Source organism: Diadema antillarum, unplaced genomic scaffold (genome assembly GCF_040938485.1).
Source record: "Diadema antillarum isolate AM-2024a unplaced genomic scaffold, OU_Dant_1.0 scf00000000, whole genome shotgun sequence".
Taxonomy (NCBI): Eukaryota; Metazoa; Echinodermata; class Echinoidea; order Diadematoida; family Diadematidae; genus Diadema; species Diadema antillarum.
The window spans coordinates 1,842,998-1,915,086 of record NW_027270889.1 but is presented as its reverse complement, the minus strand read 5'-3'; the positions used below and the strand labels follow the sequence as shown (position 1 = coordinate 1,915,086).

The 72,089-nt window shown below is 37.8% G+C and overlaps 1 protein-coding gene and 1 long non-coding RNA gene across 4 annotated transcripts in view; both read right to left on the bottom strand.

Annotated features, from left to right (window-relative positions):
- LOC139733266 (protein rolling stone-like) overlaps positions 1-6 on the bottom strand; it is a 6,944-nt gene extending 6,938 nt beyond the window's left edge. The window contains exon 1 of the mRNA XM_071644414.1: positions 1-6. This exon is cut by the window's left edge and continues 114 nt beyond it. Coding sequence (XP_071500515.1) covers positions 1-6 — 6 coding nt within the window.
- A 28,624-nt stretch (positions 7-28,630) lies between these two features.
- Positions 28,631-44,789, bottom strand: LOC139715406 (uncharacterized). Of its 3 annotated transcripts, none has more exons than XR_011709829.1 (7): positions 44,660-44,789; positions 43,311-43,355; positions 41,211-41,321; positions 40,409-40,542; positions 39,296-39,368; positions 29,499-29,522; positions 28,631-28,767 (listed from the first exon to the last, which is right to left on the bottom strand). It is a non-coding gene; the product is annotated as an uncharacterized lncRNA (long non-coding RNA). The 3 variants fall into 3 exon arrangements; XR_011709824.1 differs by having other exon boundaries at positions 28,675-28,767; positions 39,304-39,368; XR_011709823.1 differs by lacking the exons at positions 28,631-28,767; positions 29,499-29,522 and having other exon boundaries at positions 36,892-39,368.
- Positions 44,790-72,089: the final 27,300 nt, after the last annotated feature.

Sequence of the window (72,089 nt, the reverse complement as noted above, 5' to 3'; positions counted from 1 at the left end):
GCTCATGGTTACTACGTGAATGACATGCACCAAAGCCGCTTTAGCTTACAAGATCATTAAAAGATGATCCATTCTTCTGAAACGTTCAGCCGTATCGGTGCCTTGAAGTGTCTTCCGCTGAAATAGATGACAGTTTTGTATCACTCAGCGAGGCTGTAAATGGTCAGTCAGCACATCATGAGAGCATGGTGTTCATTGATTGACTGATTAGAAGCTTTTTTCTTTTTCTTTTTTCGGAGCGCAGTGTTGATCGTTCAGGCCGCTTTTCCACCCAGGACATGTGCTGTCACGGTCACCCGCCGGAACCGCCCCGCCGCGCTCCCGCTGAACCCCGCTCACTACGTTTACGTTTTGTTCTGATAGCTGGCTAGCCAACAACGGTAGCTAGTAAGAGTGTCTACTCGAAACACGCAGAACACCGTCAAGTCAGTCATGCGGCATGCTGATCACCTGACTTACGGCGCATGATTACGTCATGCCCTCTATGGATTGGTTGCCTAAATTGCGCAATTATTGTATACAGCATGAGTACATGACATTGTAGCCTATTATTGTAGGGCTGACACGGGTAAATAATAATTCTCCATAATCATAGAGACGTGTGTTAAAATTCAAATTTCAAAAAAAAAAAATATGTGAAATAGCTGGGAGAGTTAAATGAGGTGTTTCATCTTCACTAAGCTGGATAAGTGAGCAACATCCTGTCATCCATCAAATTTCCAAGGCAGGTTCTTCGGCTCAAACTCTGCATGCCGTCAATCCCTCGTTTGAGGCGAGTCCCCAACTGGGGCATACCCAAAGTGGGGTGCGTATATTTGTCGTTTGGGAGTTGGGAGTCGAAGTACTTGTCCATTGCAAATAAACTTTCTGCTCAGGCGTGACAAACCTGGAGGCCAAGCCAGGGTTTGATGACTCCAGCAGCTGTCGTATTACGTAAGAGCATGATAAGGATATCTGCCTGTGGCAGACCATTCAAAGTGAACTCAATTTTCTCTATCCTTTCTAAAGTTTTCAATTTTATATTCTATTGAGAAATTCTATGGTCATCCATTTTACATTTCGAACGAAAAAAATTGACCCGTAAATAACGAAAATACAGGAATAAGAAGGAGAGCATTGCCAGTTTGCCGGTGCTGACAATGTGCTATTTGGCAGTGAGTTACAACGGGGAGGTGAGACTACCTCCCTGGTTACAATCAGCCTGCTGACTGGATCATTGAGAAAGCAGCTGTCGTATTACGTAAGAGCATGATAAGGATATCTGCCTGTGGCAGACCATTCAAAGTGAACTCAATTTTCTCTATCCTTTCTAAAGTTTTCAATTTTATATTCTATTGAGAAATTCTATGGTCATCCATTTTACATTTCGAACGAAAAAAATCGACCCGTAAATAACGAAAATACAGGAATAAGAAGGAGAGCATTGCCAGTTTGCCGGTGCTGACAATGTGCTATTTGGCAGTGAGTTACAACGGGGAGGTGAGACTACCTCCCTGGTTACAATCAGCCTGCTGACTGGATCATTGAGAAAGAGAGAGGGAGGGAGAGAGAGAGAGAGAGAGAGAGAGAGGGGGGGGGAGAGCGAGGGGGAGAGAGGGAGGGAGAGGGGGGAGAGATGGGGGAGGGAGAAGGGGAGAGCAAAATGGAATGACAATAGTTCCGGTCACTACAGTACAGGCATGCTCTGTCTGCATACGCTGAATGTCTACACTCACACACACACACGTACACACACACACGCACCATGGAGCTACATGGCCCATGCCAAAACCAAAACAATCTCCTCCTCTCGCGGTGCCCCCCCCCCCCCCTCCTGTGGCGCTGTGGCGATGACTGATGCTTAGATTAGGCCAGGGTCAAGAAACAGGTGTTTTATATCTTTGACTTTAAGTCATTGATTGCCAAGATATGCACTGGCATTATTTACTGGGGTGTAGCCTCTTCAAACGAGAGATTTGCGTCATGGTCCAAGGGTCCGCACTAAAAAAATCACCCATTTTTTCGTACACGCACCCAATGAAAATATGTAGTCCCTTCAAATTCCATGAGAAGAGCTTCCATCTTCAAATCAAAATGCAGTTTGTAGAGGAATTTATACTCAATACCTGCAGCTATTCAGTTTTATGCCAAACTGCATTAATGATTTTTAATTATTTTTTTCTCTTCATTTATTTTGGTATCTTTGGTACGAATTTGTGAAGGGATCCGGGACATTCCATTTTATGTACAGGTGTCATGAGCCCTATAGTGGAGGTCATATTTCTTATTTGACTTGTTAACATCATAAACGTGCTTTTGATGATATTTGCCCCTACATCATATGGGAAATTACACATTCAAGGGCTATAATGGTTCTCGAAGAGGCACTTTTGAAAATGATGCCCTTTGGAGTTTTCTCCAAAACAAATCTTGCAGTTTTGATTAGTTTTTCATAGAATGAATGCATAGATGCAGGTAGTTGTCCTTGATTAAGGGGGCGTCATCATCACCTTATTGCCTACAAAGTACTGCTGAACACATTTATTTATCAAACAGATTAACTTGATGTACGCTTGGCTGTTTCAGTGCTAGCTCAAACAAGGAAATATAATACATGACACAATCATTCAAAGTTGTGTGATACTGACGTCTAGTTTCCACCAAGATCTAGTACCACAAGAAAATAATAAAACAAATTGTAGTTAAGCAGAGTTGGGGGGGGGGGGTATTAGAGGGGGAGAAGTTAGGGGGCATAGGGAGAGGGCAAGGATGGATTTGACAGAATAGATCAACATAAACCAGCAGAGCTTGTATGGGATGAATACTTCCCATTGACTTGTGTGCATTGGGTGCATTTTCTATAGGGCTCACACGGGTAAATAAATCCCCATAGAGACGTGTGTTAAAATTCAAATTTCGAAAAAAAAAAATCTGTAAAATAGCTGGGAGAAATGAGGTGTTTCATCTTCACTAACGTGGATAAGTGAGCTATACCCTGTCATCCACCAAATTTCTAAGGCAGGTTCTTAGGCTCAAACTCTGTCCAAGGGTCCGCAAAGCCAGACTATAGTATACGGGTTCTTTTCACTCAAAAAGTCACCTACATTGTATTTTCCGTACACGCACCAAATGAAAATAGTCCCTTCAAATTCCATGAGAAAGGCTTTCATCTTCAATCAAAATGCAGTTTGTAGAGGAATTCATATTATACTCAATATCTGCAGTTATTTAGTTTTATGCCAAACTACATTAATGATTTTTTATTATTCTTTTCTTTATTTATTTTGGTACGAATTTCTGAAGGGGTCTGACACATTCCATTTTATTTACAGGTGTGAGCCCTATAAGTACCAGTACTTGTAAGAAGTAACCAGCCAGAGTCTAAAGGTGCCTCTGGGTAACCCTTCCACCGAGAGATCTAATCATGGTTTCTTTTTCTTAATTCTTCCTCTCCTCCTCTTTCTTCTTCCTCTTCTTCTTCTTCTTCTTCTTCTTTTCTTATGTTATTTACAAGATAACTCAGATTTCTGTTTTTGATATAATTTTGGAGTCTAATGTATCTTCTATCATCTGCCGAAATTTCAAAGCTAAATGATCAAAGGAAAGGCAAGAAAATAGCATTTTTCTGGCCCATGATTCTCCGACTTTCAATGGAACAGAAATGTGTCAGAAGATTTTGATTTAGCCACGCAGCTAGACTCCGCCCCTAGCAATGAGGGAGATATATCATTGGTCAGTGTGTGGCATCCTGGTTACTGATTGGTCTTGCAAAGACCGCTGGCGCTAAATCGCGGAGGTTGCTAGGAGCGTACCTTCTATTGTCAAACGGTGAAAACTGTCTTCCTTCTCCTTGATCATCATAGCACAAGAAGGAAAACTTTGAAGGCAGTTTTCTCGAAACGCTGATTTCTTAAACCACTCAACATGCGCTAATAAATCATCGATATCTCCGCAACCGAGTACTTTTGAGTCATGTTATATAATATGACATTAAATCGGAAGAGTGAGGGAATAATGTCATATGATTATCAGAAAATTGTCCTCCCCCGACTTTCGGATCCTTTTGTTGCAGCGGGTCACATATTTATTATGATTTTGTTGTTGGTGTTTTAAAGAAAAAAGGAAGAGAGATAGATAAGATAAAATGTGTATACATTTTCCATATTTCAGTCGATAAACAGATCCTGCTCTCTCATTTTGTCTGTCGAGTCTTGTTAGTGCCTCAGTTTATGTATTTTTTTTTCATTCATTCAGTCAAGCGTTGTAGTTATAATTCGCCACTGATAGTTTTCATTACGATAAACTGTCATCTTTGTATTACATCCTCATCCAGTCATTGTCTCTGTCACTTAGCTAAAACAAACAAAACAAAACAAAACAAAGCAAAGCAAAGCAAAAAAGAAAAAAACAGAAAAAAAGGAATGAAATTGAACACAAAGACATGAGAGAAGAGAGGTGAAATATTTTTTCATTGAGGGTCAAGTTCCATGACACTTCACACGAAGAAACGGTGCCAGAATAATAATAATGATGAAAAAATGATAAAAATAAGATGCACGCACACGTGCACAGCAGCTAATCTGCGTTTTATACGCACCATTACGGGTGAAATGCACTAAAACACACACGAACAAAGAGGTATAGTTTTCTCTTCCCGTTTTCTTGTGTGCATCAGGCGTTCCTTGTGTGAAGACCCCGGGCTTTACATTATGAGGCCCTCCTTTTTCAGGCCCTCTGTTTCATTCTAACTGGCATCTTTGTGACGATGATAATGATTATGAAGTTATTATTATTATTGTTATTATTATCATTATTATTATTATTATTATTATCATTATCATTATTATTATTATTATTATATGTATAGTAGTAGGAGTAGTAGCAGTAGTAGTAGTAGTATTCAGTAGTATAGTAGTAGTATACAGTAGTAGCAGTAGTAGTAGTAGTAGTAGTATCATGATTATATTTTATTTTTATCATTGTCGTTATTATTATAATCATCATCACCATCATCATCATCATCGTTAAATTGGTAATTGTTGATATCATCCTTTTGTATTAAGAAAGAGATGATGATAATGACAATCACACCAATGATAAAAATGATATTTTCCGGTAAAGAATAAGGTCGATGATGGCAGTATACATTTGTCAATATTTAAAAACTACACGTATAACCACTGTTATCATTATATATTTACAGTCCTGTTTATGGAATTTGTTTATTTTATGCTCTAAGAGGACCGAGCCAGTTTTATTATTAACTTGTACTGAATAGTCTAGTCAGGTATGATATAGATCTATGATATTGTAATATGAATGTAGGACAGTGTTGTTGCTACAAACCCAAGCTTCAACCACTACAGAGATCATATCGGTCTATAGGTGGCGCAGTTCATCCTGTCGGTCTCGTGGGCCTTCTTTGCTTAGTGTCGGTCTCGTGAGCCTTCATGCGTAGCGTCGGTCTTGTGGGCCTTTTAAGTGTAGTGTCGGTCTCGTGGGCTTTGTTTGCTTAGTGTCGGTCTCATAAGCCTTTTGTGCGTAGTGTCGGTCTCGTGAGCCGTATAACTCCTGGGCTTATTTTACGAATTTTACGAATTCGTGGGCTGTATAACTGGTGGGCTGTATGACTTGTGAGCTGTATGACTCGTGGGCTGTATGACTTGTAAGCTATATAACTTGTGGGCTGTATGACTCGTGGGTGACGTGCACCCGTCACTCTTTTAATAGATTTAGAAATGACAGAATAAAAATAATACTAAACATTTCAATCATTTTCTGTCATGCTTGCGATCACCCTAACGTCAAAAGAACAATCACTGAAATAGCTATAAAGCCTACGAAACTCTACTATAACCAAATTGATTTGCTTTCTTTTAAAGAGCTCGATTCTCCACGTTAATAAGTTATCAGTATCTTATTTCAATGGCTCTTACCATTTCAAGTCAAACTTCGGATGTAAAACTGTTATGTAAGTATCATTGTGCATAGCAATCCCAAAGGAAGACGAGGTGATTGAATGCGCTTTCAAATTCAAGTTCAAAATAAAGTATGTCTCTGTTTCTTGAGATTAAGGAAAGAATGAAAATAAATGAACAAAGAAATGCAGCACTATATACTTGAGCAACAAAGTAATTAAATATGCCGGTTTGCATAGTACTGTTAAACTTCCATTTCCGCGTTTCAATGCGTCTTCTAGTCTACAGTGGATACTGTGGATTCATTTAGATGCTAATTTTCCTCTTTGATATGCAAAGTATTTATTTTGTTCCGTTTAACATTAAAGGGTGTACAGTTCTGGTTGAGTTGAGGATTTAGCTTTTAACGTTTTTCGAGATATTCAGAAACCACTCTATGAGATGTCAAAGAGCATGCAATTCTAAGGGGTATCTAAAGTTTATTAACATTGACAAAAATCGGTTTTGAAATGGCTGAGATATCCCAAAACAAGGTGAAACCAAGAGATCCTGATAAAAGGCGTGGCCTGTAGTCTTTTATTATTATCACTTTTTTGGATATCTCAGCCATTTGAACACCAATTTTCATCAAATAAACGGTAGAATCCTTTTTAGAATTACATGCTTTTTCATATTTCATAAGAGGTTTCTCAGTATCTCACTTAAGAATATCCAAAACATGAATCTCCACCTAAACCAGTACTGTACAGTCCCTTTAAACAATATCTAACTCCAAAACTATATTTTTGACCCAACATATAAAGAAGAAATAATAAAGATTGTTGCTAATTTGAAAGAAGGAAAAAGTCCTGGCCATGACGGAATTGACAACTATTTGATAAAAAGCATAATTCCTCAAATAGTGGATCCCTTAGTACACATTATCAACTCATCGCTTACAACTGGCCATGTGCCAAATAGCATGAAAATTGCGAAAGAAGGATGATGTCAATAACTATAGACCCATATCTTTATTATCTTCTATTTCTAAGATTCTTGAAAGAATAGTTTATATCAGGACAGTACGTTTTCTTAAAACCTGCGACATATTCTCAAACTTTCAATTTGGATTCAGGGAAAATCACAGCACAACACACGCGCTACTTGCCCTCATCGACAAAGTCACACACGCACTCGACACACTTTCACACACAATAGGTATCTTCTTGGACTTCTCCAAGGCCTTCGACACGATTAACCACGGAATACTTCTCGCCAAACTGTCTCATTATGGAATACGTGGAAAGGCCTTGGAGTGGTTCACGAATTACCTATCAGAAAGATCCCAATTTGTACATGTCAACGGCTTTGACTCTCAAAGTAAAACAATTGCATGTGGTGTTCCACAAGGGAGTTTATTAGGCCCATTGTTATTCATTATTCATATTAATGATTTTCATAGATCCTCGGAGAAGCTATCATTCATATTATTCGCGGATGACTCTAACCTTTTTTTTTTCTCACCCTGACCCAAAAATTTTAATAAGAACAGTCAATGAAGAACTGGAAAAGGTTATACAATGGATATACGCAAATAAATTGTCATTAAATATTCAAAAAACAAAAGTTATGCTTTTTAGTAATTCTATAGATAGCCTCCCAGGCAAAATAACATTTGATACTACTTCCTTAGAAGAAGTTTCTTCCTTTAAATTTCTTGGTGTTTGCGTCGATAACAAGCTTTCATGGAAGAGTCATATTGATAACATATGTAAAATTATATCACGTAACATTGGCGTAATGATTAGATTAAAATATCATCTTCCTTCGTCTGCATTATTAACTCTTTATTCTAGTTTATTTGGGGTAATACATATCAGATGTTACTTGATAAACTTCTTTTATTACAAAAGAAAGCGCTTAGAATTGTTTTTAATTTACATACCCGAGAACATACCGATGCTTTGTTTTCTGACCATAAAATATTAAAAGTAAATGATTTGTATGTGTTTCAACTTGGCCAGTTCATGTTTAATTACAACAGTAACTTTTTACCTAAAATATTCCACGATTCATTTCATCGAAACAGTCATGTTCATAACTATCCCACGCGACGATCCGACGAATTTCATCTTCCATTAATGAGAACCGCACATGCCCAAAATACATTTCTTTATACCGGACCCAGACTTTGGAATAATTTAGATAATAGTTTAAAATATTCCCCCAAATTTGTTACATTTAAATACAAACTCAGAAAACATTTACTTTCTACTTATAATCTAGATAACTTAAATTGTTTTAATTCATGCTCGAGCTTTCACCTGTCCTGATGTCGCAGCACTTGGCGTGTTCTGTGTGCAGACTTCTCTTCTCTCTTCTCTCCTCTTCCTTTCCTGTCTTTTGTTCTTCGTAGACTTGTATTGTTACCGTCTTCTCTCCTCTCGGTACTGTCTCGCGTCTTACAGTGTATATACGTGTGGGTAATCGAATGTGTGTACGAACGTGTTGTCCTTGTCATATTTTCCCGGTACACGTGGTTCAGTGAGCAGTGTCCGGGCACTATATAGCATTGGTATTCTATATTTTTTTCCAAACCGGTGTATCTCAAAATAATTACATGTATATTGTTATAGAATAGTATATCATTTACTCATTATTTATCTAGGGATCCACGTCCGACAAGCTTTGCTTTTTAGTGGATCACTATTTTCCATAATCGAATTTATTTTTCGCTCGCCCACGAAGTATTTATACAGTGTTTTTCCTTAATGTTGTACATGTTATATGTTGTTCTATAATTTGTCTCGTATATATTACATGAATCTTTTGCAAACGTTTGAACAATATTATTTCATCACATGTATACTTTGTACTATGTTTTTTGATTTTCGATGATTGGAAATAAACTATGATTGAATTGAATTGAATTGAATTGAACGTGTTTGTATACATATGATCACGTGTAAACTATTCACGGAAATGGATGAATGCATTCTGTCTTCATTAATTATTGATTGACTCATTTATCTTTTTATCCAATTTTCCATTTAAAAAAATCCACTAATGAAGAGGCATGACCGGTACCTGTGTGTCTCATATTCTCAATTCATCCATTTGCTTGGTAGATCTACCCTCACAAAGTGTTATTTTCATGATTCTTGATGAGAATGGTTCAAAGTTGTTGAATAAAAAAAAAGTTCCACTTGCGTTTTACATGCATAATTATGAATATCCAGTACAGTGTAGTATCCACTGCGACATTTCTATTCTGTTTGATTAGCCGCATGCCCAATAAACTTTTCTGAAAGTTAAACCTCACATATAGTGATTTACGTACGGTATCTCAAAACTTAGGAGTCATTTACATATATTAGTAAGCTATCATTTACCACCGTGCACCTTTCTAATGTTTTACCCTGTATACCTTGAGTAATCCTATTTTGGAATGGGGTCACACACATATCTCAAAGGAGACCTCCGGATGATTTTCAATTTTTTTCATTTGAACCACTATAAATTAGTTATACTGAGGACAGAGTTTCAAAATTTGTGATAATTTGGATGAAGAATAAGAAAATTTTCAAAATTTAGAACAAATTGCAATGAACAAGGATGATGACATGGCAGAGTCACCATAAAAATGCATAAGTTGGGGCTCAAGGAAACAGAACAAAAGAAGAAGGCATGCATAGATTATGCACAGGTGAACTCGCAAGCAAGCGGTATTGTAATGGAATTGCACTGCTACATTTCTGAAATATGTGAACCTCCTATGTCATCATCCTAGTTCAGTGTACTTTGTTTCAGGTTTTTCAAAGTATTGTTTCTCTGCTAAAGAACCACAATAAATTCCACAAATCTGTACATGGAGTTGTCGATTTATGTACTACATGATGTGAAATTATGAAAATCGTCTGGAATGTCCCTTTAACATCGCTTGATAGAATCTCTTCAAGTTCAAGTTCAAGTTCATATTTGGGGAATATGAAGTACAGAGAAAAAGCTCTGAGAATAATTTGCAATACTTCTTGGAGACCTCGTGCGGATGTTTGATCTTCTGAAAATAGGGTACTGAACATTTTTTTTTATTCATTCCGTCATCACTTTGCTCAACTATTGTAAGAGCTATAACATCATACTCTATTCTTTTCAGACGTGCGTCAGAAAATACAAATCGATTCATAAAGTCCCCTACCCGTCACTCAAACAAATTTCACTTGCCGTTAACGAGAACCATTATCACCTGTAGTTCAATTTTACGCCTGCTACTCGTCATTTCAATCCAGACTGAAATCATTTCTTGTTCCTTTAAGCGGTCATCAGAGAACTATCATAATCCATAAAAGTTTCAGTCATCCAAAACTTTTTTTTTTCACTTTGCTTTGATTTATAGAATTCGTCGACCTACCCAATTCTGACGCCATTCAGTGGGTGTATCTTTTTCCCTCCAACATCAGTTTTGTGCAAGATAATTTATTCCTTTCATCAACGAATTCCTTTACTAGTCCTAAATGATTCACTTCATGACTCCTTTATACCCCCACCCCCTTCCTTGCTGGGAGAAGGTGACCTTGTAGAGGGCCTTGTATAAGGGATTTTAGTTTCTCATGGATGTCTTTTTCTCTGTATGCAGGCGACATTTCTTTAGATAATTATAATGGTTTTGAGGGGAATGCATTTCACAAGCTCTGCTTTTTAGCTTCACTCCATTTTCACTCGTTATATTTAGAATATATATAGATATCAAGAGTAGAAACAGTCGTATAAACACCGCAGGAGCCGCTCCTGCGGTGTTTATGCTACTGTTTCTGCTCTTGATACCTATTTATTACCCACCGACGCAGAACTTTCATATTTTGATGACTATTTATTATTATTATTAGGTGATCCGAGTATCCTCTCGGATCACCTATTGTATCTGTACGGATTCTTTCTTCTTCTTTAGGTGATCCGAGTATCCTCTCGGATCACCTATTGTATCTGTACGGATTCTTTCTTCTTCTTTCTTTCTTTATTTCTCCCCAAAAGTTGTGCAGAGGTTAGCTCAGAAAGTACTCTGCCTATCAATTTCAAACTTATACCATGTATGTATCGTGTCCCAAAGACGGCAATCGAACTAAAATCAAAGTGATCAGTTGACCGTGACGTCACTATGACGTCATTATATGAAAACACATTTTCAGTCATATCTCATTAATGGAACGAAGTTTTTCAATGAAATTTACGTCACATATATTTCAAGTTATGCGCATTCTACTCATATTCTCAAAATTCACATTTTCTCTTGGTACGTGCGCGTACGCGCGCGTTGAAATATTTGTATGCTCAAATCGAGCTCAAATTTTTTTTGCACACGTTTCAGACCATTTGGAGCATTTTTCGAAAAATTGAAAAAATCGGACGGACGCGTACGCGCGCGCGCATATACGCACGCACAGCTTATATGCAATAGAAATTTCCCGTTTTTTCACACGTATCGGCTGCCTGAAATGTCAAGGAATATTTCTACCAAGTTTCAAGTCAATCCGACTCAATATGACGTCATACGGGCCCGTCAAAGTTGAAATTCCGCGCGCGCGTCAATGGCGATATGCAGTACAACTATGCCAAAAAACTGCCAATTTTAAATCCGATTTTACTCGTCAGGATGGACGGTGACCCCCCATTTTCTATACATATTTTGAAAACTGATGAGTTGTACATGTCATTTCATGGGTTGGCAACGCTGACAAAATGATTAAAAGATATCAAATTTCTTAATAAAGTAAAAAAAGTAAATTTTCAAAATGACGTCATCAAATTTCAAGTTCATTCGAGCGTATCTCACTAGTCCTTGGTCAATTTTCACCCAGATTTCAGTATGATGTAGCTTATTTAATGTTCTTTCAAACATAAAATTATAGTGTTCTGATTGGATAACGGTATCACCTCGTAAAAATGGATTAAAAGTAATCTTGTCAAATTTGACCAGTTTACGTGTTATCTCTATGGGAGTGCAGTTTTTCTGGAAATGAAAATTGACATGACTATCTTTATCGAGCACTAGCTCACTTAAGCTTCGGTAAATTTCTCCCAGATTTTAATATGTTGTAGCTGAGACTTTACGCTACCGTAAGTGTGCCCTTTGTTTTTTCATACGATGTCAAAATCACGTCAAAAAATTGGGTTGAAATTCAGGCTTATCTTCGATGTATTGAGATATTTCTTTCTTTCTGCAACTTTCTTTGCAATAACTCAAGAAAAACGGCCTCTATCACTTCTATATTTTGCACATGTTTAGTTCATGTCACGTGAATTATTTCATAATATAACAGCTACTTGATCGAACACCATCTTGGGTATGTAAATTAGGGTCAAAGGTCATAGGTGTTTCACCCTGTATCTTAGTGAATACATGTCTTATCTTTCCCATATTTTGCACACGCAAAGACCATGTTACAAGGATCATTTCACAAAATAATCACTTTTTACTCAGATGCCATCTTGTCTGTGCAAATTGAGGTCAAAGGTCATATGTACTTCTTTTTGTATCTTCGTTATGACGTGTTATCTCTATGGGAGGGAATTTTCTTTAATGTGAAAATTGACATGATTGTCTTTATCGAGCACTAGCTCACTTACCCTTCGGTGAATTTCTCCCAGATTTTAATATATTGTAGCTGAGACTTTGCGCTATCGTTTCATTTCCGACGTTTTTTCATACGATGTCGGAATTACGATAAAAAATTGGTTGAAATTAAAGCTTATCTTCTATGTATTGAGATATTTCTTTCTTTCTGCAACTTTCTTTGCAATAACTCAAGAAAAAAACGCCCTATCACCCCCATATTTTGCACATGTTTAGTTCATGTCTCGTACATTATTTCATAAAATAACAACTACTAGATCGGACAACATCTTGGGTATGTAAATTAGGGTCCAAGGTCATAAATGTTTCATCTTGTATCTTAGTGAATACCTGTCCTATCTTTCCCATATTTTTCACACGTATAGACGATGTCGCGAGAATCATTTCACAAAATAACCACTATTTCATCAGATGCAATCTTGGGAGTGCAAAGGTGGGTCAAAGGTCATATGTATTCATTGCTGTATCTTCGTTATTCAGTGTATACAGAATTTGGTACCAAAGATGGCAGATATGACTCCCTTTTCTAAATGAGAATGCAAACATCACACGGCCAATGTCTCTAAACACAGATGAAACTTGTATGGTCATGCCTATTGCGATCAGGACTCGAATCATTGATAAAAAAAATCGGATCACCTTAATTTGTCAGTGATGACAAATTACAATCTCTAGTCTTCTTCTTCTTTCTTTATTTCTCCCCAAAAGTTGTGCAGAGGTTAGCTCAGAAAGTACTCTGCCTATCAATTTCAAACTTATACCATGTATGTATCGTGTCCCAAAGACGGCAATCGAACTAAAATCAAAGTGATCAGTCGACCGTGACGTCACTATGACGTCATTATATGAAAACACATTTTCAGTCATATCTCATTAATGGAATGAAGTTTTTCAATGAAATTTACGTCACATATATTTCAAGTTATGTGCATTCTACTCATATTCTCAAAATTCACATTTTCTCTTGGTACGTGCGCGTACGCGCGCGTTGAAATATTTGTATGCTCAAATCGAGCTCAAATTTTTTTTTGCACACGTTTCAGACCATTTGGAGCATTTTTTGAAAAATTGAAAAAATCGGACGGACGCGTACGCGCGCGCGCATATACGCACGCACAGCTTATATGCAATAGAAATTTCCCGTTTTTTCACACGTATCGGCTGCCTGAAATGTCAAGGAATATTTCTACCAAATTTCAAGTCAATCCGACTCAATATGACGTCATACGGGCCCGTCAAAGTTGAAATTCCGCGCGCGCGTCAATGGCGATATGCAGTACAACTATGCCAAAAAACTGCCAATTTTAAATCCGATTTTACTCGTCAGGATGGACGGTGACCCCCCCTTTTCTATACATATTTTGAAAACTGATGAGTTGTACATGTCATTTCATGGGTTGGCAACGCTGACAAAATGATTAAAAGATATCAAATGTCTTAATAAAGTAAAAAAAAGTAAATTTTAAAAATGACGTCATCAAATTTCAAGTTCATTCGAGCGTATCTCACTAGTCCTTTGTCAATTTTCACCCAGATTTCAGTATGATGTAGCTTATTTAATGCTCTTTCAAACATAAAATTGCAGTGTTCTGATTGGATAACGGTATCACCTCGTAAAAATGGATTAAAAGTAATCTTGTCAAATTTGACCAGTTTACGTGTTATCTCTATGGGAGTGCAGTTTTTCTGGAAATGAAAATTGACATAACTATCTTTATCGAGCACTAGCTCACTTAAGCTTCGGTAAATTTCTCCCAGATTTTAATATGTTGTAGCTGAGACTTTACGCTACCGTAAGTGTGCCCTTTGTTTTTTCATACGATGTCAAAATCACGTCAAAAAATTGGGTTGAAATTCAGGCTTATCTTCGATGTATTGAGATATTTCTTTCTTTCTGCAACTTTCTTTGCAATAACTCAAGAAAAACGGCCTCTATCACTTCTATATATTGCACATGTTTAGTTCATGTCACGTGAATTATTTCATAAAATAACAGCTACTTGATCGGACACCATCTTGGGTATGTAAATTAGGGTCAAAGGTCATAAATGTTTCACCCTGTATCTTAGTGAATACATGTCTTATCTTTCCCATATTTTGCACACGCAAAGACCATGTTACAAGGATCATTTCACAAAATAATCACTTTTTACTCAGATGCCATCTTGTCTGTGCAAATTGAGGTCAAAGGTCATATGTACTTCTTTTTGTATCTTCGTTATGACGTGTTATCTCTATGGGAGGGAATTTTCTTTAATGTGAAAATTGACATGATTGTCTTTATCGAGCACTAGCTCACTTACCCTTCGGTGAATTTCTCCCAGATTTTAATATATTGTAGCTGAGACTTTGCGCTATCGTTTCATTTCCTTCGTTTTTTCATACGATGTCGGAATTACGATAAAAAATTGGTTGAAATTAAAGCTTATCTTCTATGTATTGAGATATTTCTTTCTTTCTGCAACTTTCTTTGCAATAACTCAAGAAAAACACGCCCTATCACCCCCATATTTTGCACATGTTTAGTTCATGTCTCGTACATTATTTCATAAAATTACAACTACTTGATCGGACAACATCTTGGGTATGTAAATTAGGGTCAAAGGTCATAAATGTTTCATCTTGTATCTTAGTGAATACCTGTCCTATCTTTCCCATATTTTTCACACGTATAGACGATGTCGCGAGAATCATTTCACAAAATAACCACTATTTCATCAGATGCAATCTTGGGAGTGCAAAGGTGGGTCAAAGGTCATATGTATTCATTGCTGTATCTTCGTTATTCAGTGTATACAGAATTTGGTACCAAAGATGGCAGATATGACTCCCTTTTCTAAATGAGAATGCAAACATCACACGGCCAATGTCTCTAAACACAGATGAAACTTGTATGGTCATGCCTATTGCGATCAGGACTCGAATCATTGATAAAAAAAAATCGGATCACCTTAATTTGTCAGTGATGACAAATTACAATCTCTAGTCTTCTTCTTCTTCTTCTTTCTTTATTTCTCCCCAAAAGTTGTGCAGAGGTTAGCTCAGAAAGTACTATGCCTATCAAGTTCAAACTTATACCATGTATGTATCGTGTCCCAAAGACGGCAATCGAACTAAAATCAAAGTGATCAGTCGACCGTGACGTCACTATGACGTCATTATATGAAAACACATTCTCAATCATATCTCATTAATGGAATGAAGTTTTTCAATGAGATTCACGTCACATTTATTTCAAGTTATGCGCATTCTACTCATATTCTCAAAATTCACATTTTCTCTTGGTACGTGCGCGTACGCGCGCGTTGAAATATTTGTATGCTCAAATCGAGCTCAAATTTTTTTTGCACACGTTTCAGACCATTTAGAGCATTTTTTGAAAAATTGAAAAAATCGGACGGACGCGTACGCGCGCGCGCATATACGCACGCACAGCTCATATGCAATAGAAATTTTCAGTTTTTTCACACGGATCGGATGTCCACAATGTCAAGAAATATTTCTATCAAGTTTCAAGTCGATCCGACTCAATATGACATCATACGGGCCCGTCAAATTCAAAATTCCGCGCGTGCGTCAATGGGGATACACTGTGCAACTATGCCAAAAAACCGCCAATTTTAAATCGGATTTTACTCGTCAGGATGGACGATGACCCCCCATTTTCTTGACATATTCTAAAAGCTGATGAGTTGTACATGTCATTTCATGGGTTGGCGATACTGAAAAAATGATTAAAAGATATCAAATTTCTTAATAAAGTAAACAAAGTAAATTTTCCAAATGACGTCATCAAATTTCAAATTCACTCGAGCGTATCTCACTTAAATTTCGCCAATTTTCACCCAGATTTCAGTATGTTGTAGCTTATGAAATGTTCTTTCATCAATGTGATAACAACATTTTGATTGGATAACGTCATCACCTCGTAAAAATGGATTGAAAGTATCCTTGTAAAATTTCACCAGTTTACGTGTTATCTCTATGGGAGTGCAGTTTTTCTGCCAGTGAAAATTGACATGACTCTCTTTTTCGAGCACTAGCTCACTTATGCTTCGGTGAATTTCTCCCAGATTTTAGTATGTTGTAGCTGAGACTTTGGGCTATCGTAAGTGTGCCCTCCATTTTTTCATACAACGTTGGTATCACATCGAAAAACTTGGTTGAAAAATTGCATGTGGCTTCGATGCAGCGTCATTTTGCTTAATACACAGGGCCTATGGAGCATGAAATAGGTCATTGCATAGCGCATCCGACTCGTAATCCTAAGGTCCCTGGTTCGATGCTCACCCCTGCCAGTTTTTTTTAGGTGATCCGAGTATCCTTCGGATCACCTTCTGTATCTGTACGGATTCTTTCTTCTTCTTTCTTTCTTTATTTCTCCGCAAAAGTTGTGCAGAGGTTAGCTCAGAAAGTCCGCTGCCTATCAATTTCAAAATCATACCATGTATGCATCATGTCCCAAAGACGACAAATCTAATGTATCAATGTGATCAGTTGACCGTGACGTCACTATGACGTCATTATATGAAAACACATTCTCAATCATATCTCATTAATGGAATAAAAATTTTCAATGAAATTTACGTCACATATATTTGAAGTTATGCGCATTTTACTCATGTTCTCAAAATTCATATTTTCTCTTAAAACGTGCGCGTACGCGCGCGTTAAAATATTTGTATGCTCCAATCGAGCTCAAATTTTTTTTGCACACGTTTCAGACCATTTGGAGCATTTTTTGAAAAATTGAAAAAATCGGACGGACGCGTACGCGCGCGCGCATATACGCACGCACAGCTCATATGCAATTGAAATTTCCCGTTTTTTTCACTTTGATCGGATTCTGAAATGTCAAGGAATATTTCTACCAAGTTTCAACTCAATCCAACTCAATATGACGTCATACGGGCCCGTCAAAGTTGAAATTCCGCGCGCACGTCAATGGCGATGTACAGTGCAACTATGCCAAAAAACCACCAATTTTAAATCCGATTTTACTCGTCAGGATGGACGGTGACCCCCCATTTTCTTTACATATTTTGAAAGCTGATGAGTTGTACGTGTCATTTCATAGGGTGGCAATGTTGACAAAATGATTAAAAGATATCAAATTTCTTAATAAAGTAAAAAAAGTAAATTTTCAAAATGACGTCATCAAATTTCAAGTTTATTCGAGCGTATCTCACTAGTCCTTTGTCAATTTTCACCCATATTTCAGTATGTTGTAGCTTATTTAATGTTCTTTCAAACATAAAATTACAAAATTTTGACTGGATAACGGTATCACCTCGTAAAAATGGGTTGAAAGTAATCTTGTCAAATTTGACCAGTTTACGTGTTATCTCTATGGGAGTGCAGTTTTTTTGGAAATGAAAATTGACATGACTATCTTTATCGAGCACTAGCTCACTTACCCTTCGGTAAATTTCTCCCAGATTTAAATATGTTGTAGCTGAGACTTTACGCTACCGTAAGTGTGCCCTTCGTTTTTTCATACGTTGTCGGGATCACGTCAACAATTTTGGTTGAAATTCAGGCTTATCTTCTATGTATTGAGATATTTCTTTCTTTCTGCAACTTTCTTTGCAATAACTCAAGAAAAACGGCCTCTATCACTTCCATATTTTGCACATGTTTAGTTCATGTCACGTAAATTATTTCATAAAATAACGACTACTTGATCGGACACCATTTTGGGTATGTAAATGAGGGTCAAAGGTCATAAGTGTTTCATCCTGTATCTTAGTGAATGCATGTCCTATCTTTGCCATATTTTGCACACGCAAAGACCATGTTACAAGGATCATTTCACAAAATAACTACTTTTTACTCAGATGCCATCTTGTCTGTGCAAATTTTGGTCAAAGGTCATATGTACTTCTTTTTGTGTCTTGGTTATGACGTGTTATCTCTATGGGAGGGATTTTTTTTAATGTGAAAATTGACATGGTTGTCTTTATCCAGCACTAGCTCACTTACCCTTCGGTGAATTTCTCCCAGATTTTAATATGTTGTAGCTGAGACTTTGCGTTATCGTCAAGTTGCCCTTCGTTTTTTCATACGATGTCGGAATCACGATGAAAAAACTTGGTTGAAATTAAAGCTTATCTTCTATGTATTGAGATATTTCTTTTTTCTGCAACTTTCTTTGCAATAACTCAAGAAAAACACGCCCTATCACCCCCATATTTTGCACATGTTTAGTTCATGTCACGTACATTATTTCATAAAATAACAACTACTAGATCGGACAACATCTTGGGCATGCAAATTAGGGTCAAAGGTCATTTATGTTTCATCCTGTATCTTGGTGAATACATGTCCTATCTTTCTCATATTTTGCACACGTAAAGACCATGTTACAAGGATCACTTCATAAAATAATCACTTTTTGCTCAGATGCCATCTTGTCTGTGCAAAGTGGGGTCAAAGGTCATATGTACTTGTTTCTGTATCTTCGTTATGACGTGTTATCTCTATGGGAGAGAATTTTTCTAGATGTGAAAATTGACATGATTGTCTTTATCGAACACTAGCTCACTTACCCTTCAGTGAATTTCCCCCAGATTTGAATATGTTGTAGCTGAGACTTTGGGCTATCGATAATGTTCGCTCTGTTTTTTCATACGACGTCGTCATCACGTCAAAAAACTTGGTTGAAATTAATGCTTATCTTCGATGTATTGAGATATTTCTTTCTTTCTGCAACTTTCTTTGCAATAACTCAAGAAAAACAGCCCCAGGTGTCAAAGGTCACATGTACTTCTTTGTGTGTCTTCGTTATGACGTGTTATCTCATGGGGGGGAATATTTCTAGATGTGAAAATTGACATGATTGTCTTTATCGAGCACTAGCTCACTTATGCTTCCGTGAATTTCTCCCAGATTTTAATATGTTATAGCTGAGACTTTGGGCTATCGTAATGTGCCCTTTGTTTTTTTATGCGATGTCAGGATCACGTCAAAATACTTGGTTGAAAATAAAGCTTATCTTAGACGTTTTGAGATATTTCTTTTTTTCTGCAACTTTCTTTGCAATAACTCAAGAAAAACAGCTCCTATCATCCCCATATTTTGCACATATTTAGTTCATGTCACGTACATTATTTCATAAAATAACAACTACTTGATCAGACACCATCTTGGGCATGTAAATTGGGTCAAAGGTCATCAATGTTTCATCCTGTGTCTTGGTGAATACTAGACAGAAAGATCCGTCTGTCCGGAGGACTCTTTTATGTTTTGCCATTAACGCTGTCGGAGGGGATCCGTGAAGCCAGACGCAGTCTCCGCGGAACATTCCCCGACGGACAGATACAGACCGATCTTTCGGTCAAGGTGAATACATGTCCTACCTCTTCCATATTTTGCACACGCAAAGACCATGTTACAGGGATCACTTCACAAAATAATCACTTTTTGCTTAGATGCCATCTTGTCTGTGCGAAGTGGGGTCAAAGGTCATATGTACTTCTTTGTGTATCTTCGTTGTGCCGTGTTATTTCTGTGGGAGGGAATTTTTCTAGATGTGAAAATTGACATGATTGTCTTAAATATCGAGCACTAGCTCACTTACCATTCGGAGATTTTCTCCTTGATTTTAATATGTTGTAATCGTATGTGTTCCCTTTGGTTTGTCATACGATGTCGGGATCACGTTAAAAAATTTGGCTGAAATTAAAGCTTATCTTCGATGTTTTGAGTTATTTCTTTCTTTCTGCAACTTTCTTTGCAATGACTCAAAACACCCTCATATTTTGCACATGTTTAATTCATGTCACGTACATCATTTCATAAAATAACAGCTATTTGATCGGACATCATCTTGGATATGCAAATTAGGGTCAAAGGTCATAAATGTTTCATCCTGTATCTTGGTGAATACCGGTCCTATCTTTCCCATATTTTGCACACGTATAGACGATGTCGCAAGAATCATTTCACAAAACAACCACTTTTTGCTCAGATGCCATCTAGGGAGTATGAAGGTGGGTCAAAGGTCATATGTGCTTGTTGCTGTATCTTCGTTATAGTGTATGCAGAATTTGGCACCAAAGATGACAGATATGACTCCATTTTTCTAAATGAGAATCCAAACATCACACGGCCAATGTCTCTAAACACAGATGAAGTCTGTATGGTCATGCCTATTACGATCAAGACTCGAATCACTGATTTGTTTTTAAAAAAAAAAATGTTTTAATACTGTAGAAGAATTTTGCTCCACAAGCTAAGGTTCTGGACAATTGTGATTACCAAAGCAACATCTTTTGTGACAAACACACATACACACAGACACAGACACACACACAGACACACACACACACAGACACACACGTTTGAAAAAACCCCAAAAGCAACTTGCCTTGCATATCTACGCCTCTGAATAGCTTAGGAAGAAAGTAGATTCTTATCATATTTTGATTGTTGTGATATGTTTCTTTATTGCATTCTTAAAAGATTCACCAAGGGTCAGCTACTCTGGTTACTCTCATGGTCATGGTCATGGTTAATTCCATCTGCGTACACATAGGTGAACAACAGAAATATTCATATTCCATAAATAATGTTGCTTTCGTGTTACACAGTTTCTGTTGTGTGCATATTCTTTTAACACTTGCCTGTTAAACAATGTATAGCTCATACAACTGTACTTTGCTATTGCATATACAGTGTATTCCTTTTTATCCACCCACATACCTGTAGTTAGCACAATCACCATTGTGTGCTTAATGCATGCTCTTATGAATGATATTGAACCGGCTACTCTTATCATCTGAAAATTATCTTACTATTCCTATTTGATACACCAGATATTTGTTGTCACATGAAAAAAGCATAGTTTACTTTGTAACCACACATTCAACCTCTTATGTGCATACGTGTGTAAGCTTTTTTGCTCTTACTCTTGATGAATGCATGCTCTGACTCATTAAAATGATTGTGCAATAAAGTTTTATTCGAGACCTAATTTCAGGCTTTCTAACATTTTTTTTTTGGTAAGATAATGAGAAACCTTTTATGAAATATGAAAGAACATGTAAATCCATGAAAAATTCAAGTTTCAGTCATTCCAAACCTGATTTTCTTCAATTAAACTTTGAATTCCTCTTCAAATGGTATGCTACATACTACTTCATAAGTTACTAGGTATCCTGCGAAAAGTTAAAAGCACGATCCTCATCTCCACCAATACTGTGCCATCCCTTTACACTGTCACATACAATGGTTGGGGATTAACAGCCAATGCACTTTTTGTATGTATTGCTGTATCTCTACGTCAAAGTGGCACATGTACAGGTATATTTTACTCCGCTGTTATATCACTACCTGCCTTGCATGCAATGAACAAAATGAACTAATCAAGTATTTGATCTCAAGACTTAAAATATTGGTTACAGCTCGTTATTGTGTAGGTTCGTTATTTCGAAGGCTCTTTAGTCAAAAGATTTGGTATTTCGAAGGTTCATTGTTCCGAATTTCATTTCGGATTAATGAATCTTTGGAATAACAAACCTTAGGAATAACGCCACAAATGTTCGGATAATGAACCCTTTTTCATTTTCGGATTAACGAACCTTTCGGTGCAGGAAATTTCTGTGTTTCGGATTAACGACCCTTCAGAATAGCGAACCTTGGGAATAATTTTAACAAACAAGCACCCAAAATATCAACACTAAATACATAATTTATGCACTGTGTCTGTTCTCAAATCATGAAACTAATCCAATTTTTATTGAAATAAGGCTGCAAGTACACAATTACACTGTACGGTAGCTGCAACTTTTGCATACATGTGCCGGTATTAATAATTTTACCACATTCTGAAGTGCATGTCAGCTTCAAACTGATTCATAGTTTGTGTGTTACAGTTCCGTTGACATAACACCTTCAGTCTTGCTCCAAGGGAAATATCTATCCATAATTTTCACCACTGTATGAATAAGCGTAGAACTCTGAAATCTGAACTAAACTGACACAATACAGCTGCATCAACTACAACAGAGCTTTAAATTGATTTCTGCAATTATTCTCAACTCTCATCAACTCATTCATTATTTATGGCTGCATCACAGGAAGTCTCATTTTTTCCATTTCCATGTCTACAAAACATGCAATGTTCATGCCCTAATTTCTGTGCCATGTGACTTAACTTTCTTTCATGTCAGTTGCAAACTTGGTCAATTTGCTTCAACCCAACTTTGACATTTATGTTTACATGTGCAATTTCCAGCAATTATGGGTTTATACATGAGTCTTTATACCCTGTATGTAACATGAAATTGTACTTTAAATTGCAATTGCATGGCCAAATAAATAAATGAATAAATAAATAAGTAAATGAATGAAACAAATAAATATAACAAAAATAGTAACAATAACAATAATAATACCTGTGCAATTACAGTCTAAGCACATTCACTGACAGACATTTTTAGAATGGCATGTTTTGCTCACACAACATTCCATTGTTGCATACCTCATAATTCGCATCTGTGCAATTCTACATGTAACATTTACATACCAATATCAAACAAAAGACCCTTGATTTATCACTTCCATTTGCATATTTGGGGGATTTCCTTCTGTGACATGAACTTTCAACTGACACACATCCATCATACTCATCTGTTGAGAATGAGAAGGGCATTAAGTTGTCTTGAACATTATAGATTCAGTGGCACCTTAAAGCCCTTATCATTCTCAACTGACAATATGTGGCAGATTCCTGTAAAAAAAGGCTGAAAAAAAAAAATCAGCTTTCCCAGACAACAACACTCGATGTTTTCCAATGAGGTATACAATTTTGCCCAATTAACATTAACCTCTGTTGTATCTTTCAATATAAAGTGAAAAACACAGCAAATAGTAACAAGAAAATTATGACACCCTTCCAGTTTTGCTCAGCCAAGAAGCCTCAATTTCATGATGTATCCCTATTTCCATAAAGATTGCTTCAAAACTGTAAGAATTCTCTACGCAACATTTGCAACAGACAGTCCAACTGGTCACACACTGATTTCTACTGTATAATACCCTGTTAATACACTTCATGTGATCTTCTCATTACCAAAATAACTGTACGTGAAAATACTAGCTTAAATACGGATGTAGAGCTAGGCAAATTTGACTTTGACAAAAATGGTGACCATTATGAAAATGGCTATATATCTTTATTAGCAAGTTTTTGATATTAGAGATTAAATACATTGTTGGGTGCAAATGTTTTCCTGTGGTATTTTCAGTCAAACATCAGTAATTTTACTGTGTGCATAACATCTCAGATTTGACCTGTGACAAAAATAGCTACCTTTCAAGATGCTTGCCAGCACCCTTTTTTTTTTTTGTGGGTTTGAAACTCAGGCCAATTCCCCCTGCACAAAAAAAAAAAAAAAAAAAATCAAAACAAAACAAAACAAAACAAAACAAACAACAAAACACAACAACAACAACAACAACAACAAATAAGGAGCTGCACACTGCAAAGTCACATTCTGGCATTGTCAACTTTAACACTCTGCATCTATTCTTTTCTTTCAGCGACACTCCAACAAACTACAAATTGCTCCATTGAGCTGCATCTACTCCTCAATAGTATGTAAGTCTGCATAGCATAGAAGGCGCTGAATACGGTTGTGATTTGTTCATAGGTAGTCCAGGTACCCACGCAATCTTTCTGCCTTGTTACAAAAACAAGACGCTAAGCCACAGCCACTAAAAACATGAAACATTGGCATGGCAACACATCAGCCAAGTTTTGGTGATCCCATAAAGAAGCTATGAACCTGAAGTTCTTCCCAGCTCCAAAGGCAATCCACTGTTCATGGATATTCCGGTGATGGCTGCTGCTAGGACAAGCTCAAAGGGTGCAACACTTGTATGAACAGTGCATATTGGCACGTTGCTAATCTGCGAATGTACGGCATCCTATAGGTGCACAAGTATATGATGTACCAGTGTCTGCCTCCTCACACGTGCACGGTGCTATCATCTGACATGTCCGGACAATCGCAGCAAAGAATGTCACTACCTTGTGTGGTGATGAGATCTTTGTTGGTGCTAATGTCTCTTCCATTAGAGACCAAGAAGTACAGCAGAGTCGTCTGGTTTTAATTATGTTATGCAAAAAATGTTGCCATTTTAGTAACCACAGTTGATAGCTCAAATTGTCTCCTGCTCAGTTTGCTCTCATGCTGCAAGAATCTGTCTGCAACCTATCTGCTTCTTCTTCTTCTTCTTCTCGAGTCACCACACAAGTCCTGCCCAGTGCAGAGTGCAGGATCCGGCTTTGGTGTTGAAAGTCTCCAGATCATTGACAGTGCATGGCTCTGGTAGGAGGGGGCAGACCAAAAGATGTTGCATTGTCTGATCCTGCCCACAGTTGCAAGCAGTTTCTCCATCCCTATTGTAGTCCCATTTCTGCATGAGGACTTTGCATCGTCCTGTTCTTGTCCGTAGGCGATTCAGGCATGACCAGGTGGGCCATGCCTCACTTGAACCCGGAGGGAGTGATTCACTTGGTCCATAGGAGAGCTTATTCGTCACAGACTGGAGGTGGTTGGACCATAGGGTAATCCTTCGACCGTGGGCGGTGCCATCAAGGGATTCGGTTGAATGGAGAAAACTGCGTCTGGATTTGAGTCTCTTTTTAGCAAGTTCGCGATTGTAGAGTGGGTGGCGAGGGTTAACTTCTTGCTTGGTTTTCTCCATCTGTGCTGAGACCTCTCGCCTGATGTGTGGTGGGGCAATACCACACAGTTAATAAAGGTCATCTACTCTTGTTGGTCGCAGACATCCAGAGATAGCTCTGCAAACTGCATTCAGGACTGGGTTGATCCTATCTGCTGCAATGTGTGTTTAGATCTGACACAATGTGATATGAGTCAGGATATCCTCAAAACGCATCGTCAACCAAAAATCACTATGGAATAATCCCTGGAATATAACTTCTAGGGCTGCTCCATTGGACCCCCTTTGCCATAGTGTAGAGTGCTTGATTACATGTAAGGACTGGAATCTGACCGGGGTTCAGGACATCAACTACAGTCTTCATGATGTCCATTACTTGGCGCATCATGGCTTTAAAAATTGACTTGTCACAATATTGACTCAATTATTTGCCACTTTAACTAAAACATGGACAATGAAATTCCTGATTTATACACACACACACACACACACACACACACACTCACACATACAAATAGTTCCAATCCTTAAATTGATTTGACAATGTCAAAGAATTTCAAATAAACAATGGCAATCATTATGACAATGGCAGCCTTTTTTGACACTAACCAATGCTCAGCTGAATATAAAAACAGTAGAAACTGCTGATCTGTGATTTATAATACAAAAGAGAAACATTTCTTCCCTTCAACTTTAAACCTTTATAAACAATATCAAAAAACATCAATTAACAATGGCAGCTTTCTTGAAGAAAGCAAGCAGCTACAAAAATGGCACCACTTTTGTCACAGGTCATATCTGATATGTAGGCAATAAATATCTATTAAAACATATAACTAAAACATCAATACTGCTGGAATTGATTACACTTACAATGAAACAAAATATTGAATAAGCAATGAGAGCTACTTTCAACATGGCCATCATTTTCTTTCAAGTCACATTGACAATATGTTATATGGACACTAAATTTCCTAATGCACAATTTATAACACAAAAGATTTTTCCATCATTTGATTCAATTCAAATGACAATATTCAACAATTCTAAATATGACAAAGCAACCTCTTCAAATATATTTTTCCCCAGAAAAATGCAGCATCTAGAATTACCACTGAAACATATTCTACACACAAATTCCATTCTTGTTTCATGAAAACCCTCAAATGGTTTAAAATTTTACTTTATCTGCACTTGGTGAATGTAAGGTATTATGGGTCAATTTTTGTTTTTCGCATGATGCATCAGAAATAACTGAGTGTCTTGCAGAAATTTGTGTCATGCCATTGCAATTAATCCTCTGGAAAAATTCGAGGTAGCTACATGTAGTGCTTACTTGCTACTCCCACACAGAGAAGCAGTGTAAGTTTTGAAACTCTCTTTAAAAAACATGTTTTTGTTTTTTGTTTTGTTTTTTACTATCCAACATAAATCAAATGGACTTCTTTTTTTTAGTTTCATATCTCAGAAGTATTTAAAAGTATGAAGTGATTACACGCATTATATTTAGTAAAATGTGCTAGACTTTATGGCATAAATTTATGAAGATGGTAAAATTGAAATCATGGACTATTTGAATAGAGCCTTAAATATTGCATGGCCTATTTCATTACAAAATCAGTCACTTTGTAATGTTTCAAAATGTTGAATGAAATGAACATTTTTTAAAGAAATGGTCATTACGTTGACAAATGACTAATTTCCTAACAAAATAGGCCACACCACGCCTAGTGCTCCATACAAATTGTCCATGGTCTCAACTATGTTTTCAATTGTACCATGGACATGAATGCAGGTCTTTAGGGCAAGTTGAGCCATAGCTCAATTTGCCACATAGACCCTGTTTACGATGCGAGGCTTGGCCGCAGTTCAACGATAGCCCAGCCAACCTCCATTTCAGTGTAAACGTGCAAAAGGCCAAATGCAAGGCCAAAGTTGGCCTTGCATTTGGCCTCGCTCTGGAGGTGGCTAAGCCGCGGCTGAGCCTGGCCTTTTTCTCTGTGTAAACGCAAATGGGGCCAAATGCGCTGCCAATTTTATTCTGGTTTCCAAACCCCGTACTTGTACTATTTCACTATTCAGGATATTAACCCCCTCAACATCGAAAACTAGCATAGTTTAATGTGATCTTGTCCTGCAAAGGATCTTTCCCTTCAGAAAAGGCCTTTGCCCGAACGGTGATTTCGTTGCCATGAAATTCAGTTGGCAAAGGGTCTGAAAACCAGACAACACCGAATTGTGTTTGTTTACAAGTAGAGCGCCACTATGACAAAATATTAAAAGGTTTGAAATAAAAGCGCGGCCGAGCCCAGTAGTGTAAAGGAACAAAATTGCGGGGCTTGGCCTCGCAATTGAGGTTATGCTCAACCACGGCTTGGCCGCAGCATGGTGCAGCCCCACACTGTAAACAGGGTCATAGAGTCTTCCTCAACTAACCCCACACCTAGAGCATTACTGAAGGTTTACATATATGTGCATACACAAAATATATGCATCAATTACAGACCAAGTCTCTCATTATGGTGAGACTCATGCATTTAGGGTCTGTCTCACGATTTCACACATAGTACCCATTTTTCTCAGACATCAAGTGAAATTGCAACTTGAACCAAAAATGAGGAGTGTAGCTAAAAGGATTGAAGTGATGCTTGCAATTGAAGGTGTATTTCCCTTCATCATGCCAAATTAGCAAACAATAGTCACTTAATTATGCACCAGATCCTTTATTAACAGCTACAAATTTAAAAAAGGCTCCTTACTGTGGGAGGGGGAATACCCTTCTCGTTTGCGCGAGCGCAAAGACACTAAGTCATGAAAATCTTGTTGTTAATTTTTTTTAAACTTTGCATCTTTGCAATTATTCAAAGGATAAAACAGAAAAAAAGACCCACACTTGCTTCTCACAATCATCATCTAATATCTAAGTCATAGCTTTGATCCATAATGGAAAAATGTGAAAATACTGCACATTTGCATTTCACATACTTCTACTTTTATGGTCTACATTTTGGTTTTGCCCTTAATCAAAGACGTTTCTGTGTCAATCACGAAAACAATATGGTGGTGTAAATGATTATGCTATGGGTCATTAACACGTTACCACTTGAGTGTCTCCAGGGACGGTGGCTTAACATGCCACTATGGCTAACTTACCGTACCTTCCAATACTACACATGATCTGATTACCACCACATAAACATAAAATTAATAATTATTGAGGTATTTTATGTTGCGTAAATCATTCCACAATACTTCAATTACATTTATACCCTTTGCTTTTGCATTTATCATGCATACTGTTCACTGTGCTTAGAATTATTGTAGATGGAAGAGAGTGGAAGTCCTGAGAAACTATTACGTTGCTCATCTGTTATCATCTGATATGAAGTGCTTGCATGTCAACCAAGTTTGATCCAAGATTGACAGCTGTCCACACAGTTGAAATAGATGCGATCCACACCTGGTCCAATTGACTGGTTTTGAGCCTTTAACCAGTAGAGTTCTACTCCCTGTGCTACACCAACGCTGCAAAGCAAAGCTGGTGTGTTCTCTCTGTTGGTCAAGACCCTGCTTTAAAATACATAAACAACATACTGTTACAAATGAAGTACACTGCTTATCTTTTAACATCGATAAAATGAAAGAACTGAAATATGTGTTGTTAGAATGGGAGAACATAAATATCATTATCACAAATGTTACGAAGAAAGTTACATTATGTTTTACATATTTTAGACAGATACAACCAATTTCTTGTAGTCATAACTTGCGAACACAACTGTACTGAAACATTCACAACTTCACATAACATCACATCACCTTTTATGTTAACCTTTCTTTTCATGAATACATACACCTATTTCTCTTACAGGAGTACAGCATATACATCATAGTTCTCTGGATGTATATCATGTTTAGCTACGATGTAAATTGGACAGAACAAAACTACACTTGTACAGTCACATTTATAAGAATAAGGAATATGTGAATAACATTTCATAAATGTAATATGGAATTAACAAACTGTTTCAGATCACAGACTTTAGATGATAGAACATATATTACAAACATTTCAGGGGAAAAAAAAATAATTCTGAAGAAACACCTGTGTATGCATAATTCTACAGGTTATGCTAATACAGCTTAAAAACACACCTGGAGAGATTATTGTGAGAATTTAATTTGAACACTGAGTATGATTGAGCCTGATTTTGTCAAAAAGTTGTGTGAAAAGTTAAATGCATACAAATCTGACAAAAAGTAGGGGGAAAAAAAAGCAAAAAAGAAATAAAACTCACCGGTGGAAACACTTGGGTACAAGGCTGGACATGATTGCGGCACAAGCACAGACCAGTTCATCATTCACCAGGCAAATGTAAAGACATAAAGATGTTAGCCATAAACACCTAGATGAAATACACCTAATTGATGCTTTTTTCATTTTGGCCAGTGCTTTATTCTCACTACCATGGGTGCTAAAGAGAAACAATGACATCAATCAATGAAAGCAAATGTTTGAGAAACAGGGGTTTGAAAACTCAAAACATTTTTCATAAATTTGCATGAAATCAATCAAAACTTGTGCTATGTAGCTCATAATGTTTACGTAATAAATACAATTCTTGCACCACATACATGATCACTCATGGATTTCACTCTATCTTCTCTGGTGAAATATTCATTTCTATCAATTACAACATATGCCTATTGATCAGGTTTTGCACATATAAATGCAACTCCTACTTTTTCCATTTATTTCAAAGCACTTTCATCAGCATTTACAATTTGATTTTCCTCAGCTCTAAACGCTCATCAAATAGTAACACAAACTTATCATTATCAGCATTTAATTCTCTGAAAAAAAATATTTTTCAAAATGATTATTATGCCAAAATCTACCTTTCTGCACTGTCATTTTCTGGGCTATGTTTTATTTCTGTTGTGCCTGTTCTATTTTTATTCTTTGTCTATTCTATTTCAATTCCATTTTCTGTCTTTTGTTTTATTTCTGTTCCATACTGAACTTGTATCTTCCTTTTATAGTTACATTTCCAACAATGATATTTAGAGAAGAGCAACTACCAGCTCAGCTACTGCTTTGTGAAAAGGGTTGATAATTCTCACCTAGATTCAGCATTACCACTTCATAAATTTTTAATATCACCACTATTGCTGACATACATGTAACATTATAATTACAGTCCTTTAAATCATTTTTGCAATTACACAATTTATGTGTTTTTCCTTCTTCTTGACATGCAAGCCCACATTTCTTTCAACAAGCAATCAAAGATCATTGTTTCTGTTGCATGCTCTTGTCGTTGTCTATTTATTTTTTCTTTATAATGTCAATGTGTTATGTAGTACTTTTATTGTTGCCCAAGTTTTGTTTCCTGTGCACAATCAAGGTCGCTTCAGTGGATCTCTCCACCCTTTGCACACTTTGCTCATGGCACACTGTTTTCCTCACTTCAATCACTTCAGTATTCATTACAATTTAATATTATCATAAGGTTTCACTACTGTTGAACATTCTGTTCATTTCATTCATCATATTTCATCTATTCTCCATAACATCATAAAAATATGTATGATGAAAGATGAAAATATATTTCATTTGATTTCAGCATTGTGAAAAAAACCTTGAATAAACATCTAATGTTATTAGTAAAAACAAGTTCAGTGAAACAGTATTCAAATAGCTTCATGGTAACTGTAGTAAAGGCGAATAACTTCAATGGTGAGATCATTAATACCTATACTACATACATGACCGATAAATGTGCCACCTTCTGTTGTAGCATCAACTTCATGTTGTTGATATTCATAAGAACACATCAAATTATGCCAAGCAAATCACTTGAACCTTGTCTGAGAATTTCATTAAATTCACCAATAACTATGCTTTTTGTGCTTATTTGGTGCAATTCAACAACTAATTTCCATAATTTCTCACATTATTTTTGGGTCATATTTAGGAAGTCTATAATCACTGAATTGTCACTTTCTGTCTCATAATGTCGCTGTTTTCTGTAGTACTAGTAGTCATACTTTTGTTGAAGTCTTGTTTCATATTCACAAGCATAATCTTCCCAGTGGAACCCTCCATACTTCACATGTTTTACTCATTGCAATTTTTTTTTTTAACTTCAAACACCTCAGTATTGATCATAAGTATCACTTCTACTCATTTGTTTTTGAATTGCTGTATGCTCTGTCCTATTCACACTTTTTTATTTTCCTCATTCTGTATTACAAAAGGAAATATGATGACAAAAGAAAATAAATATCAATTGATTTGAATATATGTGCCACATTACTTTGCGTAAACTCAAGACATCACTCATCAGAACTGTATTCTGATAGCCTCATGGTAACTGTAGTAAAGTGGAATAACTTCAACATGAAGTGAGTCTATACCTGTGCTATATACATGATCAATCAATGTATTACCTTCTGTTGTAGCATCAAGTACATGTTGTTGATATCCGTAAGAATACATCAATTTATGCACACATGAATCACTTGAACCTTGTCTGAGATTTTCATTGAAGTCACCAATAACTATGCGTTTCGTACTTCTCTGCTGCAATTCTACGAGTAGTCTCTTCAGTTTCTCACAAAATTGTTTCTTATCATATCTGGGAGGTCTATATATCACAGAAATGAGACATGAAGGACAAGTTACTGCAAATGTAATATATTCTAGATTATTGACATGTAAATCCAGCCTACTAATAGATTTGATTTTACTGTACACTGCAACTCCACCATGTGCTTGATTTTTCAGTGCCGAAAATAAGGGACTTTCATCTGAATAAGATTTTGACCGAGGTTGATTGTACATTTTAAAATGATCTAAATTCACATCAAAAATGTCATCATTAAGCCAAGTTTCAGTTAAACAAATAATATCAGAATTTCTACATAGGAGGTTTGATTGGATATCTTTGAAATGTGCTTTAAGACCTTGAATGTTATGTAGCATTATATTCAGAGTCGCAACAGAAACATCATTATCAAAGCTCTTTTCATCAACAAATGTTGGCATGTTTTCTAAACTTTCTTTAACAGTTGGATTGCAATATATAACTTTGGGATCAAAATCTTCAATAGTTAGTCCACGTATTGATGTGACACGGCTCAGAGCAACATATGCTTGTCCGGGCAAAAATATATTTTTCAGAGAAACAACAGCTTTTTCCATTGTCATGCCCTGTACTTTATGTATTGTGCATGCATATGCTAATTTCAAGGGAAATTGTTTCCTCGTATATTTTTTCCCAATTGATTCCTGTTGCATTTCTATTGACTGTGTTCCTACTTTTTCATTGTCAAATTTCACAAGCACACTTGAGGGTCTGGCATTTTCATTTACTCTTACTAAGTCAGTTACAGTGCCAATGCAGCCATTTGATAAACCTTTGGTCACATTCACATTTTTGATCAGCATCACTCTAGAATTTTCAGCAACCCAAAGATATGCTGGCAAAGAAGCTTTAGTACATCTCCGTGGCTTGTCACATGCTTTGTTTTTACCCTTATCGCCAAGTTCAAAATCTTCTGCATCAAGACAGATGATATTTGTGCATTTCTTGTGAAGCATTATTTTATTCCAGTCATTTACTTGTTTGTTTGAAGAATATATATGCAGTGCATCCTCACATTGCTCTCCAGTTTGGCATGATTGAAGAACTGCAAAATCATCACTTGATAATTCATCTTTCTTTTCTTTTACCCTTAATTTGTTCAAAAGAACAGCAAAGTCTGCATCATCCTTTTGTCTCATTATTTCATCCAAGTTAATCATAGAGAAGTTGTCTGTCCATAAAGAACTTTGCAATGTATCTTTATACAAAGGAGTACCTTTTACTGGGGGTAACTGATAAAAATCTCCAACTGCAATAACTGAAACCTTTCCAAATGGAGCATCATCACGCGTCTGCTTTATTTGCCTTAAACGTCCATGTACATACCACAGTAGCTTCTGATCAACCATGGATATTTCATCAATTATTAGTATCTGTAATTGGCCCAGCTGAGTACGTAAATGACTTATCTTTTCTTCTCCAAGGGGTTGATAAGGTAATGAAGCAGAAATGGGTATGGACAGTGCATTATGAATAGTACTACCATCAATATTGTAGGCTGCAATTCCAGTTGGAGCTACTTTCATAATTGAAAGATCATCTGGATTATGCATCATTTTACCTAGAATTCTTGTCCCTTCATTACATATGCATTTCACCAGATGACTTTTTCCTGTTCCAGCACCACCTGTCACAAATATCTGAAACGGTGTGGCTTCTTTTCCATTAACTCTGTCAAGACACCATTGTCGTATTTTGTAGAACACTTTTTGCTGCTTGCTGTTTAAAGTTCTTAATAAGACATTACTGTCTTCTCTCGAAATGCTACATGATCGAAATTCTATGCCATATGACTCTTTCTCCTGAGATTTAGATTCAAGATCTGGGATTCTAAACTCATTGTCAGCATCTTCAACTTCTACATGGATTTTAGCTGTTTCATGTCTTTCAACTTCTGTTTCTGGACAGAGTAATCCCCATGCATCTTCTTGTGCACCAAATTTCTCAAGATATTCTTGTGCCTGATCAATTGTATCAGCGTTTTTTTCATACTGCCTGAGATTTTCATTGGCAATACTTTTGACACTTTCCAAATTCTTATTAAACATTCGAACAGATCCATTTTGATAAAATTCCTCATATGTCAAAAATTGGTCAGGTTTTAACTGTTTATCAGTACGATATGGCAAAAATAGTTGCAATATACTCTGATAATATTTTTCTGGGGTTACAGTCGGTGAAAAACGAGGGTATCTCACTACAGCATCATTGGTTCTTGTTCTTTTTTGTATATAGCCCAGCTGATCTCTCAATTTAAACACACTCTGTTTCTGTTTCTTACCCTTTATATCAGATTCACTGAGTAGTCTATACTTTGAACAAAATGTGGCTAAACACATATTTTCAAATTCAAAACCATCAGGTCGGGCTTTATATTTATCAATTCTGCTTGGCATCCATGGGCTCCTATCATCATCGTCTCGTCTGCTTTGAATAACACTCAGTGGTAGACTCATTCTCACAGGGTTTGGTCCAACAGGTATAAACTCTACTTTTCTTGAGCACTCTTTCAATCTCAGGCCACAAACACGATACACACTTTCTTGTGCTGAAACTTCACGGTTTTGCATATACACATGTCCTATTTCTTTCATACTCTTTCGAGCATCTTCATTGCCCTCTCTCATTTCACTTTCAGCATTTTTCAAGAGCAAACTCATTTCTCTTTCTGCTTTTGACATGTATGACACAACATAAACAATGCAGGCATACTCATTTGTTATATACTGCAAATCCATATTGGCATTCCAAGCTCTGAGTAAGAATGAATTATATTGATTAACCCATATATCTTTTGGATCTCTTTTCATGACTACATCTTCTTTTGTAGCTACAGCATTATAGGCATCTTCAAATTCCTTTTGAGACATCCCAAGAGCTTCAAAGAGCTGCCTAGCATTATCATATTTGCCTTCCACACATGATGAATTCTTTACTGCAGACAGAACATCTTGAGCCTCATCTGTAACTTCTGGATTATCATCAGGCTTCACAACAAATGTTTTCTCAGAAGGTGGTCTTGGAAAATTAAATCTACAGGAGGTTCCCTTTTTCTTGCATGATTTTGAATGTTTCTTTGAGTGAAGCTGAACATTCTTCACTATTTCATACAGTTCTTCATCTTCATCCTCACATGGAATGTTGCATGAAATATACTTATCAATAAAATCTATGACAGTTTCATCTTTCTCGACACCCAAATTAGGTGCATTTTCAACCCAGAATAAACAGTGTGTATGTGGAGATCCTCTCTGTTGAAATTCAATCCTGTAAAAATAGTCAATTATCTTGCCAATAGGTTCTGCCTCAGAAAGAATCACTCTGTTCAAAAATGCATGAAAGCGTTTATCAAACATACGAGCTACTGTCACTGGATTTGATTTTAATAAATTACACTTATCTGTCCAATCCAGATCACTTGCTTTTCTCCCATCACCTTGTTGATTTAGCAATGTGTTAATAACTTCAGGCCATCTCATTTCAGCTGATGAAAATGATGCAAACCATGTAGGCTTTCCAAGTTGTCTAACCATTGCTAATACATCTTTCTGTGTAGATTGCCAGTATGGAGGTGTTCCTCGTATTTGTTTCAGAAATTTATATCCTTTATTCGAATCCAGTATCTCATGAAGTTTTCTTGCATCCTTTAGATCTGAACATCGCATCAATGTGGAATTATCTATTTTCTCTGAGCTTTTTCTGACAGCTATAGAAACACTAGAAAGTATTTGTTGCAGTTCATAAATACACTGAGCATAGAAAATATATTCTGTATTTTTTGCAAATCTGTTGTCTACATGCATCAAACGATTATGCAAATAACGACCAAGTGTTACTTTAATGTACCTGGTATCATGAAATGTTGGCTGGCCTGTTGGAAACAGAGCAGGAAAACATTTTGCCTCATTACTCTCATCCATCAATAGTGACACAGGACTATTCTTTTCACAAGGAGCACAGCATATAATATCATCAAAAAACTGATCAAGCACTTCTTGTCTCATATCGACCTTCTGCAAACATGTGCCCAACTGAATGCCTTGTAATCGTCCATCTTGATCATCCTCTATATCATCATCATCATCATTAGTTTCACTTAAATCACATAGTTTACCACAAGCTGTTTTACTATTTTTGTCTGATAAATCAGAGTCCCATTCGCTATCAATAGCAATATCAGAATACCACTTATTATTCTTTTTCAAATATTCCAATGCAGCTAGGACATTGTTTTTCTTGACAAACTGATATTCATAATGTCCTTTATATGACAGTTTCCTCTTTAGCTTTACGCGAATTAATTGATCATCAGTCTCCGGTCGAGGTAATATCTTTACAGTTTCATTTGTGCGTGAAGGTACACAAACTGTTGGGCCATGCACTCCATATTGTCCTCCTTTAGGCAAATTCAAAACTTTCATAAATGGAATGTTTAGTGCAATCAAATGTGTTTCCAACTGATTCAGATTTCCAAGTTCCGCAGGAATAGCACGTAATTCTAAATTATTTCTGCTAGCTTCAGCAGGCATATTACCAGCTAATAATTTCCTGTGGCAAGTGTAACAAACCCATAAAAAATTTCTTGATGACTTTACTATTTGACAGTCAATATCACAGTCATCGCTGCATGTATGTAAATACTCCTCCTTTAAGCACCTCAAATCGTTATATTTTGCTTTTGTACACTTCAATACTTGATTCTTGAATAATAATTTCAAACATACGCAACATACATATTCAGGGCCGTGTGAAACAATTTCCCTAAATTTTTTCAAAACATGGTCACAATTTCTCATATTCATTTTTTCTTGTTTTTTTCGTTTCATGTTTCTCATTGCAACCTGCTGTCTGTACAAAAAATTTGTCTTGTACTTAATGTTTGAAACTTTCCTCATAATTTTCTTACGCCTCTCTCTGAATAAAGCATTGTTTTGATATCTAGCTTTCCTCATTTTCTTAAGCCTTTCTCTATGTAGAACATTGCACCCATAGTTTACTTTCCTCATTGTCTTCAGCGTTTTTCTGAATGAAGCACTGTTTTGATATTTGGCTTTCATCTTTGTTCTCATCCTTTTCTTAATTTTTTCTCGAAATGAAGCATCATTTTGGTATCTAGCTTTCATCTTTGTCCTCATCATTTTCTTGATTTTTTCTCTTAATAAAGCATTGCGTTGATATCTAGCTCTCATCTTTCTGCTCATTGCTCTCTTGACATTTTCTCTGTAAGTAGGATCGAACAAGTACCTGTTTCTTTGTCTCTCCTTAATTTCTCTTCTCTTTTCGAACCGGTAAGGTTCATCTGTTTGATATTTTACTTTCTTTGCAGCTGCATTTTTTAGTTTGCGGAATAGAAAAGGCTGAACATCTGATAAACATTCTATTTCTAACTGTCTTTGCTCATTTTTTTTCTTTTCTCTCTGTGCTCTCATTCGATCTCTATTTTTTCGTCTGGTAATATTTGCATTACTTTTTTTTCTTTGTTTTTTCCTTTTTGTAGTTTGCCTTGTAGTTTCAACTTCTTCAGATTCTTCAGTATCCCTACTCATTTTAACAGCACGTTCAATGTCATCCTCTAAAACTTCATTGTTCAATACATTTATTTGACAATCACCGACTTGTTTCGTAACTTTTCTCTCAGTTGTGAGTCTTCTCTTTCTTGTCACAGGCGTTTCCATAGCGGTAATGTTTTGTGGTCTTGACAAGTTTTGGCATGAACTTAATGTTTGGATCCTTGGACATACAGACTCTACAACATCGTAATGATTGCCATTTGTGTGTTGCAAGTAAACACCTCTTTGTGATGTAACAATTCCAAACTGAAGTTTGCTTGCACCAAATAATTTCCATTTTGAACAGTTTTCTTCATATGTATAAATATCAGTATCTAGTAGATTTGATAAGGCCATTATTTCCAATTCTGTAGCCCATGTGCCATTGTTGAATACTCTTTCCTTTGCAATGTATTTTACAACATCTGTGTATCCTGATTTTAAAAGGCTTACATAATCTTGCTTGTTTTGTAAAATATGCATAACTGTTGCTTTTCGAACATCACGGTGTGAATCTTCCTTGCCACATGTGACATATGACATAGCTCTGTAAAAGCAATTTCCATCACCACTAATTTTATAGATAGTTAATGGTTGTGACAGGACAGTAATATTACCATTTTCCACCATATCTTTTGGCACATCATTACTGCTACATTTGTCATTAACCTTTATGCCTAATTTGCAACAAAACTTCTCTCTGTCAAATTTATTCACAGGTGTGTACATGAGATTAATCTTTTTAATTTCTCCCACTTGCTTCACCTCGGATGCATCAACATCGACTACTGTCTGTTGACATGTGTTTTGTAATGGAATTTGTGTCTCTTGCAAGTTTGACACCATTATTTGTTTGGACATCATTTTCTTCACTCTAACACTGCCTTTCTTCAATGTCAAGTTTTCGGTAGCCTTAGATGATTCATGATGACTTTCTTTTTTACTTTCCACATTTGCATCTGAATTCACATGAAACACACTTAATTTTTCATCCAAAGTACTAGACTGAACAGCAGTTACACTTTCAACTACATCAAAATGATTGCTTCCAGTGAACACAATATATATGCCTCTTTCAGTTGTTACCTTGTTATAGTACCCCGGTTTCCTTGCAGACAAAATTTGCCAATTTTTTGTACGATCATCATACACATATATATCACAATCTAGCATATGTGCCATTGAACTAATATCAGTGTGACCAGCCCATGTTCCTAAATCCATCAATTTCTCTTGAAGTACAAAGTCCCTGACATTCTGATATTTCACTGTGTTAATTAAATTTTTAAATAAATCACCCGTTTCCAGTAAATGTGCCACATTGGATTTCCTGAGCATGAAATGGTTTCCTTCACTGCCAGTAACTACATGAGAAATACTTCTGTAAAAGCAGTTGCCATCACCCATAACTCTCTTGATATTTACAGGTTTCCTCATACACAAATTTTCATTTGTATCTTCCACTGGTTCACTGGCTGCGCCACAGTAATTGACATTTAATCTATTGCACAAACACTGCTTGTCTACATATGTAATTGGTGCAAATTTGAAGTTTCTATCTCTTCTTTGTGTTGTCTTTTCAAGTGAAACAAATTCAACTTCATTCTCACTTCCATAGTCATCACTGCTTACATTAACTCTGGTTTCCTTTATTGTTACATTTTGAGTCTCATCACTATAACTCAGATTTCTTTCAATATGATGACAATGTTGCGAATAGTCGCTGTTTTGATCATTTATATTCCCACACGCAGTATTTAGGGTCTTTGATCTCTTAGAGCCACTAGTTGTCAATACATTTTTCTTAGAATTGAATTCTACTGCCAGACCGGTTAATTCAAACTGAGTAGTACGTAAATCACATGCCATAGATTTTGCCAAATTCAAACAGTGTACCTGTATACCTTGCCATGATGAAATGCTAAGCAAGACACTGCATCCATCTTGTACCAAGTATCCATCATGACTTCTGGAATGAGAATCAAACACATAATAACCACTGTGATGCCTAATGATTGCAAATGTACTCTCAGCAAAATTCATAAGACATGCATCATATCGGCACAGTTCTTGTTCTAATGCTTGACTCAATGGCAAAGCACCAAAATTTGACAAATTGTTTTGATCTCCTTCCAACACTCCATATTTCGATTCACCATAGGTTATTTGAAATTTTTCATCCAGAATATGAAGTTCCTTCGGTAATTCATCTATCATTACAAGCTCTTCATTCAGTTGTGAATCCTTCTTTATGTAATAATACAACTCATTCCCAAGTGTCAGAATCTGATCAAGATCACGAGGTCTCATTTCGATTCCATTCTTTGTTTGAATGTAGAGAACTGCCACAATAGAATTACATGCACATTGTTTGCCAGCAGTATAACCAAATCGTTGATCACCTTGATTAAAATTTCCTTGTGCGATTGTTTTAGTCAGAGGATATGATTGCCTTCTATCATATTCTGAATCTGAAAGAGAAACAGGCTTACAGACACGTTCTTCAGTCTCTAAATCATTTGCAGCTGGTTCACCATCTAATATAAGTACAGACGATTCTTGAACATCATATGAATTATGGTGGTCAACACTATTTGCAGAACCAGCATTCATTACTATGCAATCAGATGGATTAATAGTTTTTTCACGTTCAGGCAGGAATATTGATTCATTACAAACTTGAACACACATGTTTTGCATACCTGAAACAGGTTTGTGACACGGAGAGTGAACATTTACATTTGTAGTAGAATTCACAGAGAACAATTCATTCACTGATATTTGACTGTCACCTTCAACATCTTTTGTTTCGCTGTAACATGGGTTTAGTTCATGCATATCGTGGATTCTGTCACACTTCACTTTGGACATATCATTCGAGCCTGTGTTGTCTCTATTTGTGGAATTACTGTCCTCACGGTCAGATATTTCATTCTTACACAACTTTTCATTCTTTGCTGCATGTTCTCCTTCAAAAATGTCATGTTTCACCTTTTCATTGTTACGCACCTGTGAGTCAGCATTTTTAACCACTGGCACACTTTGTTTGTTGCGGATCTTCGTGAAACGACCTTTCTTTCTTGGTTGCCGTGCATTTCCACCTCCATAGAGCCTGTTTACATTCCAAACTTCTTTTTCAATGTCTGTGGAAAGGACAGAGACACATGTAGCCTGATCACCACTCAGTACGAAACATCCATTAGTCATATTCGGAGTGCTTTTAGCCACATCAGCCCAACTTCTCTGTGTTTTTGCATAGATTTGCTCAGAGTATTTTGCCATAACATGAGGTGACTGAACACACTTTGAATATACATTCAATACAGATTCAGTATACACCTGCAGACTATCATTTCGTTCTGTGTCCAAGTTTCGATTCATATTTCGCTTCACGAGTTCACCATGTTCTTCTTGCCTTGTTTCTACTTTTGATTTTTTGCCTTTGCTGGTCTTGGCTCTTCTCTGTTTTTCAAGATAGTAGCCTTTCATTGCTTTGCCAATGTAGGTCACGCCAGGTTGGAGAATCACACCATTTACTGATCTCACTGTGCTCTTGTTATTGGTCTTGGTCTTAGGATTGTTAGTCATTGTTTGGGATGTTGTCAGTTTGGCCTTCTCAATCACTTTTGTCTTCCTTGATTTCACAGTTGTCCAACCATCATCAACTGCAGTTTCTAATGGTTCAAATTGCCTCCTAGTGAGATTTGAGATGAATGTCGGATCTGATTCATCTCTGTCACAATTTGCTCTTTCCTCCACACACACATTTGTCATTTCTAGAACACCACGTTTGTTCTTTCTTCTCACATACCTCTTTTTCAGTCTCATCTTCGTTGGTTTCTTTCTCTGGTTGCTCTTGCGTGATGTAAGTGAAACATCAACATGAAAATCTTCATCACCAAGGTCTTCGAGAAGTTCGTATCTATTGAAATGACAAGGAATGCCAATTTTGTCAAAGATGCGATGGGCAATATTATTGCTTCCACATGCTGAACATATCCAAATCAACCTTGCATCACACATTCTAGCCTCATGAGAAATAGTTCCTGTACACATCACATGAAACTGCTTGCCACAATCCTCACATGGTACTCTGCTTTCATTTTCATTGATCACACTGCAACATGCATCACATTCACTGACCTCTACATTTCTCATCAAGTCACAACTATGGAGGATATCTAGGATATCACCAATAACAATCTTGAATTCACTTGCTTCCATTGTCAAACTACAGGGCTTTCGAATCTTTGAAAGTATAATGGTACCTATTACTAAATAAATGTATATCAATCAACTGTCAATCAACACAGTTATATTCCTTGAATCACTATACTTTTATGAATCACACCTACTCCACTAGTACTGCGATTGGTAACAAAATTGTCGGATTGAATAGCTTTGAAAGTTGCACTAATACATGTGTACAGTACATGTACTATACTTCACTGCAATACAAATTCCAGCAGTAAGCTGCAACACCGATCCATATAATGTTTCTACCAACAGGTGGGGATATTTCTACAATGTTTGCTTGTTTCTAGCAACAGGTGGCACTCTTTGTCTGTTACGTGCTTCAATTCCTACTTTATAGAAAAGCTATGCCAATTTCCTTTTACGATATCTGCCAACAGAAATTTCAGCTTCAATTCTCTAACATTTGATTTGACTAAATTATGCCTTTATCTCGAGATTATGCTCTTTGTAAAAAAGGTTACAATTTTACCAATTATGCTTTTGCCTTAACTGCACAATAATCGGTCTCCCTTATATGTTTTTCTCTTAGGGTAGGGTCTTTCGCAACAAAAATTTCAATTTCACCAATTATTCTTTGTCTTCACTGACAATTAAAGAAACAGTAATGTTTCTGTTTTGAGATGACTCCTTTTGCAATAAAGGTATGTCTTTTACTAATTGTGCTTTTGTTTTCACAGCCCAATATTTATAAATAGCCCTTTAAGGTGCAATATTAACGTCTCTCCCTTCATTTACTATGACTAAAATGCTTTTATCTGAAGATGGCGCTCTTCAATTATTCTTTTATCCTATTAACAATTAACGAAAATTCAAGACTCAAGATACCAAAAAATATTTTTACATAAAATTTTTAGTATACTTCTCGCCTCACCTCATAAATTGTTTCTCACACTTTTAACAATTCCTTCAAAATTTCAACTCCTAGCTATTAGCTCTTGCCAACTGTAGTTGATTTATTTGCAGCAACTTTCAATGCAGAATATATCAAATATCAAATAATCCTTGAAGGTGCAAATTTTGTCTACCCCAATTAGTTTACAACACTATAATGCTTTCGTCTTATGACGGCACTCTTTAATAATCTTTCAGTGTAATCTGGACTCTTAAACACCTTTTCTCAAATTAACTGTTTCTATTTTCAAGTTTCCAGCAAACTTCTCGCCTTCTCTAGGACAATTCTCTTTCCAGTTTTTAACTATCCTTTTAAAGAATGCACTCTTTCATTCAAACACTCTTTAAAACTCTGTTATTCTGCTTAATTTTTACTCCTTTTTCGTCAACTCTCACTCTTCCTCTCTTTGATTTCACTCTTTTTCTCTTTGACTCTAACCCTTTCTGCCTCTGATTCTGAAACTTTCTCTCCTTCTGATACTGTCTTATTCTCATGCACTCAGAAGTTCTCTGTTCTCAGCTTTCTTCAAGTTCAAGTTAAGGTATTTCAGGTAAAGTTCAAGTTAAGGTATTTCAGGTAAAGTTCAGGTATTTCAGGTATATTTCAGATATTTCAGGGATGAGTTCGTGAATTCCAGGATGAATTTCCAGATGTAATCTCAGTGAATATTCACTGAATATTCAAGGATGAAGGTGAAATGGTATGAGATGAAATGTAGGATGAAGATGATTCAACAAATAACAAACACAAACACAAACGTACTTTCAACAAAGACCAACATAAATCTCCTTCCAAAGCAACCAGTACCTGCAGAAAGAAAAGAAAGGAAAAATACAAACGTTACAACAATACCTGTATAGGCTATACAGTGAACTCTCTACAATTATCACTGATACGACGAAGTTCACTATAACAAGGTGATTTTTTTGTGGTCCTAGATTGTAATTTCAATTTGTATTGTATTATTTTTGTAACCCTGATATAACAAGGTTTCATTATAACAAGCACATTTTTCTGGTCCTGAGGACCTTGTGTTAAGGACAGACCACTAATAATGTGAGGTACACACATTCTGAAAATACATACCGGTACTTGAGAGGAATATGAGGCACAACACCCAAATTTTTTATACAAATCTTTGTAAAATTATTTTACTGTTCCTGCAATCTAAACAATTCTTATAACAAAGGAAAACCATCTTTTAAACTTATAATCTTGCTTAAAAACACATTTTTCACTGTGCACACATCTGCACAGGGAAACCCTATTGTTATAACACGGTCAGCATAACTCAGTGAAATTAGGTCAAAGTCAAGCTTGTGATGTGTAATTGTGGGACTACATATTGGAAAATAAATGACTTCTCTTCAGTTACATTTCATGATTAAACAGGAATGATACTTCTGTATGACAAAACAAGGTCCAGGCTAAGTAACGTTATATTTCTTCCCCTGCATGCCCCCTATAAAAAAAGGTGAAATGAAAGGGTTGTTGTTGTTGGTGGTGCTTAAAGGCGCATCATTCAATATTGAATATTTACGGGACAGGAAAGGGGGACAGGGAATATTTACGGGACAGGAAAGGGGGACAGGAATCACCGCTATATAGCACTGTAAAATACGCCCTCTACTGGTCGTGGTGTTAGCTACGCATTAAAGTATGGCGCCCGCATCTCGCCCAGATTTGGCAGAAGCAAATCACCAGAGTAACGCTAAGCCCTCTTAGTCAACGTCAACTCTTAAAGTAGGTTCTTTGGAACTTAGCCTTCCTAGTAATTACATAGCAAATCATGATATGGCTCACACCTTGTCCATTCAGGAAACGCGGTCTAACGTTAAAAACTTCGCAACTTCCTTCCTGATACTCCTGACATTTAAACGTACGGTCTACGCACTACAACAGCTTCGTACACGTATAGGGCCTGAGCTGTGGTGATACGATGGGCATGTCCCCAGACACTACTGAACACATAAGAGTGATACTACTGATAGACCCTAACGTTTATTATAGTCACTAACACTAACAGCACCACGACTACACACATGAAATTTTGTTCTAAAAACCCAAACATCTGTGTTTAGGCATGCCTGCGTTTACAGACTAATACCCACCTGGTACTCGAACTCCAAACTAATCAAACCGTCAGTCTCACGCAAAGGTCTTCAGAAGTCGTATTTGTGAGCCTGTCGCTGCGCTGCCACGCCAATGCAGTAGGTTACGAATTGACAAACACGTACACCACCTCCGTATTGTATATGTGGGTAAGGTACCAGCGTTGCCAGGTCCCAACAGAGTAAAATCACCAAAAGGCTTGCAAAAAATCACCAAAAGCCATCAAAAATCACCAAATTTGGAAAAGCGTAGGTAAGGCTTTAATTTTAAGACAAAATTGTATCAATAAACCTTTATCAAACACTCTGCGCGAGTCTCGGTGCAATTTTCGGCGCGCCGTAGTCACACACACTAAGTGCAAAATGTGTACGATGTGTATGGACATATGACTATGAGTGTTTGTGTGTGTCGCTGTGACAAAAAAAGGGGCACATGTTATGTTTCTGCAGGAAATAAGGGGAAAACTTTGGGCAAAATGCATTTTCCTTTTCAATTAGTGTGATTATTTTTCATCGGTCTAAAAATCACCAAAAAGTTACCAAAAATCACCAAATTTTGATTTGGTTACCAGGCTAAAATTTTGTCACCAAACAACTTCAAAAATCACCAAATTTCACCCTTTTTGGTTCCCGAAATCACCATCTGGCAACACTGTAAGGTACTACGCATAAAGCATGGAGCTACTAACAGAGTAGAGCCATGGTATAAGCGTACGAGCATGCGTGCGCTTCTATACTCTTTGGTACGTACGTACACTCCACGCAGGCATGCACTGTGTGGATCACGGAGGGAGCACTGCGAGAGACGCGATACTACCATGGAAAGCCCGTCGCACACGCCCGAGAATTCGTGGGTGTTTCATAAAGCTGTTCGTAAAGTCACCAACAACTTTCGACCGACTGGTGATCAGTTCTTGTGCTGAATTATTGAAATTCTAATAACTATAGCAATCGAAAAGTGATCACCAGTCGCTCGTAAGTTGTTCGTAACTTGATATACGAACAGCTTTATGAAACAATTTACGCACAACTTTGTCTTCACATACTAGCAGGGGCGTCACCAGCTTTTTTTCAAGGGGGGTGCGTTTTGACACTAAATGTTTACGAGATTTTTTGGACAGACATTTGGAATATAGGAAGCTCTCAATCCCTAGACTTTTACTGTTTTTTGAGGGAAACCAAGCGGGGAAAGGGTTAGGGTATACCCCCTATAAATGGATTATGGAATGACGGTGTGAAACGACAAATTACTGGCAGCGATATCAGGAGAATGGCATGACGACTACATGCGAGCGAGGGGAGCGAGCGAGCTTGAAAATTTTGACATTTTACAGTCCAAAAACTGCCGTTTGTAGCCATATTTTTTTGCTTTGTAAATTAAGGGGGGCGCACCGGGCGCAACTGCTGGCAATTACTGGCAGCAACATCAGGTAAACTGCATAGTAATTAAATGCGAGCGAGCAAAGAGAGCGAGTTTGGAAATTTTGACATTTCACAGTCCCAAAACTGCCATTTGGAGCCATATTTTTTCGCTTTGGAAGTAAAGGAGGCGTGGGGGGGGGGGGCGCAACGGGTGCAACTGCCGGTAATTACTGGTAGCAACATCAGGAGAATTGCATAACAATTAAATGCGACCGAGGGGAGCGAGCGAGCTTGAAAATTTTGACATTACAGTCCAAAAACTGCCGTTTGTAGCCATATCTATTTGCTTTGGAAATTAAGGGGGGCGCACCGGGCGCAACTGCTGGCAATTACTGGCAGCAACATCAGGTGAATGGCATAGCAATTAAATGCGAGCGAGCGAAGAGAGCGAGCTTGAAAATTTTTGACATTTTACAGTCCAAAAACTGCCGTTTGGAGCCATATTTCTTCGCTTTGGAAATAAAGGAGGGGTGGGGGCGCAACGGGGCGCAACTGTCGGTAATTACTGGCAGCAACATCAGGAGAATTGCATAACAATTAAATGCGAGCGAGCGAGCGAGCGAGCTTGAAAATTTTGACATTTTACAGTCCAAAAACTGCCATTTGTAGCCATATTTTTTTTTTGCTTTGGAAATTAAGGGGGGGGGGCGCACCGGGCGCAACTGCTGGCAATTTTACTGGCAGCAACATCAGGTGAATGGCATAACAATTAAATGCGAGCGAGCGAAGAGAGCGAGCTTGAAAATTTTGACATTTTACAATCTAAAAACTGCCTTTTGGAGCCATATTTTTTCGCTTTGGAAATAAAGGAGGGGGGGGGGGGGGCGCACCGGGCGCAACTGCCGGCAATTGCTGGCAGCAACATCAGGAGAATTGCGTAACAATTAAATGCGAGCGAGCGAGCGAGCGAGCTTGAAATTGTTGACATTTTACAGTAAAAAACAAACAAACTGCCGTTTGTAGCTATATTTCTTCGCTTTAGAATTTAAGGGGGCGCATCGGGCGCAATTGCTGGCAAATACTGGCAGCAATATCAAGAGAGCATAATGATTACATTCGAGCGAGCGGAATGAGCGAGCTTGAAAATTTTGCATTTTACAGTCCAAAAACTGCCGTTCTTAGCCATATTTTTCGCTTTGGAAATTAAGGGGGGAGGCGCAACGGGCGCAACTGCAGGCAAGTACTGGCAGCAACATCAGAAGAATGGCATAAAGATTAAATGCGAGCGAGCGAAGAGAGCGAGCTTGAAAATTTTACATTTTACAGTCTAAAAACTGCCGTTCTTAGCCATATTTTTTCGCTTTGGAAATTAAGGGGGGGGGGCGCACCGGGCGCAACTGCAGGCAATTACTGGCAGCAACATCAGAAGAATGGCATAAAGATTAAATGCGAGCGAACGGAGCGAGCGAGCTTGAAAATTTTGACATTTTACATTCCCCAAACTGCCGTTTGTAGCTATATTTTTTCGCTTTGGAAATTAAGGGGGGGCGCACCAGGCGCAACTGCCGGCAATTACTGGCAGCAACATCAGAAGAATGGCATAAAGATTGAATGCGAGTGAGTGAAGAGAGCGAGCTTGAAAATTTTACATTTTACAGTCTAAAAACTGCCGTTCTTAGCCATATTTTTTCGCTTTGGAAATTAAGGGGGGGGGGGCGCACCGGGCGCAACTGCAGGCAATTACTGGCAGCAACATCAGAAGAATGGCATACAGATTAAATGCGAGCGAACGGAGCGAGCGAGCTTGAAAATTTTGACATTTTACAGTCCCCAAACTGCCGTTTGTAGCTTCAAGTATATTTTTTCGCTTTGGAAATTAAGGGGGGCGCACCAGGCGCAACTGCCGGCAATTACTGGCAGCAACTCCAGGAGAATGGCATTACGACTAAATGCAAGCGAGAGGAGCGAGCAAGCTTGAAAATTTGACATTATTTACTGTCCACAAACTGCCGTTTGCAGCTATTTTTTTTTTCGCTTTGAAAATTAAAGGGGGGGGGGACGCCCGGTGCGCCCCACCCCCTGGATCCGCCACTGGTAGTCAAGGGTGTGGGTTTATGTTCATGACTGGGGGAGGTATGACCAGCGAGGTGGCGTCGAAGTGACCAAGCGTTGAAAGGACGTCCAAAATCTGCACTTTAGAGCATCCCCTAAACTAATTGTGCGTGTTTGTTTGTGTGTGTGTATATTATATACATGGAAAAGTTAGGAATTAACCCAGGTCAAGTCTTTTTATTGGCAATGCAAGACATTTATATATATATATATATATATATATATATATATATATATATATATATAGACTAGTATGTAAAGCAACACTGCAAAATCAATGATCTAGCTTTGATATAACGAAGCGTAACGTACAAAGGTGTACATTCTACATCACATTGCGCAACATTGTAGCAGGGAGGTGGAAGCCCCTGATTGTAGCGACTCTTCGTTCGGATGTACTGAGTACACTGCGCACATCCTGCTTATATGCAGAATGCCAACCAGGAATCACAATCTTTTGTCGGGTCCGGGCTTTTTGAACAATGTTTCACACTATATACCTATTTAATTATGGTTAAAAGAAATCATAGAAAGATATCTTATTTCTGGATCACCCTTTCATTCAAAAGCAGTTTACTAACACTTGAACTACTATTTCGGGAAATCCTTTTTTTTTTAACCAGCGCATTGGGAGGGGCCGCACCCCCCCCCCCCCTCTCCGTAGTTACGCCATTGCTTTTGGGTGAAATAATTGGACAGATTTCTTGAATTCTAACAAAAAAGCAAGAAAATCTTTTCATCGCGGGAATTATGATTATGTGGGGTGGGGCAAATGGTGCGCTTGCCTTCCAATATTTTCATGGGGGCAACATTTTTGTTTTCTTTCAAAAGCAAGAAAATCTTCTCATTTCGGGAATTATTGATTACGGGGGGGGGGGGCAATTAATATGCTTGCCCCTCCATTTCTTTTTATTTTTTTTTATGAGGCTAAGGCTCGCTCTTGGGCTGGCAATATGGATTGGTCAGAAATAACGTACATAGACCCTACATACTTGTAAGTAGCACACGTACATGCAAACGTGTATAAGTGCTCCGTATCGTACGGATGTACAGTATGGTCGATAAATAGTAAATACTGTAGAATACTAATAGATAAGTATAAAATCAGTGCTGCCAGAACCAGGGGTGCGAATTGTTTTGTGTGTGTGTGTGTGTGTGTGTGTGTGTGTGTGTGTGTGTGTGTCCCTGGTGCAAAATATAAAAAAAAGTAGAAAAGAATAATTATTTAGCGTCCGGCGTTGAGGTCGCTCGCAGACTAATTTTTTTTTTATTTTTTTTTTTTAAAGGATCTGAAGGGGGGTGCGTTCGCACCCAACGCACCCCCCCTGGTGACGCCCATGTACTAGTAATATTCTCAAAGCTGCGGCGATGAATGGTACATTTCCCCCTTTCATGGGTAGCCGTTGGCCGAAAAATCGGTCTGCATAATTATTTCTTTCTGCAAATTTCTTTGCAGAAACGCATGAAAAACAGCCCCATCACCCCAATATTTTGCATATGTTTAGTTCATGTCACGCACATTATTTCACAAAATAACTACAACTACTTGATCGGACACCATCTTGGGTATGTAAATTAGGGACAAAGGTCACAATTTTCTCATCCTGTATCTTGGTGAATACATGTCCTATCTCTCCCATATTTCGCACACGCAAAAACCATTTCACAAGAATCATCTCACAAAATAACTGCTTTTTGCACAGATGCCATCTAGCCTGTGCAAAGTGGAGTCAAAGTTCGACATACGTACTACACCAGGTACTTCTTTCTGTATCTTCATGATCGTACGTGTTATCTCTATGGGAAGGAATTTTTCCAGATATGAAAACTGACATGATTGTCTTTATCGAGTACTAGCTCACTTACCCTTAACTGAATTTCTCCCACATTTTAATATGTTGTAGCTGACACTTTGAGATGTAGTGTGAGCGTCCTCCGTGTTTTCACCCGATGTCGGGATTAGAAGTGAAAATTGACATGATCCCCTTTATCAAGCACTTGCTCATTCACCCTTCAGTGAATTTCTCCCAGATTTTAATATGTTGTAGCTGACACTTTGCGCTATCGCATGTGTGCCCTTCGTTTTTTCAAGCAATGTTGTGATCACGTTAGAAAACCTGGTTGAAATTAAAGCCTATCTTCGATGTACTGAGATATTTCTTTCTTTCTGCAACTTTCTTTGCAATAACTATTAAAAAACGGCCCCTACCACAACCATATTTTGAACATGTTTACTTCATATCACATACATTATTTTATAACGTAACAACTTCTTGATCGGACACATCTTGGGTATGTAAAGTATAGACACAAAGGTCATAAATGTTTCACCCTGCATCTTGGTGAACACCTGTCCTATCTTTCACATATTTTGCACACGTATAGACAATGCCCAAGAATCGTTTCACAAAACCATAGAGATTGTAATTTGTCATGACTGACAAATTAAGGTGTTCCGATTTTTTTTTATCAATGATTCGTTTCCTGATCGCAAAAGGATGACCATACAGGTTTCAAATGTGTCTAGAGACATTGGCCGTGTGATGTTTGCATTCTCATGTAGAAAAAGGAGTCATATCTGCCATTTTTCGGTATGTATAAATTAGGGTCAAAGGTGATAGATGTTTCATCCTCTATTTTGGTGAATACATGACCTACCTTTCTCATATTTTACACACGCAAAGACCATGTTACAAGAATCATTTCATAAAACAACCACTTTTTGCTTAGATGGCATCTTGTCTGTGCAAAGTGCGTTCAAAGGTGGTGTACTTCTTTCTACAGGTATCTTCGTTATGACGTACATACGGGAGGGAATTTTTCTGGATGTGAAAATTGACATGATTGTCTTTATCGAGCACTGCCTAACTTCAACACCCTCGGTGAATTTCTCTCAGATATTGATATGTTGTAGCTGAGGCTTTGCGCTATCGTATGAGTCTCCTTCGTTTTTTCACACGATGTCGGAATCGCGTTAAAAACTTGGTTAAACTGAAGGTTAACTTCGATGTATTGAGATACTCTTTCTGCAACTTTCTTTGCAGTAACTCAAGAAAAACAGCCCTTAACATCCCCATATTTTGCACATGTTTAGTTCATGTCACGTACTTTATTTTATAAAACACCACTACTTGATCGGACACCATCTTGGGTATGTAAATTAGGGTCAAAAGTCATAAATGTTTCATCTTGTATCTTGGTGAACACCTGTCCTATTTTCCCCATATTTTGCACACGTATAGACGATGTAGGAAGAATCATTTCACAAAATAACGACTTCTTCCTCAGATGCCAACTTAGGAGTGTAAAGTCGAGTCAAAGGTCATATGTATTTGTTGTTGTATCTTCGTTATTTAGTGTATACAGAATTTGGCACCAAAGATGGCAGATGTGACTCCCTTTTCTAAATGAGAATCCAAACATCACACGGCCAATGTCTCTAAACACATATGAAACCTGTATGGTCATGCGTATTGCGACCAGGACTCGAATCATTGATAAAAAAAAATCGGATCACCTTAATTTGTCAGTGATGACAAATTACAATCTCTAGTCTTCTTCTTCTTTCTTTATTTCTCCCCAAAAGTTGTGCAGAGGTTAGCTCAGAAAGTGTTATGCCTATCAAGTTCAAACTTATACCATGTATGTATCGTGTCACAAAGACGGCAATCGAACTAAAATCAAAGTGATCAGTCGACCGTGACGTCACTATGACGTCATTATATGAAAACACATTCTCAATTATATCTCATTAATGGAATGGAGTTTTTCAATGAAATTTACGTCACATATATTTCAAGTCAAACGCATTCTACTCATATTCTAAAAAATTCATCTATACCTTAAAACGTGCGCGTACGCGCGCGTTGAAATATTTGTATGCTCAAATCGAGCTCAAAATTTTTTTGCACACGTTTCAGAACATTTGCAGCATTTTTTGAAAAATTGAAAAAATCGGACGGACGCGTACGCGCGCGCGCATATACGCACGCACAGCTCATATGCAATAAAAATTTCCAATTTCTTCACACGGATCAGATGTCTGAAATATCAAGGTATATTTCTACCAAGTTTCAAGTCAATCTGACTCAATATGACGTCATACGGGCCAATCAAAGTTGAAATTCCGCGCGCGCGTCAATGGCGATATACAGTGCAACTATGCCAAAAAACCGATGATTTTAAATCTGATTTTACTCGTCAGGATGAACGGTGACCCCCCATTTTCTTTACATATTTTGAAAGCTGATGAGTTGTACATGTCATTTCATGGGCTGGCTATGCTGACAAAATGATTAAAAGATATCAAATTTCTTAATAAAGTAAACAAAGTAAATTTTCAAAATGACGTCATCAAATTTCAAATTCACTCGAGCGTATCTCACTTAAATTTCGCCAATTTGCACCCAGATTTCAGTATGTTGTAGCTTATGAAATGTTCTTTCATTAATGTAAAAACAACATTTTGATTGGATAACGTCATCACCTCGTAAAAATGTATTGAAAGTATCCTTGTAAAATTTGACCAGTTTACGTGTTATCTCTATGGGAGAGCAGTTTTTCTGGCAGTGAAAATTGACATGACTATTTTTTTCGAGCACTAGCTCACTTATGCTTCGGTGAATTTTTCCAAGATTTTAGTATGTTGTAGCTGAGACTTGGGCTACCGTAAGTGTGCCCTCCATTTTTTCGTACGACGTCGGCATCACGTCGAAAAACTTGGTTGAAAAATGGCACGTGGCTTCGATGCAACGTCATTTTGCTTAATACACAGGGCCTATGGAGCATGAAATAGGTCATTGCATAGCGCATCCGACTAGTAATCCTAATGTCCCTGGTTCGAGGCTCACCCCTGCCAATATTTTTTTAGATTTTTTAAAACACTTTTTTCTTCTTTTTCTTTAATTAGTCTTAATCTCCTTTCCTAACTTTACCTTTTTCTGATTTTTTCATGCTTCTCCTTCAAATTTCTTTAAGATTAACATAATTTTTTCTTTATTTTTCTTTCTTTCTACTACTTTCTGTGCAATAGATGAACAACAACAATGGCTATTAATCCCATATTTTGCACATGTTTTGTTCATGTCACGTACATTATTTCATAAGATAACAATTACTTGATCGGACACCATCTAGGGTATGTAAATTAGGGTCAAAGGTCATAAATGTTTCATCCTGTATCTTGGTGAATACATGTCCTATCTCTCCCATATTTTGCACACGCAAAGACCATGTTACAAGGATCATTTCACAAAATAACCACTTTTTGCTCAGATGCCATCATGTCTGTGCAAATTGGGGTCAAAGGTCATATGTACTTCTTTCTTTATCTTCGTTATGACGTGTTATCTCTATGGGAGGGAATTTTTTTTAAATGTGACAATTAACATGATTGTCTTTATCGAGCACTAGCTCACTTACCCATCAGTGAATTTCTCCCAGATTTTATGTTGTAGCTGAGACGTTACGCTATCGAGAGTGTGCCTTCGTTTTTTCATACAATGTCGGAATCATGTTAAAAACTTGGTTGAAATTAAAGCTTATCTTCGATGTATTGAGATATTTCTTTCTTTGTGCAACTTTCTGTGCAATAACTCTAGAAAAACAGCCCCTACCACCTCCATGTTTTGCACCTGTTTAGTTCATGTCACGTACCTTATTTCATAATATTACAACTACTTGATCGGACACCATCTTGGGTATGTAAAATAGGGTCAAAGGTAATAAATGTTTCATCTTGTGTCTTGGGGAATACATGTCCTATCTTTCCCATATTTTGCACACGCAAAGACCATATTGTGAGAATCATTTCACAAAATAACCACTTTTTCCTCAGATGCCATCTTGGGAGTGTAAAGGTGGGTCAAAGGTCATATATATTTGTTGCTGTATCTTCGTTATCTAGTGTATACAGAATTAGTACCAAAGATGGCAGACATGACTCCCTTTTCTAAATGAGAATCCAAACATGACACGGCCAATGTCTCTAAACACAGATGAAACCTGTTTGGTCTTGCCTATTGCGATCATGATTCGAATCATTGATCAAAAAAAAATCGGATCACCTTAATTTGTCAGTAATGACAAATTACAATCTCTAGTTTTGTTTTGTTTTGTTTTGTTTTGTTTTGTTTTGTGTGAGTTTTTTCCTTGTTATGGATTTTGTTTTTGTTGTTGTGCTTAGCTCTTTCGTTCTGTTTCTGGGTTTGTTTGGGTTTTTTTTTTGTTAATCTCACTTCGCTACACCCATTTACAATAAAGACATAACTTCAGTCATCCTGTGTGAATCTCTAAATCATCTAAAAGCGTGGCTATAAAGCATAATACATATACGTATGCGTAATCTATACAATTATGTAATCGCAGCTCTCCTTTCAATGCATTCGGACAAAAATATGAAATGCTCCCTCAAAAAACAAGTCCATAAGTGAGATTAAAAACAGCAAACAAACTACATAGGGATATGCAGTCACCTTGAGGACATTTTTAATTACTCACAACACCTTATTTACCACGCCTTGGCACAGCCCCGTGGGAACGATGGCCTATATCAATGTGCTAAATCAAACGCAAAAGTGTATTTCTGGATTTCCCTGTGTCTTCTTAAAATGCATTTTCACATAATTGTTTAGGGTAGATTCAGAAATAAAAGTGAGATTATACGAATGAGAAAGGATGACGTTTCATTGGAACCAGACTTGAAATTAGAAAGTTATGGTGTTTTGAATTTTCACTATATCTTATGTTTTTGCGTAAACCTACCAGTCTGTTTGTCAGATTTTACTTATTCAAGTCAAGATACTGAACACGTCACAATAGGCTGTCGGAGAGAATAAAAAGAGGGGGGGGGAGCACAAAAAGTGTTAACCATTATATAGAAGCCGCAACTGTGTTATGCTAATTGCAGCGAAATAAGTGGGACCACACTAATTGAAATGCCCCCAGTTACCGAATTACCATTCCATCGTGTAACTCACACACAAGCCTCAAAGATACCGATTCCGGTAAACAGATTTTTGAATCGTCCGTAGTTCGAAAGCCTCAGTATACAACCAGCATTATTATGGCACAACATGGGCAAGAGTAGGGCCTATAATTGGAATGTCTGACTGAAAAAAGCTACGATTGAGTGTGCTCATTGAAGAACATTGAATGATTCCATGACAGCCGCTGCGCGAAGTGTAATATATTCTATGTATAATACTGCTCTATACAGCGGCTCAGACGAAATCATTTCCAACGAAATTGTGGTGTTTTTTATTTCATTAATCGATAAGAAGTGTTTGAAATTAATAATAAAAACGCCAACACTTTAAGGACGTGATATTTATTTTGAAATGCGTTGATGAAATCAGTTGAGCTTACACACAAAGCATTAATTTTGTGTGTTACAAAAACCAGGGAGGTGACGCGAAAACAAAAGGTCCCCCAAAAGCAGGTGCGGGTTCGAATCCACTGGTGAACACACCAAAGCACCTGACGTCATAAGTGTGGCGCGATGTCGAAGGTCGCTAATTCTTCAACGGGGAAAATGGCAGACTCATTGTTTTTGGCTCGTACAAGCAAAAGTAGAATATAAGGAAATTGGTACTCTGTATGAGTCGGGATTTATGGCATTTGTTATAGGTGGCTAATAAAGGAATCAAATAAAATGCTTGAAATCAAGCAAAGAGAGAGACGAATTTGATGTGGGAGCCAAGCAAGAGATTTTGCATGAAACCAGGTGAGATTAGTAAATATGTTGTACGCAACGATGAATTAACCGTCAGCTCCCCCTCCCCCATAAAAAAAGGGGGAATCGGGATCTCAAACACGTAACGTGATATGGTTCATTTCTTCACTCTTATCATTATACAGCGTCAATTATTCAGAAGTACAGCATACACCCTCGGCCATAATACAGAGAGTAGAACGTGCGTCTGGGTGACAGTAGCCTTTTTAAAAGTCGCCAGCACAGCACAAAATACTCATCAAATTGTCCGAAAGGATTAGGGTTCTCCGAACAAACGCGCCAGTCAGTTTCTTCTTGAGCCAAGGTGAGCACTCGATTAGCAATCTCAAGCCAAAATGTCTGTATTCTGGGGTGTTTTTTTTTCTTCTCCCTCGCACTTAACAGCTTAATACGGGGTACAAATCCCCGCTTCCAAAAGACCCCGTGTAGCATAATGAGGGCACGAGAGACTTGGATGGAATTTTTCTGAAGCATCTACTGCTGTCGGTAATTATAGCATTAGGACAGCATAATGGAACAGATGATTAAGGGCGGAAAAGCGTGCATTGTGATATGATCTCACAGAGTGGGAAGCAGACTTAAGAGAGAGCGAAAGGGGAGGGGGTGAGGGGATGGGGAGGGATATGGGGTAAGGGGGAAAGTGGGAGGGGTGGGTAGAGAGCCAAGGCAATAAGATAGTGTGAAAGGGGATGGAGAGAGGGAGAGGGAGAGAGAGTACATTAATAGACAAGAATGAAGAAAGTTTTGGGGAAAAGGTTATGGGCGTTCAACGACTGTTGAATAAAACCAGAGATTAACACCATTCGTTTGGCGAAATTAGACATGTATTACGGACACTGTGGTCATTTGGATGTCGATGAGTCATAAAACATATAGGATCCCATCTAAAAAAGCAAAAGAAAAAAAACATTAAAAGGGAGGTCATCTTCAGTTGACCGTGGCATCTGGTTACATGGGTCAGTAATGGTCACTTTCCTCACAGTCTCTCCAAATGGAGATTTTTTTTTCCACGATAAACCGGTCTATTAATGAGAAGGGCAACACACTCATGCAAATTACTCAAGCTGCAATAAAGCATTCACTGATAAAATTATTATAAAAGTCACCGTCCTTGTGCGTGTGAGTTTGGGTGAATGTGCAATACAACAATGAAGATGATATTGTGCAACACAACAAGCGCCATAGACAGTATTAACACACACACACACACACACACACACACACACACACACATAGTTAGGCACCACGTAAGACTGCGATAGATAGGTATAGATAAAAGATAAAGATAGATAAACAATTATAGATAGATAGATAGATAGATAGATAGAGATAGATAGATAGATAGATGTTAGAGAGATAGATTATAGATAGATAGATGAATAGATAGACAGATGATTGATGAGATAGATAGATACATTATAGAAAGATAGATAGATGATAGATAGATAGATAGATAGATAGATAGATAGATAGATAGATAGATAGATGTACATTGCAACTGATAGTAACAGTAAATACGACGGAAATGCGTGTCATAATCATTTTAATTTTTTGATTAAAAAACAAACAAACAACTTGATCTTTTGAGTTTTCTACTTGTCATAAATCAGAAGAACTTTCTTGCCAAGGCAAACTTTCCTTTTGAATCCTTTTGAATCTTGTTCGAAAAGATCTTACATTCTTCGAAAGATAATCCCGATTCCACTTCAAGATCTTTTTACCGTAAATTAGAATACTCTGTAAGCGAGTTATGTGTATTTTTGGTTTGTTTTTGTTTTGTTATTTTTCAGAAGGAAAGAGATGGAGAGAGAGAGGGAAGTATGGAGGTGTCGCGACTGTTTGAGGGAATGATTAGAATCCCTATGAGTTTGGGCGTAATGACATTGTCCCGCAGATCTGCAGATGGAATATTTCAAATCTACATCTTGTGCTAAGTCGAGGAAACGAAATGGCGTCCGTCAGAAATTGAAAAGCGGATGTAGGGATCTGCCTTGTGCAATGGCGCCAGTCCCCAAGCCTTGATTCGATTACGTAATCGGGGTGAAACCTGAAGATTTTCGTGGTAGATAGATGATCGCTAACGAGTGATTAGTGTTCCAGCAATGAAACAAGAAGGGGGATCGGGTAGTAAGCAGGGAAGCAATACATGTACCATATTTACACATATTATGTATATCTTCTGATGTAATTAAGGCTTGTCTGTGACACACCATGGATGTATGCTCACTAGTAGTTTGAACAATCCTGTGTTGTTGTTGTTGTTGTTGTTGTTGTGTTTGTGTGTGTGCTTTTTTTACACAGATGAGATTTCGTCTGAATTTTGTCATTTTGATTTTTTTTTATATTTGTAACCTTAATGGATCTGATTGCCATCCTTTCTACCATTATTCTCAAATTGTATATGTATTTTCTATACATGCTAGGTGTCATGCTGAAACATGAATTAAAGGGGATGGCTAGTAACTAATCAGTGGGAACCAGTGGGAATGCTGGAGGATGATTGTTCCAATCCTTGTGGGATTCATTTAAGAGTACATTATATATCTATTCTTGTGTGAAAATTATTTGCTTCAGTATGGTCTCATATTCAAGTAATGTGCAGTTTAATGTGTCCAGGTAAGCGTCCCTGGTCAGTGACGGGGCATTAATCTGCACATTACTTGAATATGAGACCGTTCCGAAGCAAATAATTTTCACACAACAGTAGATATATAATGTACTCTTAAATGAATCCCACAAGGATTGGAACAATCATCCCTCAGCATTCCCACTGATTCCCACTGATCGGTTACTAGCCATCCCCTTTAAAGTTTCAACAAAACAGCTCATTCTTCTTTATTTCCTTTTCATATAGGTCACCTTTGCAAGGTTTTTGCAAGACTGCAATAGCTTGAAGCAACTTATACATTTTTTTGCTAATCCAAAAATAGGACATTTCGTGAAGATTTGTTTACAACAGGTCACTGAGAGACTTGTGCGATGATGATGTCATCACCTCACACATTATGAGCAGGCCTATCACTGAGCTATGAAAAGCATGGGCAAAAACTTACGTAACTAAGTTTGTCCGACATTAAAGGGATGATGCAGTATTGGTGGAGCTGAGGATTTGGCTTTTAACTTTTTGCGAGATACCAAGAAAACACTCAAGAAATGGTACAGAGCATGCCATTCTAAGAGGAATTCAAAGTTCAAGATGAAAATCGGTTTTGGAATGGCTGAGATTTCCAAAAACAAATTAAAACAAAGCGATCGTAATAAAGTGTGGGTCCCACATTTTATTAGTATTACTCTATTTTGGGTATCTCAGCCATTTCATAACCATTTTTCGTCAAATAAACGTTGAATTCCTCTTGGAATTACGTACATGCTCTTTCACATTTCATAAGAGGTTTCTCATTATCTCACCCAAAAATGTTAATAATCTGAAATTAGGTCTCAACCAAAACTATACGAGCCCTTAAATCTATTTGCTAGTCCCAGTAAAAAAAAAAAAAAAATCGTTTGGAATTGTTAACTAACACGATTCTGCAGAATTGTGAACTACTCATATTGTTCGTTGATTTCAGGTCAGGTATAAGTTGATTCGACAATAACGTTCAGAAATATGTATTATGTTGCGCTGACATGAGAAATAATCATTTCGCATAGGCCTATCCTGGTTATAAACGTCGCGTTCATGAGCAGATTTATCTTTTGCATTTGTCATCAATTCCGAGCAGATCGCGTGGACTTGATCTAAAGATTTGGTATATCAGTTACATCAGATACTGACACTAAAATGTCTTCCACTATACGTTACCTGAGAAGAGAATAATGTCTTGCTGAAAGTTGTATGTTATAAGACAAGGAGAATACCTTACAAATAACGGCTCGAGCAGAGTCTATACAGTCGGACAACCACCCGGAAGCCCCGGAATCATAATCAACGGGGGAAAAAATTCCGAAAATTGATCCAATCTAAAACAGGTGCAAAGCAATTACTCTTCCAATAATGCGCACTCCGGAGATCCGTAGTTTCCTCGCGGTGCTGAAGAACATAAATATATAAGCAAGAAGAAATGTTAAGGAGGAGGGGGGGGGGGGGTAGATCCCAGAAGGAAGATGAAATCACAATGGAAATATGTCCCCATCCATGTTATGACATCTAATTACGGGCTTTCATCTCGCTTGGAAACCAAAGCCCACGGGTGGTACGGCGTAGACTCCACATCGATTTTGCCATGCCGTTCTTTCGCACGGAGAAACACCACCGTCGTCAGTATGAAGACTTTGCATGCTGTAGCATATAGACATTGCCAAGTTATTCAATACACGGTAGTCTTGTTAATGCGAGGTAGAGAGCGAAAACAAAAGATCAATATGAAGGCATAATTGTATAAAAAAGGAGGTTGAAACAAAACACATTAAGTGTATCCAAACGAAATGTTATTAATTGACAATGAAATGTTAACGTACATACAGCTGCCCTCGATTCATTCTTTTCATCGCTCCCATAGGCCATAAGGTAAAAAAGGTAGGCCCTAAGTGCAAACACTTTCTATTGTATAGAACTTAGCCTGGAAATGAATAGCATCAACTGGACATAAATTTATCAGAGATTTAGGAAAGTTGCGAAAAGAAAAACACGAATAGGCCCTACACGTACAAGATATAATTGTAGATAAGTTGATAATCTCGTGATACCAATGTGCTTTTTTGTGACCTTTGATGTCCCAGGTAGGGTCAGTGTATAAAGCGTCAATAACGACTATGATTGTATCTAATATAAATGTGAGAATGTGAATGATTTTGCCATCTTGGTGTGCAACATTGAACGCGAAATGTTTTCGAGATACATTCATGAAATCTCAGTTATCAGTGAGAGAAAATGTGCAGCATATAATGGATTAGTAACATGATCATTCTGGACGTAGTCATTGGCAAACTTGCTGTTTTGTGCTTACACTAGTTGCAGTCATGTCCACTAAGGTTACATCTATAGGCCCATGATTATATTTCCGATTCCAATTCTCCATCCCAACCCCCACGTCATATGTTTCTCTACAGCTCTCGATTCAGGCTGTTGCTGGAAGGAAAAGTTCGCGTAAACCCCACTTCGGTGCATGAGGGGACGTGGCTAAAGACAGCAGGCTCCGAGAGGTGACCATGTGTGATGGGAAGATTGCATTTCTCGCGTTCCATCTCGACGATGAGGCATCGAAGCAGAAATCGAAACGCCGTAACATGTGCTATGCTATGCTATGCTTTGTGATATGTAAATGCTTTTTGTATATATATACTGAACTTATAACTTATAATTTTTGTGTCACTTTACATTGTCATTGATGGATGTTGTAAACACAACACTGTATGATTTGTATGGAAACCTAATAAATAAAATGAAATGAAATGAAAATGAAATGTCGACAAAAAAAAAAAATACAATCACAACCACTTCATCATGCAGCTCCAAACACTTAGCATCTTCTTCGATATGGCTAAAATGGAACGGAAATAGAAATGTAAATCAACTGTGGTATGTTTTCATGACATTCCAGACATTACTTTATACGAGTGTACGGAGAACATGAAGTCGAGTGATTCGAAAAAATCGCCTTCACGAGTTTGCTGACTGCTGCATGGACAAATTGAGCGGAAACTCGGAGGGTTTTATCAACAACCTCGGGCGCCCTACGATGTTATGATGGGGTGGTCATTTTTTTTTGTTTTAAAGAATATTTTATTCTTCATCAATGGAAACATAATATACAAATAAATTGATACAGAAATCTCCGGACCAATTTTATAGTCCTTTTCATCAATGAATGCAAAACTGATATCAAAACTTAACATTGATTTAGCATGTTTTGATACACTCTGGTACATTTTTCACAATCAATATACACAATCCATATATAAACATCTCTTCTTTTCTAATTTTACATTATTAATTCGTCAATCTCTTAACAATTTTTTTCTTTCATTACATAATAAATTCTATTAACTGAATCACTTACCCCAAAAATAATTTCTTTTCAGCTTTCATACAATCCAACCTAAAATATCAATATCCATTGATTGAAGTTTTTTGTTAAAAAAAAAAAAAAAACCAACCCCCCCGCCATCCCCCCACTACTCAATACCCCCGTCCATTCTCCCTCTTACTACCCCACCCCATCCCCCCTCCCCCTTCCAAAACCCCCATCACAACAAAACCTCAAAAGCAACTGAAACCTGTGTGTCCTGACTTACATTATAACACTTATTACGAGTGCGTGGAAAAGGCATTTCCTGGTGGATGTACGGCAGACCATACTCTGTTAAATAAACGCAAAGCAAATTCTCAATTCTTTTTCCAGTTTTCCCACTTTTGTAAATGTATTGACAACGTATTACGTATAACTGCTAATTTTTCTTCTTCTAACCTATCCTGCTCTATAGACCTTTTAATGAAAAATTCCGTTGGGGGTGTCTTATTTTTCCTTCCTAAAAAAAGCAATTTCTTCACCAAAATTATAACATGGTTAACTAACTGAGCTTTTCCTTTATCTGGTAGCTCTATACCAAAAAAGATCTCTTCCCAGCTCAACTGTTGCAAATCAACATATTCAAAGAAAGTATGTATAAGCAATCGATCACAATCGATCAACTGTTGCAAATCAACATATTCAAAGAAAGTATGTATAAGCAATCGATCACATTCATCGATAAAAAGAAACAACAATAATCCAATGCAAAATTGATATAAGAAATACAAACAGTATGATAGAAACAATGTCATTCCATTTTAGTCCTCATTGACAAGCAAAAGACAACATCGAATCGACTTCCATTGAGATGAAAGACAAAAATAAAGAAGAATTTACGTTGTGACTACGGATAGTACCTGCAAAGTACACGTTACGGTCACGTGTATGACGTCGGCGGGCAGGCGGATGTAATCTCTCTGCACCGCTGCCGCAGTTCCCCCTCTCTGCAGTCGGCCGTGGGCGCTGACCGTTGCACCGTGAACGAACGAGTGCAATGCAACTTTTTTTTTTTTCGTCGCTCAACAAGCAAGGGTGCACAGCAGTGATTCATTGACTATACGTGATCGCTTGAGAACGGAAGAGGAGTAAGGTAAGGAAGGGGGTGGGGGTGGGGTCTCGACACAAGCGATCTCATTGTTGTGGCTACCTTGTGGCCTCTTATACTCTATGAATATATAAAAGTGATGCATAGCTGTGTATAAAATGCGTGTGTTACATATAAAAAAGACCCCTGAATTTATTGATTAGTGCAATTTCAGACGTAGGGTTTGTTGAATGGCGTGGAGACATAATCGATCTTTACTTGATGTTTATACCTTTAATCGATTTAGTTTTCAGTCTTGATTGATTTGGGTGTGTCTTTATCCTTTCATTTCACTTTCATACCTTAAGTTTGCTAGAAGTGGCTTCTAAAATAACATGGCAATTATCTCAGAAGAATGACTTAATCCAGGCAATATTTCCAACTTGCATCGCTAAAAAATCAGGCACACTAACTAGTGGTAACAAGAATCCTTTGCTGGATCTACACGTTTGTTTGTCTTTGTTTTGGGGTTTTGGGGGTCATATTACTGATCTATTTTGCTTATGTACGCATTAATTGCAAGAAGGTTTCCATGGCAACGAGACATCAGTTGTCGTCATTACCAATTCTGATGGCGAAATCCAGTTATCACTATGACAACGGCACTAAGAAATCCAGCTTGAATACCTCTAACTCTCCCCGATCCCACCTCTCGCTTTCACTCATTATAGACTATAAAAGGCGTATATTCGCAACGCGCAGGGACATTATGGTGTTAATCTGATAAATCCAGCGTAGACAAAGGTCGGATGAGGCGAAGACGCTGGAATAACTACATCATTATCCATTCGATTAGCCTGGTAATGGCCTCTAGATAAGCATCTTCAGCATTATCCTTCAACGGAAGGTCCGTCGCCTTTAAGAGCCCATAACTGAGAACAAAGCGATAGTACGTATATCCCTTCTCCGTGGCAGCTATTAATTCAACAGCTGAATTAAAGAGGGCCATTAGGGATTTGCTAGTTTAATCCGCCAGCGAATTAGGGAAGGCTGGATCCTAACGCCCTGTTGATATTGAGCTTGTCAAACTGCGCAAAGTGAATTATGGCAACGCATCCAACGTCGACCACCAACCTTGTTCATCAACCCCTGATGACATCGAAGTGCGATTGCAAATTGTTGGAGATTGGATATGATTTACAATGACGTCATTAATGATGTCATTAGATGGAAGGATATCTTTAAGTGTGTAATTGTGCGTGTGTGATGTGTGTGTGTAGGCGTGCGTGTGTGTGCGTGTGTGTGTGTGTTTGAAGTTAATGGTGCACTTGAGGGATGATTTGAAGCGCACAGATACAATATGTATAATAAATTACTGCATACATGTTGGCACATACAATCATACATTGATTATACATACATAAGTATACAGATTATACACATAGGCCTAGGTAGATAGATAGGTAAATAGCAGACAGATTGATATTATACATACATACAAATAGATAGATAGGCATATAGATAAATAGATAGGTAGATAGAGCTAGATAGATAGATCTACGCCTATATGGAAAGAAAAAGAAAGATCTGATAGCGATTTCAATAAATCTATCAGCAACTGATAGAGATGATTGATATGAACGATCTCACACGATTCATCTTCACTGTATAGGCACAATCTTTTTGAATTCCTGTCTGTGATCCGTTAGCCCATAAATGTCTGGATGACCAATATTCCTGGTAAACCCCCTTATTTTTACCCTCATCGTTCCCCCATTCTCCTCGCGCTTGTCGCCTGTAAAATGAGGCAGGAAGCCACTCGCAGGGGGGCTCTCCCATCAAACTTGGGGGGAAAGGGGATTCGATGACAGCTCCATTCCGCTGGCCTATGGTATATCTTCCTCCATTATCCCTGATGAGGTGCTCTGTGTTCGTCGTGTATTCTTCACTCGTAGGGCCTCTTCGAAAAGGCGCCAGATCATCACCACCTCTCTGTGCGGAAACAACCAAGATCCTTTCAGCGCTTCTTTCAGCGCTTTTAAAAAGAATTTCTGAGAGAAGAAGAAAAGAAAAAAGAGAGAAGTAAACATTAGAAACATAATATTATAGTCACGCTATCTTCAGGAACCTGAATCAGCTAGAAATTGAAGAAATTAGTAAGAAAAGTATAATTCATATGCAGAAACAACTGTGACGCAAAGAGAAAATGCATTTTCAGAAGGTTTGAGGTGCCCACTGTATAACAGTGTTGGTAAGGACATTTTTTTTCTCATCTGAAACTAGCTTTCTTTTTTTAAGTCAACTCATTGCCAAACGGACATGGCTATCGACAGAATCATCTGCGTTCGTAGAGCTGAGTAATCGCTGGCACATTGCTTGTTTGGTAGTACTGTTGACGAAGTTAGATTCTTGTCTAAAAGCAATCAAAAGGAGATAGGCAGATTAAAACGTTGCTCAGCTTGGCGCCTCGATGCAACTTACCGTACGCTAGATGGAAACACGCACTCCACTGTGTGCCACTCTCTCCCTTTCCCCTTCTCCCTTCCCCTCCTCCCCTCCTCTCCCCTATCTCCCCCTCTTTCTCCCCCTCCACCCCCCCCCCGTCTCTCCGTGCCTAAGCGAGCGACGTGTATTAATGTATACACCCAGAAAGCGGGTGTATTTTAAAGCACGGTTGACTGACCATAATGGAATGCTCTCTCATGTACCCATTATGAACCCAATCCAAAGAGACAATGAAAGCCACACCCTCCTCCCCCCCCCCCTCCCCAATCCTCTATTCTCCCTCATAAAAAGCTTCCGAGTGGTTGCGTAATGCCTGGCACTTTTTTATGCAGTCATTCTGTTGATGTGGACGGTAAGATGTGCTTACTGTATAGCATAATGTAATGTCCATGATATTCGGATTGTGTTTCTTTTTTTTAACGACAGGAATAGTGTAAGGATTAGATATCTATGATAATAATAACATTTACTAAATTTCCTTTCAAACAACATCTTTTTGGAATTCCGTGTCATAACTCATAGACGCTAAATCCCTATGAACCAAATTATTCCATGATGAGCTTTTCGATGTGCAAGTCTGTATGTTTAACATGACACTATTATTGTCTTTAGTTATTGTATATACAGCGTGTACATATGCATATTATATATATATATGTACAAATTTTGTCTCACGGAGTTTAATGAATTTATGTTAATGGTCGTTGTGGATTATTAAGCACCATAATATTTGCTGATGTTTCAACTCCCTGCTTAAAACGTCTTATGGTCCCATAAGTATCGTAACTATGGTGATAAGTCGGCATTGATCCTCAGTGTCTTCAGAGTTGCTGTGTTCTCATAAAGTTTACTTGTCAGAATGAATGAATTGCCATCGATGTTCGGCATGATTTTGACGAAAATAATATACTTCTTCAATTGCTATATGGTGTATAAACTAAACTTCTTCCGGCAAGCTACAGAATGATGTTCGTATGGGCAAACTGTATACATGGACATTTCTGTTATCATCTCTGCCTCCGTAACACAAACCAGAAACCCTACACAAGAAATTGTGTTCCTACTTGTGTAATACTTTGAATAAATGCATTTGCAGTGGATGACAAACCTAAGCAAATTACAGCTAGCGCAGAACTACCCGATGCATATACGCATATGAATCTAGTGTGATTGCTCTCAAGCAAAACTAACAAATACATTTTGGTCATCACCTATAAAGACGATATTGCCTAGATCCTGTCTAATCACATTAATATGAATCGGAAGCTAGAAGGGGGAAAAGGTGATTATAACTCCCTCGCTTTCACTTACAGCGCGACCAGTTTCCCCCCGCATATAATTCGAATGTAGGCCCAGTCCCTCGTCTTTTAGATGGATCTCGTGGAGCATGTGGAGAGGTGGCACTCTTGGTAGCTATACGCGGTCACTCTCCGCGCACACACACACACACACACAAAAGAGAGTCGTGGAACAAACATTGGGCTTACTCTCACAGGAATGATAAAAGAAGAGGCTGACCAGTGGTCTGAGAATTTCGGACAATGGACACAAGAGTCCTCCGATGGTTAGTGCCTAATGGTTTCCATTGTCCGGCCATCAATAGGCTATTCCTCAGATTTCAATTGAAGCCACTCCCGATGAAAGGACGCGAAAAGCAGTGCCAAAAAGTTGAAAAGTGGAGTGCTGAGAAAAAGAGACCGGGGGGGGGGGGGGGGGAAGGGAGGGAGAGAAAAGGAGAGGGAGAGAGGGAGAGAAAGGGAGACGGCGAGAGTATTGCTGTGAGTATAGGAAAGATGGGAACAATCACTAAAGTCACAAAGAGTGCGTACCAGAGTGCGTTAATTCTGCTTGACCACTTTTTCGAAATAGAATGATAAAGTGACTCCTGGTGCTATTCTCTCACTGAAAATCCTGTTTAAGTCTCCCTATCTCCCCCCCCCCCCTCTCTCTCTCTCTCCCTCTGCCTACCCACCATCATCATCATCATAATCATTATCTGTCCTTTTTTTTTCTCTCTCTCTCCTCCCCCTCTCTCTAAAGGAAAAGAAAAGAAAAAAACAACAACAACCGGAGGGCAATGGTCTCGTCACTCGAGAGACAATAACATTACCCACGACTTTGGGGGAGAATATTAAACTGTTCCCCTTTCTTTTCGTTCGTCCTCCTCTTTAAAACCCTGTGGAATGTTTCCATCACTTCACTGAGATTATAAACACCCGTAACACGGCGAATCAGTGAGGCGGAAGTGTGAGAATCATTTCTACCGGGAAGAGGAATGCGCCTCTTAGTGAGCAAAACAGGATAATGGTTGCTGGTAAACAAGTTCATCCCTCCAGAAATGTACCTCCTGCATTACTTCTATTCTCAAAAGCTCTCGATTTCCTACCATACATGTGTGTATCAAGTGCTGTTCTATATGTATGTATACGTATATCGCATGGTTTACATGTATATATGTGTACATGTGTATCATGTGTGTGTGTGTTTATGCATATGCTTGTGTGATGTATGTGTGTGTGTGTCTTGTACGTGCTTGTCTGTCTGTGTGGTTGTGAATTGAATTGAATTAAATTGAATTGAATCGAATTTAGTTCCACATCATGGGATGGAACACCCTGATTAGCAAAGCTGGTTTCCTAAGGGGTTCTCCAAGCGCGCACGTGTGTGTGCGTGTGCGTGTGCGTGTGTGTGTGTGTGTATGTGTGTGTGTGTGTGTGTGTGTGTGTGTGTGTGTGTTTGTGTGTGTGTGTAAGCACAAATGCCTCTGTATAACATTCGTGAGAAATTCGTTGGGGTGTCACGTTGAAATCGGCACTGCACATTATGGCGCTGGCGGTATGTTCCCATCTTACGATGATTGCTCGGTCTTGAGTGGTGCGGGAAGATGACTCGATGGGGAGCTTTGCGTTTTATAGGCGGTTTATTGCTTGGGTTGGTAATGGGGGAAGGGGGAGGGCAGGGTGGAATTAAACTTAAGAATAGCAAAAGGGTGTGCGTACTACCACGTGATCATAATTTTCCTTACCTGATATCAATAGTGATAACAATAGTAGCAATTGTGATGGTGATGTAGTGGCAGTAGTAGCTGTAGTAGGAGTAGCAGTAGTAGCAGTATAAAGGTAGTAGTAGTAGCAGCAGCAGTAGATGTAGAAGTGGTAGTACGGGTGGTGGTGATGGTAGTCGTGTGGTGGCAGTTAGAGTATTCCAGTAGTAGTAGTAGTAGTAGTAGCAGTAGTAGTGGTAGTAGTAGAAGTAGTAGTAGTAGCAGTAGCAGTGGTAGAAGTAGTAGTAGTAAGCCCAGTAGTAGTAGTAGTAGTAGTAGCAGCAGCAGCAGCAGCAACAGCAGTAGTAGTAGCAGTAGTATCGTATAGTTGCAGTAGAAGAATGAATTGCAACAACAGGCGTAGTTGGCGCGTCATAGTGATGCTATTCGTATGCAAAAGTTATTGCAGACGACATTGTGAGAGGCTTATTACATTAGCTGAGACAGGAGTAACATTAGAAAAATTTGACAAGAAAGAACGATATCTTAACAATTATAAAAGAAGAAAGAACGAATGAAAGAAAACCACGAGATTTACCATTTCTTCCTATCAAAAGCAGAACACCTGTTGCCAAGATTTAGCGTCAGGATCGTGTTCCTTACTTTGCCATATAGCTGCAGCTCCGCAAATGCAAGCTTTAAAATGTGAATGCTCAATTTAGCATATTATGGTTATCTTTCGAGGTCTTCACCTTTTTTTTTTTTTTTGGGGGGGGTGTCATTTTATTTTTCCACACGTAAAAAGGTGGAATCGGATTTAATGGAGAGCGCAGAGCTGCATGCAACAAGAACGCTATGAACGTTGGAGGACTGACCTGGTGGTTTCCATGACAACCCTTTCTTTGTCAGATCTGAATGATACATGGCGGCTCGTCACCACTCTCGTCAGCCGAGGTACGTTTCTATAATATGGCTACAAGGTGCGACGAGCTCGAGATACGGAGACGTTTTGTTTTATCCTGATTTAGGTGTGACAGTCAGCTGCGAAGTATCATTCCTCTCATAGGAGCATTTTGGTCGTCAGTCGAAATGAAACTAGGAGAGAAAAGTATGGAAGAATGAATAGATGGCAGACGGTTAGATAGAGGAATATTGAAGGGAAAATGGGAAGAGGGGAATGAAAGATGGAGAGAAAGTCAGGAGTATCGAATAGGAAACATACAAAACAGATAATTGATAGAGAGTGCGATAAAAAAGAAGGGAAATAGTGTGTGTGTGTGTGTGTGTGTGTGTGGGTGTATACAAAAGAGAAAAAAGTCGATATAGGGAGGAATAGATGGATAGATAGATAGATAGATAGATAGAAAGATTGACAGACAGAGAGATTGGGAGGAAAGGAGACAGGGAAAGTGAAAATAAAGAAGGAGTCAGCACCCGTTGCTAATGACAGAAATGCCTGAACCACGCACACTGCAGTAGTAAAATTCATCACTGACCATGCTCTTCATGTCTGAGATGCACGAAGTAAAATTGACACAGCTTGTCATGCACCTGCTATTTTATATTTCATCACTTCCCATTTCTCTCTTCGTTTCGGAAAATACTTTCACACTATATTTCCCTCTCTCTCTGTTTCTCTATATTCTTTCGCTTTCTCTAATCTCACTCCCTCTTTCATCACGCTGTCCGTCTGTCATTATATTTTTTTATTTGAATGTATTTTTATGCTCGTGTCTTTTTGCTATATGTGATATTACATAAACTGACATGTTGATCATGTTCGCTGTTGACGGTAAATTTAAGCACCACGTCTCAACCAAACAACGCATTAGCGCAAATGACTTTCCTTCCGTCTCACTTCGCTTGAATAGGAAGGAAGCTGAGGCCCCAGCATCCAGCTCCAGCTCTGCGTCACATCATCGCGGATGCGTGGCATTGCGAGCCTTCGCGGGAGGGGTTGTCATGGCAACCAGAGATGGAAGAGGTGAAAACAAAGTTATTCACGCTTCACCCTTCTCACGTTTTTTTTTTAGCTCCCCGATTCTAATAATCAATAGTCGAGCTTTTGTATTATGTTTGTCACATCTGAGGTGAGTGATATTTTGTTATTCTTTTTAATCCCCGCACAGGCACCATGCATACTTCTCTTGGATTTTTTTTTCATTATCATTATTACAATCTGGCAATTACTTAGAAAGAACAAACAATATCGACAGCTTTTTTGTTGTTGTTGTCTGTTCATTCTATCTCTGAATATGCTGTTTTACTTACAGTTTAGTTTCATTTACAGTTTTCATTTTTCATTTCTTTTCCTTTCCTTTTGTTTAGTTATTTTCATTTTCCACAAAGAATACAAGTGTCTAAAACATCTTTTCTCTATTGCCACGTATTTCTATACTTCGTACATCTTTATTATATTTATGTATACATGCATTTAGTGTAAATCTATCTATGTCTTACAGATATGATTTTGACATTCGTCTTCGTAAGATGTTAATATTGCACAGTACTCTGGTGGGAATGTTGTATCTGGTAGATGTATACTTCTCACTCAATTGCGTCGTTTCAACAGATCAAGCGATTACTCCACTCTATAGATATACCGTCAAGTATATGACATTCGTATAATGTACCAAAAATGCCCTATTGGTATTCACGTTTCCTCAACAGTTGCGAGGAGGAATTTTCTCCGTAGACGTACTCTGCGTCATATCACAATCAAATCATTTGGATTAGGACATTTACACAGTGACTGCACCCATCTTCTGCGCACTTGACGGTGCAGTAATGTACTGTACAGTGCGCAAGGTATCACTATCGGCGGATGAGATGTACATTGTATCAGTGTGAGATCAAAACGTCCTGTATAGTTTGCTCTCGGATTACGACGATTTCGGAGTAACAGATACTTCGGATGCTGAGCTGCTATTTTCGGCGAGAAGATAACGATGGGCCTAGCTGAGCAAACACACCATCTCTTCCCGCGTATCGAGTGACAGGCGACGAGTTAAATGATGTTCAAAGTTCACGTTGAGCCTTTACTCATTATGTGTCCGCGCGTTATCGAGCCCTCTCTAAATGTTTATGCAGTGATTAACGGTTTTCTGGTAAACGGGAACAAAACTAAGCTGGTTAACGCTACGAACGTGCTGATGGGGCAATTAACCCATTTACACGCACGCCGGGGGAGTGATTAATGGTTCGTTTGTCTCGTTCTTCGAGATATCATCAATGGAATCAAAATCCACTTGAAACTTAATATATGTACATATTGCAGACGTACATTTTTGAAGGGATTGATATTCGTAATGACCCTGTTCCAAGACGACAAATTTCACAACGTAATATTCAAACACCACAACTGAAATATAATTCTTTAGACTATATTTTGACAGGAAAGATTTAATCTCTGTATGATCGCTGTCATTTTATATCATTTTGTAACTTCCATTTCCGATTATTCTCATAACACGTGTAAAAGTAGAAATAATGATAATTTTCTGTCTTGTCATATCAAGCAATTGGCTTCCCTTAAAAGACAAGACAAGACAAAACAAAACTAAGACAGATCTACCATTGCAGGCATGACGAATGCTTAAGCAACAGTACCTTTGTAATTGTATGTTTTATGCCCGAGTTCTTTACATGTTACACACAGCTTTTTAGAAGACACATTCTCCAAGGGAAGATAGCAGACGTGT